A 71,650-nucleotide genomic window follows, 5' to 3' on the forward strand; every position below is an offset into this window, starting at 1 on the left:
GTTTGCCACTGGTTTTTGCCGTTATAGCTGGTGGTTGTTTGTTGTGCGGCTCGTGGTCGTCAGACGTGAGTTTTGCGGTCAAGGTCGCTGGTGTCTTGACGGAGACAGAGCCTTGACCTCGGGATGGTCTATGAGTTGTAATTATTGGGTGGAAAAAGGGAGTAACGTGGGTGTAGGCTTGAGGTGGCGTGAAGTATGGGTGCAGTGCAATAGATAGGGGTAGTTGGCAATTAGATTTCTATTAAGGGCTTAAGAACAAATGCATTTGCATGCATGTCTATATAGGACTTATATTCTGATGAGAAAGAAGGATAAAAGAGTTTCTGTATGAGATATGTAGATAGGCAGCCAGAGAGATGGAGTTCAACGGTGGGGCTATATCCGATCATAATGAAATTTTAGTATGATGTTTATGGTGTTGAGATGGATATATTCAATGGTCACGATCGTCATTTGAGGTACCAGAAGTCTACAATACATTTTAAGTCTCTAGAGTAATTTTTATTCATCATGTCCCTACTTGTACTTTTTTGTTATCGTTAATCTCATTATTGACTCGCGTAATGCCATTATATTTGTGAACGGTATATTATTTTTGTGCCGGTTGACTATCATGGAAGATTGGTACATGTGCAAGCCCATCGAGTTCAGAAAATGATTGATTGATTTAATGAAATTTGATTGATTGCCCTATGGGGGATCAGGATTACTGTTGTTTATACGGCCTGCGGGCATATATATGTAGCTTGGGAGTTTTGAATTTCTGATCCCCAAATAACATGTAAGACATGAAGAGTTCTGACCAACTGAGCTAACGTTAGTTGGTTGGGCAAATTATGTTCCTCGATCCGTCAAAAGATTTTCTTATGTTAAATTGACTTTGCCGTTAAGTAGGGTCGGAGCTTCTAGATAGCTTTCTGTCCTTAAACATAATTAATAATATGACCACTCTTGTCCCAAATACTTTACTTTACATGGAATTGTGGATGATTAGCATGATAAATATGACCTGATCATTTCCACTAATCATTACATAAGTGCCTTAATCTAGGCCAGATCCTTTTCTAATTTTCTTACCATCCTTATATAGAGGTGAGGTGACTTAGAAATAAAGAGAGAGAGCGCACGCGCGCATTCCACCTCCACGAGAAGTTTTTGGATGCCGAGCGGGTATTACGTGGCGGTACCTGTTGGCGATTTGAAAAGTACAAATGTGTTTTGGACGGCCCAGATTTCCCTCTTTCTTCCATCACCCCACACATGTTTGGACGGTCCGGATCGCTGATGGGGTACCACGTGTGTTGCAATATTCTAAAAAACGCTCAGCGTTAGTTGGGCGGTCAGCCACCTTGAAACTTTAAGGCCTAGTAATCGGCGATTACTTTACACATAGCAATTAGTCGGATATGTCCCACCAATAATTAATTGCCGATTAATTTCAATTTTTAGAACATTGGGGTGTGGTACCTTACCGGCACTCAAAAATTTCTCCATCATTTGTAATTTTTTTAAAAAGGGTAGAAGAGTAATTCAACACACCATTTGTAATTTTGTATGATAGGGAGACCTTCAGCCCATGTGATGGGCCACCCCTCCAAAACAGAATACTATGTGTCGGCCATTGTCCTCCCAGCCCCAGGGACAGCTCCTCTCCGGTCTAAAAAAATACATTCAAGTGAGCCTTTTTCATACTATTGATTTTGATAATCGCAATTATTCATTTCCGTAGAGTTCGTCAAGAACATCACGACCGCTACATACTTAATTTTGATTATAAAAAAATGGTTTGATCCAATATGACATAGACCTCTATTTAAAATAAATCCATTCCATAATCATATGAATTGATATATAAAGAGATTAAATTCTGTCTGGATGAGCCGGACAGAGGAGGTTTTCCACCAGCACCTCTGTGGGCCTTCAAACCGTGCATTTTGTAAGGTCTATAAAATAATATATCTACGCAAAAAATCAGCTTGTTCAGACATTGATAGGTATATCAAAGTTGATTTCTAGACAAAAAAATTAATGGACGGCATGGATTTGTCAACTGTTTTTTAAATTAAACTGTCCACAGCCGTTTATTTTTTTTGTCTAAAAACTCAACTATTGACATATCTATTGATGTTCAGACAAGCTAATTTTTTGAACGAATACATTATTTTACAGATTTTACAAGAAACACGGTTTGGATTATTCAAAAAAATGCGCGAGAGAGACCCACAGGGGTGGCAGAAAACTCTCCTTTTCTAGCTCATCCAGACAGAATTTACCTGATCAAAATAATGTTTGGGATAATCATGGTCTTGATAGTTCTAAAATATGAACGGTTTCAATCCGAAGTGTGCCCGGTAAGAGGCAACAAATGAAAAAGCCGGATCATCAAGTCGCTTTTAGGCTCTGTTTGGAACATGTGGAAAAGAAAAGAAAGGAAAAGAAAATAAAATGGGAGGGAAATGAGAGGAAAAAGGAAGGGAAAATTTACTATTCTCAAAACTTAAAATTGTTTATTTTCTTCTCTCTTTCTCTCCTAACCAAACAATAGGAGGGAATTTTTTTTAATTTTTCTTTCTTTTTCTTTCCTTTCCTTTAAGTTCCAAACAGAGCTTAAGAATCGGAGAGAACCAGCCTCCCACAAACATACTACATGTATCTATTTTAATAATGAAAACTTTGTAGGAACAAATGCATAGTAGATAGGTAAAATAAAGAGCAATTATTTATGTAGCATGCATGTTATGCATAATGATGGTAGGTACTAGGTAGCAATGATTTGTATGGTTTTTATCATTACTATCCTTCATAATTCCACATGCAAGCAAGTGAACAATCGGCCTTAATTGGCTTCACCTCTCCTATGATTTTGGAATTGAAAAACGAATTAATTAATCGTCATTAGATCTTAGCTACTAAGCTGGAGCACCAGGCCAGTGGCCACAAACTATTCGAGTTTCTTATCCGGAATGGGGAGCCTGCTGTGCCCAAACCAAAAAAAAATGTGATTTGAACAGTTAACAATATAGCGGTTGACGTGCAAAACAAATTTGTAAAAGCTCAAGTCGATCGGATATCGGTAATTCGGTGAATGAGAAATATTTTTGGATAGTTATAAATGTTCGAAAATTATACTGTGGACAACTACGGTTTGCTCACTAAGTTCCAGACGTCTGATCAAATTGCTTATTTATTGATTTGCTATATATAGTGGACGGTTCATTCAGATCACATTTTTTAACTCAAAACAACACCCATTTTTTAGACACAACCGCCCTACTTGAGCCACAATAGGCTCCTAGGCCAGTCTTATCCCTCATAATTTTTCAACATTTTGTGAATCTAAGAACATGGATATGACTAATCGGAAATGGCCTTTTTTCGTCAAAACGTATACTTTTCTGACTCTTCTTGATAAAAAAAATAATTCTAAACATTAAAGTACTTTGATCAAATCCTGAACAAATTTTCACTAAAGATGCTTTCATTTTATGTTCTTTTTGTGTTTTTTGAAAAATTATTCCGTATCCTTTACTTTTTCGATGTCTCTCCTCGGACCACAAGTTGAAATTTTTGACTAAAAGTAAAAATGTTATCTTGTTTTGTGTATCCAATAAGTAGTAGGAGTAGCATCAAAGGCGAAAAAAAAGAATTACAAATTACAAAAAAAAAAAAAAGAAGTTAAGACAATCGAAACTTAGTCTAAGTTGACAATAAAGATCCCTCACCCATCGGGCTAACCCCTTAGTCCTCAGTGGATAAAACTTTCACAAAATGAATAAATTCAAATTAAATTTCCTTAGAATTAGCTTGCGAATTAAGCTTCGTGAAATCAACAGTGATGACCAACCAACTTGTCAACTTGATAGACCCTCAAAGCAAACATCCTGCAATCAAATTACTTTTCATTTTCAGCAGCAAAACACATACATATACATGCCAGAAATTTTAACACAGTTATGCAACAATAGTTTTTTGCCACCACCTAGGTCGTAGCCGAGATGGCCAAAGAGCTGGGAAATTTCCTCCCTCCCTCCCACACGGTATTGGTCTTGGTTTAGAATCCTGCTTGCGGGTAGTAAGGCTTGTAAGCTCCAAAAAGGTGAGCTAGGGTTTCTCAGGGCTCTTCGACAAGATGTTGTGTGGAGTTCCCTTGTTCCTCCTCTCACCTTAGTGGGGCTACGTTGACGAGCTGTCCTCCCCCAAAAAGTGGTTAAGTCACAAGGGCGTCTTGTGGTGACTACCCTAATCGGGACAAATAGTCACAACTGAACATTCTATAGTGGATGGAACCCATTGGTCGTGCCCATGGAGGAAGCTACATTGATTGCTCCTTTCCATCCTTCTACTTAGCCAAACAAAAAAGACCCAGTAGTTTATGCTCAACAGTCGTGAAGAAAGAAAATTGTGAATAGCTTTCTTTGGAAAGGAAGAGGTGAACTAAATGGGAAACAAAACAAAAAAGAAGAAGCTGTGAATAAGAAAAACTCAGTATGGCAATTCTCATGGTATATACTTAACAATTTGTGGAAAATGTATCCTTGAAACAGCCTGTAAATTGCAGGAACAGGACCTAAGAACAGCTTAGAACACCAGCTGATATAACAGCAGAAATGAAGCAGACCATCTCATCACCCAATGTGATAATCTAACTATTCTAACAATATTGACTTCCGCCTATCAAAAAACAAAACAAAATGCCTAAACTTAATATAGCGGCAGCAGAACATAAGCATACCAAAAATTTTAACACAGTTATGGTCTTTTGCTCACCAGTTGATATATAGAAAGGGAACTGTGATTCCTTTCCTTCGGTACGCAAGCTGGGGGCAAACAAACCCATATGCCAGGAGGATTTGAGACTGACATAGTATAATTTCATTTTCAATAGCTCAACTTACTAGGATATGAGATGCAGGAGTCTCAATCTAGTTCTATACTAATGGCATTGTAAATTTGGTTAGAGATCCACAGAGGGGATGTCTAAACAAGTAGAATCATCCCTTCGTTAGGATGAGATCTACTACTTGCTTTGACACAAGTTTTTTTCAAACTGATAGCACAAGGTTTACTGGATTCAAGCTGTAAATATCTGCGAGAAGTGTATACTGAGTGGTTTTGTTGAAGGGTATATCACAACAATGTGAAACCTGGGAACAGTTGCACATCCTGTTTGACAAGTCACTAACTTTGTTCAATTCAGAAGTGCCCAGTGGTTGGGCCTTATAGGTTTTTCTTTCGAATGTAAAGCAAGCCCCACTGAAGTCTGGCCTGGCTCTACTGGTTTCAATGCATGGGTTGTGCACCAGCTGCCATGAGCATGACTTGTTCATTGTTCAGATCAACTCTAATAGGGGAATTGGCATTTATAAAAGATACTCTAACGTTTAATATCCAAAAGCAAAGATAGTTAACAAGCTACTTGACCCAAATACTACTAAAATGAACCTCATTAATGCACGAGACATAAACATAACCAGTAGACCACAATTGTGACGTTTCTCCATATCCAGTAGACCAGTAGACCACAATTATAGGTTATCGAACATCTGAACATAAGCAGAACATCATTAAAGTGCCTTACAGTCATAGTACTTACTTTTCAGCTCCTTAAAATTTGGATCTGCTGCCTCACTAAATACCAACTGCCATACATATCATTAGTTTTTTGACCGCATTGTTTCGAATTACCTGTCAGCATAGCTTTTGTAAGATCTTTGTGTTTAAGCACATTGCACAGCTCATGAACTGGCCAAGGTACGATGAAGGCAACAGCAAGAAACTATTAATGACGTCGAATCAGTGTGTCTCTCTGTCTGAACACATTATAGGGTCAAAAAGATGGTGAGTTAGATCATCATAAATGTTGGATATGTGTGTTTAGTTCCGCATTTCCCAACTTTTGCAGCTAAAGGATGTGTATCTAAGCAACGGTCTGCAACCCGTGGCTGTGAGCGAACGGATAGAGTGGCCATGGGAAGAATCTCTTCTAAAAGGTCGCCCAAAACTTCTCAACCTCAGATCTATCTATTATGTCAACCAAACCATTCAAGGCTTGGCTTCTATTGAGTCAATTAATTGGGGGCATTGGGTGGAGACTGGAGATTCACAAAATTAGGGTGTTATTGATATATGTAAGTATCAACCCAATTTAAGGATGGAATGAAGAAAATCAGCCCCATAACAGAACAGAAACGAATCACTACAGGCGGTATTATAGAGATGCTCTTCATACATAAGCTAGAAAGGCCACACTAAGCAAGAATCGAAGACAAAAAATACTAGTATGTTGTCATTATTTGCAGCGCTATCAGCCCTTAAGAAATGGAAGACAACCAGATGGGGACATTGCCGATGGCAAAAGGACAAATGCAGAGGAGGAAGAGCCAGCAAAATGAGCAGGAAAATGATGGACAAAGAATCATTCAGCTATGGAGAAAGGGCAGAATTAAGGAGGGAGATTCCAAATACAACTGACTAACATCAGTACCTTGGAGTAGTCAGGATGTGGGTTCAGGCCTGCAAAGGTCGACGACCATATTCTCATTCTTCTTTATCCCAAACTACACGAGCTTGGAAGTTCTTGTTCTTGTTCTGAGGGCTACAACCAGTCACCTCCTTGGCCTCAAATGTAAGATAATAGCGCCTCCTGGTGCAGCAGCAGCAACTATTCACATCGACATTGACGGTTGCCTTGAGCAACTTCACAAACACGTACTTTGTTTTCTACAATGTAAGAAAGCTGTTAAGTTAAAGACCAACACCTATAAAGCAGAGTTAGTAAAAGCCCCGAGACATACAATGTCACGCCTCGAAATCTCACGTCCCGAGCACATGTGTAACAAGGATAAGCCACCAAAAGAAATTATAAAGGCTAAGATCAATAGCGCAGGTTCCAATCCAAATATTACACGACCTTCTCAAATCGCACCCATATGAGAATTGAGATGAGATTTTATAAAAATGTTGAAAGGTAGTGTTGGTTTGAGAGCTTTCAAAAAAAATATCATAACCAATGGCAAAACCTGTACATTTTATAATATATGACAATATAGGTTTCCAAAAAGTCCAACAATACAAAAATGAAGTACTTACAATCCCATTAGTTATAACATGTTCCATGGCCTCAGGTCTTACAATCCAAGATAACGTAAGTTGAATATATGAAAAAGTTCATTCTTCAAGTCTATCTGTATAGTAAAGGGAATTCAAACAACTGCTTTAAATTATTACAAACTCGAGTCATTCAACAATTTCATACGAGGAAGTGATTCAACCAATCAACGGCCCAACAATGAATGTAGCCCCCGAGTATCACCAATCTGTTAGAGTTGCATATGGGGACCAATCTGAGGAATACCTTCAGTTCTTACGCCTGATGAACGGTCTCAAGAATAGAAGGTCTGTTGCTCATTCTATTTTGATATCGATCAAGAATCGATCAATTTGTTCTCAGTGTACATCGATTTATATTGGGTTGTAGTATGAGATTTGCGGGTCGTGATTTTAAGTAGGATTGGTATTGGTGATTGCTGAAATTTTTTATGTATGCACCCCGTTCTTGAATTGTTCTTTTGAATCAATTAAACTAAAATACTAAACCCTTGTCGCAATGGTTAATCGACTTGCCTCGGCGGGCCTTACCACCCAAGGTTGCAGGGCCGTTGGCCCCTCTACATCGATTTATCCTTCAGGCCACCTCACCTCACACAAGCGCATGGACAGAGCTGCAGAGATTAGTCCATTTCATCGGGACACTCTTCACTAAAAAAAAATAAAAAATAAATTGAATTTAGGGTAATGCCTTGACGATATCTGGCGAATATAGACCAATCACATGCGTTATATGTCATTGTTGTAAATAAGGCCATTGTTGGGTTCCAATCCTTCTTGCCAATTGGTTGTTTCTTGCCTCAACAAAAGAGTTCAAAGAAACCGATAGTAGCCACTTGTGAAAACCGTGGGAAAGCAAACTCTAAATTTACCAAATTTTGATAATTCCATCTGAACTTTCTGTCATGAATAAAATAAAAAAGAAGATCTGTTTTCCTGCAAAACAAAGAAGAAAAAAAAAAGAACAAGAAGAAGCATAGGATGGGCACGCGGCTTCCTCGCTACTCACTAGTGGACGTTTGGAGGTCCAAGATTAGTTGATCCGAGGGAGAACCTGATTGCAGTGAAGGTTTATACGTTTCCGTAAGTACTGTAGATACCAAAATTTCATAAAGAAACAGGTCAGCCCCTACAATACCATGATGAAGCTTTTCTCATTGGGATATTTGTAACAAAAAATGTAAGGGGAAATCTCACATGATAAGACGACTCGTGGATGAAGTAAATAAATAAATATCAACACTCAATGCCAAATGAGAATGAAGAAGATACTTTAGAATGGTCTCATTTTCCGTTGTTTGGTTGGAAAATATAAGCCATCGTTGATGCCAACTTCCAAGTGACGCTGAGGATCCCATGGCCTGCATTTCCGGTGTTTGAATATAACCATTGGACGATTATACCATGAAACATGGGGTACTCAATACCTTGGGATGTAGTATTTACAATTACCTCGTCATTAGTCTGGTAGGATAACTTATCCTCCAATCAAACATGACATTGGTATCATACGTCTTGGGTAAAGATACTATGGCTCTTTAGGGTAAAAATATATAACTATGCTGACAAACACCACGATGTTAGAGCAATAAAGAGTGAAGTTGATATCATGCAAGTAAAAACTGAGAGTATCTGGTTTTCAAGGCCTGGTCTGGTGCTGTAACTCTTACTCTCTTACTCAAAAAAGTGCGCGTTCTTTATCATTCTGTTTGCATACGTGGAATTGGTTATTGTTTGGAGACGCTTTAACCAAATCCCTACTTGATATATGTTAATTAGTTTTATACAAATCCTATTTACTAATCCTGCTAGTGATTTGGTCAATCTGGACCGTGTTTGAGTTATAATTACTAATGTTTCAGATGGTATAAATTATGTTGAGATACTGGGGTTATGGAGTTACTGTCTATTTCAGCTGAGGATAATAGCCTCGGTTGAATTTATGTTGAGATACTGGAGTTGCGGAGTTAACTGCCTGTTTCAGATCAGGAAATGCCTCGGATGAAAACCATTGTTCTTTTCTTCAACTCATGTTTCATGTTTGTGGTGCCAAGAATTAATGGTGAAAATGGGACGCGTAAGAACATAATCAGGTTTGAGGTTATCCTGCATCGTAGGATTTAAATAACGGAGTACTAGTCAATAATCTCTACACAAATCATAAATTTAAACTTTTGCTGATATAGTTGATATCACTTGGCTTCTTCAAAACTTCTGATATGATTTATGTCTGATGACATGAGTGCATGATCGCTATAGTGATTCCAGTTGGTAACGCATGAACCATTTTAATTTGTGCAGAACTAATATCATGCTTATTCAATTAAGAATCAGAGATATATTCGAGGAGCACCCAGAACTTGTTGCAGGCTTCAACACCTTTTTGCCTGTTGGATATGAGATCTTCGTGAAAGACCAGAACGAATACTTAAATGTAAAAGAAGATGATTTTGAGGATGCAGTAACATTCAAAGTAAAGGTACATCGTTAGGAGCAATAACAAAAAAAAGAGAGGTGTTCTGCTCCTAATCTTCTGATGTAATTCAGAATGTTGCAATTGCATGGAGCATACAGTCATGATGAAGGACGCTACAAGTCCTTTGGGGACGTAATAAACAGAGTGAACATAGATAAGAATTTTGTGGAGGCATATACAGAGGTACGTTGTTTATCTATCAATGATCTTCAGTTAATTCAAATTGTCTCCGATTCAGTTCATTGAATGGCATGCGGTGGTTCAGATTGTTACTTATTCATCCTAGGGAAGGCCAAGGACGGTCATGCCACCCCTCGAGGTTCTGAAAACTGTTCTAGTATCCTTCTTACATCATAATCATTTCTGCATGTATTTAGGAAATGGGCTTACCAAAAATAAAGGCCTTTTAAGAAGCTTATCTACTGACCGCTATTCCAGGCGTATTTCTTGCAATGTATATGGCATCAATTCTACCGAGTTGACGTATGAAAGCACTTTGACTTTCTAAGAGCCAGAAAAATCATGGAGGCTGGCTTTGCATTCATCTAGATTGTATTGATCACTTAATGCTTCAAAATTATGGTCTAGAGGTCCGGTGTGTTGGGTTTTCCTGTCCTCCCAAGTGGGTTGATGAGCCAACCATAGAGGTTTACTCCCCAAAGGTGTCGGCAACTACTCAACCGTTTCACTCATATTGCCTTAGAGGCAGGTTGCTTTCTTTGTGTATTTATGTACGGATCAGAGAGAGAGAGGAGAGGTGAGGTGAGGTGTGAGTTGTAGCTGAGAGATGTGAGGCTTGAGAGGGTGAGGTCCTGAGAGGGGGAGCCGGTTGTGGCTCTCCCCAGAGCGGTTTTTTTAAAGTTTGTATATATTGTGTGAGTATAAATGGAGTTTTTCCTCTGAAATCAGTGTGTGAGTTGTGTGCATGGTATCCCTCCGGTCCTAACACGGTGAATTACAAACTAAGGGTCCAGACAACCAGTGCATTATAAACTAAGATACAAATTCTGTTAAAAGGTTAGAGGAAAAGGTTAGATAAGTGTTAACGATCATACTTGGATTTACTGACTGATTATGTAATTCATAATGCCTATTTAAGAAATTGTTATTATCTTTCTGAAGGTTATCTTAAATGTTTTTCCTGCTCCACTGAACTTGTGCCCCCTCTATCGAAGCTGTATAGCTTCGTCCCTGCATTCTAACAGGGAAGAACAAATCCATCCATTCAAGCGTGCAACGTCGGGAGAAGAATCTCCTATAGTTTATGATGGATAGTAGTTTTGCCATAAACATGGGTTTCCCCCCTTCTTTTTGTTCTGATATCTTCGGTAAAGTAAAGTTTGGAGTTAAAATTTCAGATGAGTTAGCATGAGGGACGTACTCCTATGCCCTTAATGAGAGGAAGAGAATGGCTTCTATTGGCCATGATTATCAGCAGTTTTGTCCACACCCCATATTATAGTAGATAGGCTAACGAGCCTGATCTTATAGGACGACAAACTTTCCGTTTTGTTTTGGCGTCACACAGATTTCAACTTCGAATAAGGTTTGAGACCTTTGATTCCTTCATTTGTTCGTATGCATTTCAACTAGAAAGGAAAGATAGTGAGCCTAAGGAATAGACTGAGACAATCTAACTTTATGTTGATCCCGAGCCGAAGATAACAAATTTAATTGATCGGACCTTAAGAAAGGAATAGAGTCATATGTCTGTGCAAAATTGTAAACAGAGCATGTTTTCGAAGAGTCACCACCATAATATGTCTTTCTGCAAGTATTTCCTTAAAGTACCATCACATGCACAGGAAAGAAACCAATATAAATTCTTTCAGAGATTCGGACACTCGTTTTTCTTTCAATTAATTACTTTTTACTTATATGCTTTTCTGTTCTTTTTTTTTTTTTTGTCAATCAATCTGTAACTTATATGCTGCAGGTTTGCGACCTCTTCCATCATGATCGGCGAGATTTGATTGTGGGATTTACGAAGTTTTTACCGGAAGCAGATAAGAATGATGCATAAAATGGAGGAAGGGCAAAGTTCTAGTACTTTGCTTGATGGCATTCTTTCTTGTATTGTCGCTTGCCTTGGCTTTTGGAATGGGGGTTAGGCTTTCGAATTTCTCTGTCTGGGGATCAAATGGTCCACCTATGGCCGTCATCAACTTTGAAACTTGATCAAACTTTTAGCACCAATATCTTTTTTTTTTTTTTTTGTGTGTGTGTACATTTGAAGAGTGTTTTTACAGCAAAGGAAATAGGACGTAGACTGATATATAATAGTATGTGTTTCCTCTCAGCTCTATATTTTGGAGTACTTTATTGTATCGGTTGTTTTTAGACCTATGAGCCGCGCAATTTGTAATGGCACTCCAGCGAGCATTTTCCGGTTTATCCATCCCATGGTAAAATTACTAAAATACTTGGTACCTGTAATGCAAAACATGGAGGTTAAGCTACTTAGGTTTTAATTGGCTTCCAACGGTTTTGTTAGGTTTTGGAGTGTTGTAGTGACCGGGGCACTCTCAAAGTCTACCTATACGAGTGTGAATGTGGTGCCGCCTTCTCTGGGTTCAAAGGCTAGGACTCTAGAGCACTCGTGAAGTTCGGTATAGAGGCACACGTATACAAGGCAAAGATAATTTTATACAAAATAAAAGAAGACTTGAAGAATACAAACCAGCTCGAATACGAAGATGTATAGAAAATACAAGGACCATATATAGATAACACAGGCAAGTGTGTTAAGCAAGAGTGTTTGATATCAGAAGGTTACCAAACAATCTAATTGTAGCCGAAAGGTTTTTTTTTTTTTTTTGGTAAACTGAAAAATTAAAACAGATTACACTCTCTCAAAAGTCACTCTTCTCATATCCGCCTATAGAAGGGAGATTATATCATCCGGTGGAGAAATGTGAGACGCCATTTTTTCTTCCTGCTTAACTCCCAAATTTGCAAGCTTGTCCGCCACCTTGTTGCCCTCCCTTAGCGTGTGGTTCAGTGTGGTAGCCGAAAGGTTTATTATCAAATGAATCGCCGAATGAGACTAAATTAATCACGAATCAAACCGTAGCATAAAGGTTTTATTACCAAATGCACCTCCAACGAATGCATGGTGTTGGGAAGTTGGGAGAATCAGGAAGAAACCTTACTTTTTAACACAATCTGCCTCGTGCTTGAAGATTAAGCCGTGAAATTTATCGCTAGTAATTCCGTCAATCCGCTCAATCATGTCCTTGTTTAGGTAATTCTTGTGATCTCCAACCTGCCCTTTTCTGAAGAAGGAATTAAGTGGCATAGGAATGAATTTGGATAAATCGCTTGACTTGTTCACCTCATGATTTCTCAGAGTTTCGATGCTACAACTCCTCACCACTTCCTCCAATTGCCCTTCGTTATCAAAGGGACACCCCAAGAACTCGGCCAATTTCTTTACTTGAGTCTTTGTATCACTCTTCAGTTCCTCGTAAGTAACAAAAAAGAATTTCTTAGGTCTTTCAATGCTCTCTTTTCGGTACCCCAACACATGTTCATAATAGGGTCCAAAAGGAAAAAACCCTTCACAAAACTTGTCCACAGCTTCCTCTAGTGGCCATGGGTCTCTTTTGGCCATTTCCATTGTGTTGACCATGTGCCAATAGGACACAAGAGTGTCCTTGGGATTTCTCGCAACGTAAACAATTCGACAATCTGATGAGATTGCAGTTTTACCGAAGATTTGGTATGGTAGATGGGTGCCGAAGATCCTATTGGAGGGTGAAGTACTGCAAGGAGAGGGGAAATGAGGAGGCGCAGAAACCGCACGTGGTCCATAAACTTGTAACTCAAGTTGTGGCACAAGTTCATGGGGATGGTTTCCTGCCAATTGATCTATCGAAGAACGGTTGATAATGGAGTAAAGGAGAGATTTGAGCCATGTAGTGCCGGTTTTGGGAAAAGAGGCTAAGATGACATCGCCAGAAAGCGGTTTGAATTGGTTTAGTAGTTCTTGGGTTCCTTGGAGGAGCAAGGGAGAGAACCAAAAGCCATGAAATTGGTAGAGAACGACATCTCCCATCCATTTTTCTTGTGGCATGGATGAATCAAAGCCTTGGTTTTGGATCTGGGCCATTCTTGAATTTGGGGTTGCAAATTTTTTTTCACAATTGAAGCTAGTAAATTCTATAGAGAGAAGTTTTGGTACTTGTATGGGGCAAAGGGGTTGGCTTATTTTCCAAGAATGGCCAAAGCATCAAATTAACAAATCATGACCACCACATCAATTAGTGGTATACGCAGAACCATGTGCTTTTGAAAGGGTCCTTGTTTGCTCATTACGTTCCTACTAAGCCGGAAATGTGGTGTGATTAGAAGAAAAGGGATAGATATGGCTTTAATTATCTGGCAGTTTTAGCATAAAAAGTTCATTTGTTTCCTTTTTTTTTCTTCTAGCGTTTGTGCCCGTTCAATGCACGAAAAAAAGAATTACAGTACATTTGTATTTTTGCGCGCCCTTTGTATTGGCCGGACGAACACAACTCTAGTTGATGAAAAAGATACTAGTTTAATTTTTTTCACTGTCCTATATTCGACGCATGGTAGCGTTTTTTCCTTTGTGTCCACTAATCCACGGGGATAACATATATCTACTATTATGAAAATGTAAGATAAACGAAATAAATACAAAATACAAAAAAAAAAGATATTTATTTATCTGATAAAACAAATACAAAAACATATATCTACTATCTGAAAAAGAAGTGACGATGAGGTTGGGAATCTAATGTAATGTGTCTTTTAAAAATTCTTGAAGTACTCCAAGGAAATTGTGGAAGACTTCACCAAATATCTTGGTCGCGAGACCAATCTTACTTGTCTTTTAGCAATGGGCGTTCTATAATCTAGAGGTAATCCAAGTGAAAGTCTCTTGTGTAACGGTGTATTATGTGACAAGGGGATATATACCCGTTACATGAAATAGTCCCTCCTAATTCACTCAAATATATATACCCGTTACATATATCTATTATTTGAAAAAGAACTTTTGTTTTCTGCAAAATCATTTTACACATTGAAAAATATGTTACTTTGAAACAAACGAACCTTAATCTCAAAACACTTTTTGGAGAATGGATTGAAATTGATTTTTTCCTCCAAAAATGGAGGGATGTAGGAAATTTTGAAGGAATTGACACACAACCATTTGAAAACAAAACTCAAGCAATTCCCGCCTCTCTCTCTCTCTCTCTCTCTCTCTCTCTCTCTGCTCCCGTAGCTTTGATACCAGTCCAATGGATATACCCCAAGAAGAAGCTCCTGAGCCATCCGATGCTCAATCGTGAGTCATTCTCTCTTTTACCCTTGATTCTCGTCGTCTTCCCTAAACCAATTTTGATATTGACTTATTAAAAACACATATGGGTATCAAATTCAATTAGTTTTCTGTTGTCTTGTTTTTGTGGGTGTGCAGAGATGATTCGACAATTTCATACCAGGAAGTGGATAAACCAAATCGAGGAATGGGCGAAGCCCTCCAATTTGTCCGATCTGTGAGACTTGCATTTGGGGACGACTCCAAGGAATATGTCGAGTTTCTCTATCTGATGAAAGAATTCAAGAATAAGAGGTATGTTGTTCACTCAACTAGGGGTGGTGGAAAACTATGGGTTTCACCTAAGGTGGATTAGAATTTAAACTCATCTTCAAGAACCGAACATCTTGTTGACTCCGTGTACATTGTTTTACATTTGGGTTTTATGAGATCTGTGGGTTGTGAATTTCTCTATGATTGTAAGTTCTTGAATTGTTCTATTGAACCAGCCAAACTAAAATACTAACATTAGGGTTACCCCAAGGGTTGGCCTAGTGGGTCAAGGCCCGAGATTTAGGGGTTTGCGCTCTCCTAAGGTCTAAGATTCGAAACCAAAGGTCTAAAATTCGAAACCTCTCAGGTGCTACCAACTCATATGGGGTCAGTTCATACAGAATATTTGCTCCGGCTTCAAGTGGAATCTCTGCTAGTGCCCCCAATTAGTCGGGTGCATGTAAGCTGGCTCGGACACTTGGTTATCAAAAAAATAGTAGGGTTGTGTGTTATGTTTTAAAATGTGGTAGTTCAAAAAAATTAAAAAATAAAATATTAACATTAGGTTATGTGTTATGCATCGTATGGTATCCAGATCTGAAACTAATTGATGCCATTGTCGGGGTTTCCAATCCTCCTTGGCATCTTGCCAAGTTGTTGTGTATTTGCTTGAGCAAGAAGAGTTCAAAGAAACCGATAATAGGCCACTTTTTTTGACACCCAGGGAAAGCAGACCCTTAATTTATCTAGTTTTGAAACACATATAAAGGTTTCTTTTATAAACAAAATAAAGCAAAGAAGAATTGTTCTACTCAAAAAGAAAAGAAAAAGAAGAATAACAAGAACCAGCATAGGAAGGACACGGGCCCCCCTGCAAATGGACGTTGGGATTGGTCCCGGGATTAATCGATCCATTGGCGCATACATGAGCTGTGAAGAAAAAGGAAGGACCAAAGGCAGCACCTGATTGAAGTGAAGGTTTATACATTGCAGTAATTACTTTACATGTCAATATTTCCTAAAGAAACAGGCAAGCCCCTATAGTGTTGTCTTGAAGCTTTTCTCGTTGAGTAGATATTTGTAGAAGTGAAACAGAAATGTGAAGGGGAAATATGACACGATAGGACGACTCAAACGTGCTTAGTAAGAATGAAGAAGACACTTTAATGGTCCGATTTTCCTTGTTTGGTTTGAATGAGGACCCCATGGCCTGCATTGTTTGAATATAACCATTTGACAATTACTACCTAAAAATATGGGTACACAATACCTTGGGATGTGGTACAATGCCCTTGTTGTTAGTCAGGTCGGATAACTCATCCAAGAAATTACATATTCCCTCACTCTTATCCCAACCAATCAAACATGAGACATTAGTTTCATTGGTCTTGGGTAAAAAGTCTATGGCAGATGGCTCTTAGTTAGAGTAAAACAAGTTAATATGCTGATGAACACCACAACATTTAGAGCATGTGCAGAAGGGTCTTCAAACTTGATATTTAGCTATTTTACCTAGTGATAAGCCCAAAAAATGTTAAGGAAATAGAATCCCACATTGCTTGGGAGTGGAATGAGTGATCACTTAATAACATCTGGAACCTCTCCATTCATTGCCAATTGGCTTTGAGATGGATATAAAGTTTTCACATGGTATCAGAGCGGGGTCTGTTCCACCCCACATTTTAAAAATTCACAATCCACACCCCGCGATGACAGACCAGCGAAAAGGCTGCACGATGATAGGATCCAAAAGTGGCCACACGTGACAGACCTCAAATGCGGCTGCACGTGAGGGGGGATGTTAAGGAAATAGAATCCCACATTGCTTGGGAGTGGAATGGGTGATCACTTAATAACATCTGGAACCTCTCCATTCATTGCCAATTGGCTTTGAGATGGATATAAAGTTTCCACAAAAAAGACCATAACAGGCTTGACACATGGCTCAACAATTTGATTTGTGCTACCGAACCTCTCTAGATCTGGCAAGGCACTGTAGACCCACCATTCATTATTTCAATACTATTACACACATGACACAGTACTCTTCTTCTTCTTTGTACCAGAGGACACCAGAGCATGAAGCTCCATCCCCCATTTAATTCTCAAATAAATATTTTGATTTCGTAATCACTTTCTCTCTCTCGAGCAAAATAGCCCTTCTTGAGTGCTTCCTCCTCTCTCTATCTCTATGTAAAGGAATTAGGTAGAAGCCAAACTCATCAGAATTGGAGATCCACTAATTTGTCTAGCTTTTCCACCAATCCTAGAATACCAAACTCGCTAGTACTAATTTTTACCCCTTCTTCATTCTTTTTATCTATAGTTAGGATTAATGTATATAAAACGTATTTTAATACAACAGAAAAAAAATAGAGAGTTTGCTGGAGACCATAGAAAAAGCAGCTAGCTGAATACAGAGAAAGCTATTTTTAACTAGTTATTTTCCCCAGGACTGTTGTAGGTGCCCTACTCCTTGGACTAACAAAGAGTAAAGCTTTTTTTTTAAATTTTTTTTATCATCTAATAAAGAGTAAAGTTGATAATGAGCAAGTATTAACAACCGACAGTCAGCTGGTTTTAGGGCCTTGTATTGTGTTATGACTCTTTATTCTCTTACTCCTAATTTGTAGAAGTCTGTTCTTTACTTCTTTTGCTTGTATGTGTCGAATCCCACCGTCCAACAATGTATTAATCTTTTTAAACAAATCCTATCTACCACTAATTTTTATCGGTCCTAATAATGAGTTGTCAATCTGAAATATTAATGGGGTACTGGAGTTATGGAGTCACTGTGTATTTCAGCTCAGGAAATTGGCCTCCTATGAAGATAAAGTTGAGATACTGGAGTTGTGGAGCTACTGCCTGTTTCAGATCAGGAAATGCATCAGATGAAAACCACTGTCCTTTTCTTTAACTCATGTTCCATGTTTGTGGGTCAGGGGTAAATGGTTAAAATGGGAAGCGCAAGGACATAATTAGGTGTATCTGATGCTTGCGTGAAATGTTCCTTTTCTTTAACTAATGTTGCATTTCATTTGACTTTTGTTACCAAATAGTTGCTTTGATCTTCTTAGTCATACTTCAAAGAATTGAGATGTCTCCTTGTTTGTGCAATTGCCTTGTGCTATTTTAAATAAGCTATAGCTATATGTGTGAGTTTGGTTTCTTAAACAAGACCTAAGGGCAAGATTATCCTTCATTGTAGGAGTGAAATTACTAGTCAGTAATCTCCACACAAAGTTTAATCGCGAATCTCTTATGTTAGAGTTGATATGACTTGGCGTCTTCCAAACTTCTGATATACATCTGATGCCATCAGTACATGATCTCTATAATGATTCAATTTGGTAATGCACCAACCTTTGTTGTGCAGAACTAATGTCCAGGCATTTCAGTTAAGAGTTAGAGATTTATTCAAAGAGCACCCAGAACTTGTTGCAGGCTTCAACACCTTTTTACCGGCTGGATATGAGATCCCCATGCAAGGCCAGAATGATGAAATTGTATTTGTTAACAAAGTCAAGGTACACCATTAGGAGCAATAACAAAACCCAAAAAAAAAACAAAAAGTGTTCTGTACTTCTGTTCGTAATATTCTGTTGTAATTTAGAATATTGCATTTTGCAGGCAGCATACGGGCACGATGGAAGGCGCTACAAGTCCTTTCTAGACCTTATGAACAGAATGAGAAAAGATAAGAATGTTCTGGAGGCATATAAAGAGGTAGTTTGTTTATCGATCAATTATTTTCAGTTTTACTTCAAACTGTTACTGGTTCAGATTGTTGTATCATTTGTATGGCATGCGGTGGTTAAGATTGTTAGTTATTCGTCCTAGGGAAGGCCCAGGGCGGACCTCTTGATGTGTTGGAAATTGTTCCAGTACCCTTCTCACTTCTAAGCCTTTCTGCGTGTATCTACTATCTAGAATGGCCCTTTAAGAAGTGATTAAAGCTTTTGCACTGATCCTCTGTTTCATGAGGATTCCTTGCAACGTATATGGTAATGAATGCCAACTATTTCATATATAGTTCGATAGCACTATTGACTTGACGTATGAAGGTTAAGAAAAATTATGGCGGTAGGCTTTATATTTATATATAGTTGATTGACGGTCTGCACGTACAGTGAATTATAAACTAAGGGTCCAGATATCCAGTGAATTATAATCTAAGATCCTGATTCTATTAAAAAAATTGTTGGAAAAAGTTACATTTGTTGAAATCTTATGTGGTTTTACTCAATTACTGACTTGCCTTACATAATGCCTATTTAGAAACTCTTAGTATTTTTCTGAAGGTAATTTTAAATTTTTTTTTTCTGCTACACTTAACTTTAGCTTAAATCAAAGCATGCAACAGGAGGAGAATATATCTCATAGTTTGGTGATTGATACTAGTTTTCCCCGGTATAGGAACATGGATTTTTCCCCTCTTTTTGTTCTGATATCTTTGGTGGTAGTAAAGTGTGGAGTCAAAAGTTCACATTGGTTAACGAGAGGGTCGAAAAGAATGGTTGCTATCGGCCATGATTTGTTCTGATATCTTTGGTGGTAGTAAAGTGTGGAGTCAAAAGTTTACATTGGTTAACGAGAGGGACGAAAAGAATGGTTGCTATCGGCCATGATAATCTGTTGTTTAACCCACACACCCCTTAGTATGGTAGATAGGACTACCAAGCCTAATCTTACAGGTCAATAACCAGTCCTTTTTGATTTCGCGCCACACAGATTTCATCTTGGAATAAGGTTTGAGACCCTTGATTCCTTTGTTTGTGGGTTGCATTTCCCCTGGAAAGGAAAAGGTGAGGTTAAGGAATAGATGGAAAAAATCTACCTTTATATTGACCCGAGGGTAACTAATTAAAGGGAGTGGACCTAAAGCAAGGAAAAGACGACACACATGCCCATGGAAATTCAAACAGAAAACATGTTTTTGGAGAATACCATAAAATTTCTTTCTCTAAGAACACAAAATGGATGCATGTAAGTATTTCCATAAATCGCCAACACATACACAACTGAAAGAAGCATAAATAAGTTCTTCAGAGATTCAGACGTACACTTGTTTTTTTACTTCATTTATTGTTTACTTATTTGCTTTTCTTTTTTTTTTTTTCCAATCACTCTTAACTAAAATGCTGCAGGCTTGCATTCTATTTCATGATCGGCGAGATTTGATTGTGGAATTTATAAAGTTCTTACCTTTTTCATCGAACTCAATGACTACGGAAGGAGAGAACGAAAGGAAGCTGAACCTACAATACTCAAAATGGAGAAAGGGCAAAGATCTACTTTTTGCGATGGCATTCTTTCTTGTATTGTTACTTGTTTTGGGTCTTTGCCATGGGTATTAGACTCCGAGTCTATCAGCGCGAGAGTTGAATGGTCCATCATCAACTTTGAAACTTGATCAAACTTTTTGGAGCAATACTTTTTTGTGTAAATTCGATGTATATCTGAAAGCGAAGGAAGTAGAGAAGGTAGAGCGATAGTAGTCTATGTTTCCTCACAGCTCTATATTTTGGAGGATTACAACTCACAAGTTTAGAATTGTTTCACCTTTTCCTGGAGAAAGTCGTAAACAATAGGACTATAGGTATCAAATTGCAATGTTAGTTTCTTACAGTGTCGGAGATCAATTAGACTGATTTGAAGGGTAGTCTCATGAATTACTAGCTCGTCAGATTTTTCAATTAAGCTCTTTGCTTGCTTTGGATCTCGGAGATGTCGTATATCTTTCTTTTGGAACAGCTCATCCAAACCTTAGTTTAATGTGGATCATGTTGGAAATAATCGTTAGAATTTCTGTAAACATAAATAAATGGAGGCAACCACAAAAAATAATAAGATTTTGAAATAATATTTTAGTTAGAGATATAGGAGAATAGAGAAAATTTATCGATTGAGTCACGTTTAAAGTGCTGACTTAAGAGAAGACTGGACCGAGCTTGGGATTGGCTGGTGGGCTTTGGGCCTTCTCTAATCTTTTTAGAACCCATCGGTTTGCGGGCTTTGGATACGGGTTGGACCCGTTTGGCATTCGGACCAACAGCTGTGCGCGGCTGACCTGGTCAAAGCTAGTTGATTACCAAAATAATTACCCACTTCAATTCTGGATTAATGAATATCGGTTTTTAATCTCCAGAATTGAATTTGTAGAATTCAATACCCCATATTGAACGTATAGGCTCCTCCATGAATATTCTCCTTCATTGTAGCATTCATGGCAGAGGCTCCTCCTTCAGCTATAAAGGGGACCTCTGCCTTTGATTTCAACACACTGAAATCCAGAGTTCTCTTCTACTTTTGCAATACTTGTTCTTCGAGAGAGAAAGACAGTACAAATACAAGTTCGTTCAACGGGTAGTCTACGGCGATGCTCCGACGGTTGAGTGGTAACCGAGTCAACCTTGGGAGACAAATACCGACACAACCTCCAACATCAGTGTGGCGGCGAACTTGTCTTAAGGGCTCCGTTGTATAAAACGGGTCTCGGTTTGCATATTCTTGTTCTTTTACTTACAGTTTATGTTTACGTTTCATATTCTGTAATTTTGTTTCATGTGATTTCTGTTCAAGTAGTAATTTCTAGAAATTAGTAAAATCGTTTAATGTTTTTCCGGATCGATTTTCCTACACTCTGTTCATCTCCAGGGAAGACGAAAATTTAAAGGTAGCAGGAAACCCAAAAGCAACAGCCCAGGATACCGGCCAAAATATAGAAATAATGGGCACAAAAGTGACTATATGAACTTCTTAACATTAGGTTTGTACAGTCAAAAGATAGGAAGTACTGATGCTGGAACTTGCCAAAAATCTCTTCCTCGAATTAAATAATCTTTGACACCATAAGCCAAAACAAAGACTTGCAAAAACATTTTCTCTGGAATTTCAAAATCGGTCTCCAAGAGAGGAGAAATTACAACCAATAATGTGTTCCTCGTCCTCATAAACGAGTTTAATCCCACACTTCTTCACTGTCAACCATGGCACTGTCTTCTCCGGGTCAAGTGAACTTATCTCAATCTCTAATTCATCCCCGCCATACAAATGGATTCCCGTGAGATTTGATGGGAAATAGAGGAGTTTCATCCGATCTTCATCTTGATACGTTACCCCAGTTTTGTGCTTGTTTTCATTTCGTAAACCTTCAGTTTTTTTACTGAAAATATACATACAAGACCTCTGACCGGGTTTTTCGTGAGTCCTGAAAACTATGCATAAGATCCAGCCCATTATTCCCCGAGTTTCCAGAGGTGGTACCACAAGAGAAAATTTTGACCCTCTATACTGGTATTGGAACCAATTGGGAACCTCATCCCCAGGCTGATAAAGAATACTCATTCTCTGCCGTGCAGACCATTCCTGTTCTTACAGAACATGCAGTAGATGAGTACAAATTAAATTTATTTTTCTTGACAAGATTTGAAATTAAAAACTTCACAAAGCTGATATTGCATTGACAATACAAAGACAACAAATGGGATATTAGCACTTACATTGATGCAATATACTTTATACCCTATGGTTCTTTTCATATTTTTGTTATAAGAGAGAGAGAGAGAGAGAGAGAGAGAGAGAGAGAGAGAGAGAGCACCTTATTTGCAAAATTGTTCTCATCTAACATATCGCATCCCAGAAGGGACATGTATGGTCCAGCTTGCCAGTTGAATTCAATGGGTATGCTTTCTAGTAATGTGCAGTAGCATGCATCCATAAAGTGTAAACGTATTGGAAGCTCTGGAAGTGATTGGAGCCTTCGACAATTATTCAAGTAGAGTATTTCCAAGCTAGCAAGGTCACTGAAACTATTTGGTAAGAAGCTAATATTGTTACTTTTAAGATCAAACCACTTTAACGAGCTCAACATTCCAATTCCATCGGGCAGATGTGACAGATTACAATGTGGCAAAGACAACACCTCCAAGCAAGCAAGGTTACATATACTATCCGGCAAGGTACATAAATTGTTTCCTCCAAGATTCAACTTTTGCAATGAGATCAACTGCCCAATTTCGCTGGGCAGATACGAGACATCACAGTCTGACAAATTCAAATTCTTTAAGCGAGTAAGGTTGCAGAGACTATCCGGTAAAGTAAGTAAACTGTTTCCTTCAAGAATCAAAGCCTCTAATGCAACCAGCCTCCCAATTTTGCTAGGCAGATGCGACACATCACAATTTGACAAATACAACTTCTTCAAGCAAGTAAGGTTACAGATATTATCTGGTAAGGTACGCAAATTGTTTTGGCCAAGATCCAAAGTCTCCAATGAGATCAAATTCCCGACTTCATTTGGTAGACATGACAGATTGCAGTTTTCCATCCTCAATTCTTTTAAGCAACTTAAGCGAAGTACATGGGAAAGTGACAAACCAATAGAATCCACTCTCTTTGTTCTGAAAATCCAAGATGAAAGGTATGGGGACAGTGATTTAGATAGCTTGATTCCAGAAAATTTTCCAAGCATGGAGCAGCCAGAGAGATCAAGATTTTCGAGAGTTTTTAACATACAAATGCTTGAAGGAAGCTTCCAAAGTTTTTTACAGTTCTTCATATCTAGAACAAGAAGTTTTTGGAGAAATCTAATAGAATCGTCAACCTCAACCAACCTTATGCAATCATTAAGCAACAGTTTCTCAAGATTGTTGAGTCCAGAGAAGTTGGGGGTTCTGGTTAGGTAATAGCAATGACTGAGGTAGAGGAATTTCAGTTTAACCAAGATCTGTACAAAAGAAAACAAGAACCATTCATTTTCACGTAAAATACAATGCTAGTAGTGTTCTGAGTGAGAAAAATAATGGAGAAGGGCATGATGGGCCGGAGTGCATTAAGTCTAAGGGTTTGTATTAATTGGTTGAGTTTAGAGAAGTCAGGGATTCTAGCAGCGCTAATTTTAACATCATATACAATCTGAGGGGCGTTGAAAGAGAGAGAAGAAGAATGTTGTACCTTGGTTCCCTTCCATACTTGTTTTAGGCGACTATGACTCAAGTCAAGAGTAACCAAATTCTCCATATACAATTTTGATGGGACGCATTTCAACGGGAATCCATTCCAGCATAGCCATAGTAACCTTTTGGAGATATGTTCATAACCTCCACTCAGGTTAACGTAATTGAGGTGAAGTAGCCATAGTCTTTTCATCTTTTCAAAGGCCCTTGGATCCACTTGGATGTCACTCGGCTCAGCAAAGTTTAGGAAGAGACCTTCAACCGCTTCAGTTCCCTAATACAAAAATCCATTGCACCATGAGGGAACAAAATAAGAACGAAGTTATGATTATGTCTATCAATACTAACTGTGAGAACTAAGAATGTGCATACGCATTTGGAATTCTGGAAGTAAATAAACAGAAAATATGAATTAAAATTTCAGGAATATGGACCTCACCGTTCCATCTCTCAACACTTCAAGGGCATCCTCTTTATACCACAATCTGCTACGCCTCCCTGGCTCCTTAACAGATTCTTGTCGAACAATTTCTCTGCCCATGTCTCTAAGCAAATCATGCATCAGAAGCTCATTACAGGGCCCATATTTTATGAGACACCGATCGGCCAGAACCCGAATTCCAATCGTTGTGAAAAAATTACAGCCTTCAAGTATTTTGATTGTAGATACACCATTTGTTCTAGCAAAAAAACATGCCATATCTAGGAACAACTCCTTAACTTCATCACTGAGCGAATCAAAACTTATCTTGAGTTTCGCTTGAATATCAACAGGAGGGATTTTTTTCAATTTTGATATTGCACTTTTCCATTCAGGTATGCTCTTGCCATACAAAAAGGAACCCAAAACTTCAAGAGCTAATGGAAGCCCTCCAGCATAGGCCACGACTTGATCTGAAAGGTCCAAATAGTTGTCTTTGGGATGGTCTTCCTTAAAGGCATGCCAACATAAGAGTTCCAGAGATTCACTCCTATTTAACTCCTTTGCTGCATATATCTCATCCACTTTAAGCAAATTTAGTAAAGACACATCTCTTGTTGTTATGATAATCCTACTTCCAGAAACGAAGGAATCTCGGTCAATCGCTAATGCTTTCAATTGCTGGACATTATCCACATCATCAAGGACAAGAAGAACCTTTTGACAGAAAGCTCTTCGTTTTATAACCTCGATTCCTTGATAACAATTTCTTACTTTATGGGTTCCATTTCTGCATATATCTAAAAGAAGTTGCTCTTGTAAGGCAGCCAGACCATTCGGTTGCTTTGAAGTGTCTCTGACATTTGCAAGAAAACTGCTTCCTTCAAACATATGTCGAATGAGATTATACTGTTTCATAGCTATTGTAGTCTTACCAATTCCACCAATCCCCCATATCCCAACAATGCACACATTACTTGATTCCATGCTCAAAAGAAGATTGAGCTTTTGCAGACGAGACTCTAGTCCAACTTGGTGGTCTGTAACATTTAGATGTGCAATGTCTAATCTATTTCCAACCTCTTCAACGATTTTCTGAATTAACTTTGCTTCATCTCTGTGAATTGCGCATAGAATATAAGAGGAAAAACAAATTTAGCCTTTAGCAGATTTAGAAGAGCCATAAGTACATACCGAGTCATGCTAACATAATGTGACTCTGATCTACAAACGTAGATAATAGAACAAATGTAAGATTTTCAACATCTTTCTATGATTAGCGGCATGCATATGAAAAGGTTGAACTATGTCGAAGGCTTACTCTTAATTATAATTTATTTCTTTTGGCTTCTTCAAAGTGCAAAATAAGGTTTTCCACGAACATCTTCTAAGCCATCACACAAACGAAACCATTGTTGGTGCAAGTACTGTATAACTGGCAGAAGAGGATAAAAATGGTTGCTTCAAAGCACATCAAAGACATTGTCCTCAAGACCATATTTGCCCAACCAATTATGCCTCGGGGTAACCGCGAAGTCGTCTCAAAGATACTAACGAAACACAGTCACAAGGACGGTTGTCTAACTGCATCATGCACTAACAAGATTTTGCGAGTCCGCCAATAAAATGATTATTTGATGGAACCCAGGTAGCAAATTGGACCAAAACCCATTATTAAGTCCAAACACACCCACTAATAAATAGGCCCAACCCAACCCATTTATTAGTAGTTCGGTCAGAATGAGTCAAACACATCTGATCCCAAGGATCCCCATTTATTAGTACTAATAAATAGGCCCAACCATTGCTTGGGGTCTTAATTGGCACCAAGGATACCCTGTCTGAGCCCAATCCGGACAGGGGCCTGTCCCACCTCTCGGAGTCATTGATCTTGCAAATCAACGACTGAGATGTACCGAGCCATTGATCTCGGTACATCTCAGTCGTTGATTTGCGAGATCAACGGCTCCGAGGGGTGGGATAGGCCCCTGCCCGCATTGAGGGCGGACAGGGGATCTGGACTCCTTAATTGGGTCTTACGTAAATGACCCAACAAGTTAAAAGAGAACCCACCACAGAAACACACCTGTGTCGGCTGTCGAATAGCGTCGATCTACTCTCTCTCTCGTCGAATACCCTGGAAATGGGATTGTGATAAGAGAAAGTTTTGTTTGCTAATTCAAGCCTTGAGATCGGCTTGAATTCCAGTACCAGCTCCGGAATCAGAACCAGCAACAGTCAGAACGTGTGGAATTCTTAACTTGGAGTTATCATCTGAAGGTTTCATCATCAAATCCGTATCTTTTTTGCATTGACCAGAAACAAGATGCTATGTTAATTTTTGAATTTGCTGGTGAAGAACCCGAAACCCTAAATGACCAAAACTTTTGTGGAAACTTGGGTTGCTCCTAATACTGCACCATTCTGATACGAATGGACGCAAATCAGAGTTTTGAAGCAGCAAAAGGAAAGATTGGAGTGAAACGGGATTATGGCATTCGAAACTGAATCAGATTTGGCTAGCTGCAGCCTGCAGCTGGAGTAAGCCATTCGAAACAGGGGACAAGTGACCATTTGCTTTCTCTCTCTTTTTTTTAAAATTTTACTGTGGACGTATTTTTTTGGTTAAGCGGAAATAACTGCGGACGATTTGCTATGTTTGGAACTTGGAATGGAAGGTAAGAAAACAGAGGGGACACTCAAATATAAGCGACAATTGAATTTTTGGGAGGTGATGCTTTTTTTTTTTTTTTTAAATTTGTTGGTCACGAGAATGGTGAAAATGGTATGACCATACAGTGTTTTTAATATACATGGATATTTTAGTCAGTTTAAAGTTTAAAATATATATGTAATTGGGTTAATAAACGGGTCGGATTTGGTTTTAAATAAATGGACCGGTTCGAGTATGTATAATTGGGATTATAGCTAACTGGGTTGTAAATGTGTCAAATACTCATTAAAGACCCAACCAATTTATAATTCACCTAAATTGACCCAGACCCACTATTTTGACACCCCTAAATTGGAACCCTAGCATTTAGATAGGCATGGCCGCATGGGATTGTGACCACCTTACCAATGAGAAGTTTTGGGAACGGGAAGAGTACCACGTGGTGTCTGAGCAATACATTTAGACTGTTCAAAAATACGACGGACGATTTAGGTACCATATCACCCGAAAGACGTGGTACCCCCGGTACCCAAAAACTTCTCCCTACCAATAGTACTCACACCTAATTATTTATATCATTAATTGTGACCATCAGGAACATTCACGACATTTAAATCAAGTGGTCCATATATTCATATAACCCAAATGGGCAAGACTTTTACATTTAAATCTAATAATCACATCTATTCATCTAACTTGAATAGACACACCTTTTATGTTAGGATCGTCACACACACATGCACGAATTACGAGTATAAACAGTAACGAAAACAACACAGAGATATACGCGATTCACCGAAATCGGGTACGTCCACGGGAGCGAGAGCAGCTGCTGTTCTTTATTATCATAGTAGTGAATAGGGTTTACAACATAGAGTATTGATACCGACTCTATTCTAATCCTAACCTGGTATTTGGTCTGTATTTCACAAAATACCCTTATACGATACCGTACTCCGCTTCGCTCCGCTTCAGCATCTGATCTTCTTTCTAAAATTTCTTAGTATCTTTTCATACTTAACATATGAGCCATAATTCTAACATTTTAGATTAAAAATCATTCACCAATAATCATATTTTAAATTTTCGTAAATATGTTTTGAAAATGTTCCGACAACTTTTATGCAAATTCATTGGTGCTGTATGATATCATTATTTGTGACCATTAGGAACATTCATGACATTTAAATCAAATGGTCCATATATTCATATAACCCGCTGATTGGACACGACTTTTGCATTTAAATCTAATAATCACGTCTATTCATCTAACTTGAATAGACACACCTTTTAGATTAAAAATCATTCACCAATAATCACATTTTAAATTTTCTTAAATATATTTTGAAAATGTTCCGACAACTTTTATGCAAATTCACTGATGCGGTATAATAGCTAGCATGAAATTTGACAGCGTTGACCAATTTTCAAGAGTAGCTAGCATAGATGACTCCATTAAAACTGTCAGTACTGTAGTCTGTTGGTAGAATTGTAGTTGCACACCCAACAAAATGATACTATTTTCTGGTGCCACTTTAGGTTATTTTCATGAACATATTAGAAGGGTTGAGGAAAATACGTACCCATTGTTCACCTTTGGCAAGTGCCAGCCTGATAAGTTGGCAACCTGAGTAAGCGCTTCCTTCCATTTCTCAACCTTGCCACCCGGATTGATTTGATCTTTAAAAAGCTCTGCGTGTTTGGCAAATGCTTCTGCAAGACTCCCCTTTTGCGCTTTCACGTCTGATGGCTCAACGCCATGGAAGATAGGAAAAACAATGTGTTGTAAGGTATTCCTGCACTCCATGATCTTCACAAGTTCGTCAAGGCACCACTCTGACGTGGCATAATTTCTCGAGAGAACGACAAGTGAAATTCTTGAATCCTCAATTGCTTTCAAAAGCTCATAACCGATATCCTCTCCTCTATTGAGCTTTGTGTCATCTTTGAACGTATGAAAACCGTGTCGCTCTAAAGCGGCTAAAAGATGGCTTGTAAAGTTGGTGCGGGTATCGCTGCCATTGAAACTCAAGAAGACATCATAGTTGCGTTGCAGTTGGATGGGGAAGGAAGAAGAAGAGGGTTTTTTCGCCCCAGTAGAAGCCATGCAAGAAGCTCGAAGTTGAAAGAAAGTTTGTAGACTTTATGGCTTTCTTAGGTGAATGGTTTAGTTATATATAAGAGATTCAAACCCAGAGAAAAGAAATGGTTCAAGAATAGATAATAAGATATTCTTCTCTCTCCTTTCACAATTCTATATAGATGTCATGCACAAAGTAAGGATAATTAATAAAACTAGGTAAATGATATTAGCACTTCAAAAATTGATGCAAGCTTCTCAAAATCAGTGTAATTTCAAAGTCACTTTCCTTTGTGCCTCAATCGATTTTTGGAGTGCCAATATCATTTTCCTAAAACTATCACGACTTTAGTAAGATTAAACTATGGAAAATTCTAAAATTATCCTAATGGGCTGACAATAGTGAGTGTGTGAATGTGTATTAAAGGGTATAAAAAACACACAAAAATAAGGTGGTGTTCCAACTAAACAAAAGGAAGGTTTTGGAAAAAGAAAGGTAATTTCAAGCCCAAAAATCATCTGTTTACGCAAATAATTTTTCTACCAATATGAATCTTGTTTGATAGATTTTATTGAGATATTTTATACGGTGCAAGAAAAATCAAAAAATTATTTTTCATTTTCATTATATTTGAGTTTGAAAATTGAAGAAAAAAAAGTTTTAAAAAAGGAAGATTACCTGGAACACCCCCTAAGTGTTTTCCTTGTCTTCTAGTATGCTTATCGTCAGCCCAGTGAGCTGACAATAGCAAAATCGTTAAACTATTTAAAGTGCAATTTTAAACATTTTCGGTACCCTCTCCATTCGGTACCAATAATCGGGTCCTTTCGTAAATCATGATCACAAGATAAAATTCACAAATCATATATGATGACAAAAAATTACAACAATTCCAAAATTATGCCTCATTACAAAATGTTGATACAATCATTGAAAGATTACACTTACATTTTTAGAAGCAAAAGCAATAATTATGCTAGGGTAATCAATTTTCTTTGCTATTTTTGTTCCAGTGGGAGCCTCATGCTTTTTTTTTTTTTGAGAATTTCCTGGCTGGTGCAGACTCTTTTTTGTAGTGCTATCACATCCCTACCCTATTTAAAGATGTTTTTACTATTTTGACCTTGTCACTATTTACACTTTCAAAATTCATACTCATTTGCAGAATTCACACATCTTTTCATAATTCACATCTCTTTTAACAATTCACTCTCCCAGAGAATTCACACCAATTGTAGAATTCATACCTCTTTTCAAAATTCACACCCTTGCAGAATTTATACCCTAGAATTCACACTTCTGGAGTGTGAATTTTGACTTTTTCAAACGTGTGAATTCTTTATTTGAGCGTGAATTTTGTCTTTTTTCGAAGTTGTAAAATTTTCATTTGGGGTGAATTGTGTTTTCTTCGAAGGAGTGAATTCTTCGTTTTGTGTATAAATTTTTTATTTAAGTATGAATTCTAGAAGTGTGAGTCAAATTCACACGTACACCCAAGCACACCAATTCACACAAAAGTTCAAACAACTACGACAGCTAGCTAGACTGACTAATTTTCTAGACTGACTAATTTTCTAGAAGCACATTAAAGACACAGCAAAGACTAATTTTCTAGACTGTCATCGGAAAATACCATCATTCACCCTTCCCTCACCAAAACCACCACCAGATCTGGTCGCCAAACCTCCTTCTAATTGGTATAAGTACATCTGAACTCCTGATGCCGCCATCCGACGAAGAATCCGACGACTACTACTACGAAGATGGTATCTCCTTTTCCTGCTTAGGCAACGACGATGAATCCCGATTTCCGCCGACGATTCCTCCCCTTTTCCCTTTCGGCGTTTCAAATGAAAAGAAAAAAAAAAAAATCAAACAATACATACACCGCTCCAAGGTTTCAGTTGCTGCGGAGAAGATAAATTAAATTGGTAGGATATGTTGGATTTGCGGCGTTCGATGATCTGATCTGAGGATCTGATCGTGGCGTTCGTGGGTAGGGTTCGGTTGCCGCGGGGAAGATTGGGGAGCGGTTCTGGACGCAACCAAGGTTGTGACGGGTATTTTTGATAGTTAAATTAAAGAAAAAATGACGGCTCATGACGTGTTTTGATAATTAATATCCTCCAAGGACATGCTAAGAACATTTGTTAACGTTGAAAATATATTTAATGGGTATTAATTATCAAAACATGTCATTGGCCTTCATTTTTCCTAAATTAAAACGGGGCTTATGTGGGATAGGCTTGATATAGAGTGGGCTTGGCCAGATAGGCATTGACAAAAAAGAACCGGCCAGTAAGAACTCCTTTTTATTGGAGCCATTTCTTATTTTGTATCGATTAGTTGGGCGATCTTATTTGATGGGCTCAATGTAACGTCCCGACTTTTCGGAAACAGTATAAAATAAAATCTTAAGAAAATTTGCTAAATAAATATAATTTTTCAAAATAAAATTTAGCTATTATAGTCACAAGATAAATTTACTGATTCAAAATACATTAATTTTAGAGCTGACTCTAGGCTTGATATAAATTCGAAACAGATTCGATCTTTCTTCCTGATATTCTTTCCGTGTTGAATTGCAACATCTTTGAATCCTCTCCATTGAATCCTACGCCCATTGGCAAATTGATCGCCGAAGCAAACGATTTGCCAGGATACAGACGTATCCGTGAGTGATAAATCACCCAGTAGAATAATCCAACCCAACTACCCCCCTTACTTTACAGTTAGCAAGCAGCAGGATAATAGTAGTGCGAAAAAATAAAACAGAGTTTGTTCTACATAAACAGTTTATTACTATCCATTAACTTGACATGTAGTCTAAGATCTCCTCTGCGGGATCTTTCCTCCCCAACCGCTAGCTATGCCTTGTCCCATGAGCTCACTTTCTTTTGCTGTCGCGGATTGCACCTAAGTTATGTACCCAGTGTGTATCCCTCTCATTACAACAAAAGGAAGCTTATCACGCCCGAATCATAATTAGGGTTCGCCTATCTTATTCACCACTTCACAATCATCATAATCATCACTGGGCTTACTTTGCCAGTCTCAATTCATCACTGGATACCCGCCAGTTTCAATTCATCAATCAACACTGGGCTTACTTTGCCAGTTTCAAACCATCACATCCAACTCATCACATCTCAAAATCCCGCTTGCAGACATTCTAAAGAAAACAAAACTTTTCAATTCATCCATTGCCTAGCATCGTCTAAGTGAATTCTATTTGCATACCACCTCATGTCTTTAGGGTCCAATCTAGCATTCAATCAAGCAGTGGTGTAATATACAATTAATCAAATAATAAACAAAACAATCAGTAAGTAACGTAATCACGCATCTTTTTATGAATGGGCCGTTACCTTTAATCTCGTGTGGACAAGATGATAATAAGTAAGAAATTTTTTTAAAAAAATTAAAATTTTTTTTTCTAGGCTCTCATTAATTATTTCTAAATAATTAGATTAATTAAAAACTAATTTAATGCATTAATTAGGTAAAAATATTAAAATAATTAATATGACCTGATTAAGAGTCCGAGAGGTCCTATGCAACTAGTTGAGTATCAAAAGTTGGGTTCAGAGGGTCGCGGGATTATTTTAAATAAAGACGTTAAATAAAGTGGCTGAAAGTGAAGTAAATAGATAATAAATAATTTAATAATTAAAATATGTTGATGTTAACAAAGTTTCATCTTCAGAATGTAGGGAGTTTAAATAAAATTACTCGGGTATTAATAATATGGTTTATAAGGTTGTAAGGAATTTTTGATTGGAAACACTATAGAAATAACAATAAATGGTAAATTAAATAAAAAAAATATTAATTTAATAAGATATCATTTGAGATGCAAGGAGTCTAGGAAAAATTAGTTTTGGTGTTAAAACGTTGTTTGGAAGGTCGGAAAGATTTTTCGTTAGTAAACTTGATAGATAACTAATAAATAATTCAATAAATAGATAATTAAATTAAAAAAATATAATATTAACAAGTTATGATCTTTGAGGTGTTAAAAGTCTAGAAAAAATAGCCCGGGCGTCAAAAATGAGGTTTGGAAGGTTGTAAAGTTGTTTCGAAACATTTAAAACCAACTCAATCTACCAGATAAATTAAACTGATATAATTAATACGTTTTATACTAACATGACATTATATTGTAAGAAAATAATATCGAGTCAGTAGTTTTTTATAATATTAATATCATAAAGATTGTAAAATAAATATCATAAGGGTCATCTTCTTCGTAAATAATTACAAATAAAGTGTCGGGCTCAAAAACAATATCAAATTGGTGAATATGGCAGAAAACGCGCATTGAACTATATTTTTTTCGTTCGGGACATATGGTTAAGTATATAAACCCTTATTATACTTGGAAAAGAGGTTGGAATGAATTATAATACCTTGAATCGGATTGAATTGATTTAAAAACAAATCTTGAATTTTGGAGAAGAAGACTTCGGGTTCTTTGATCGGGAGACTTTGGGATCGGATTGAGGCTTGTTTGGGGATGCTCTGGGTTGTAGGAAGTGATCGGAATAGTTGAATTGAGTTTCGGTTGGGTGTAGCTATGAAACCCACTTTTCTCTCTCTAAAACTCCGTTGATTGGAGCTTGGGTTTCTCCTATTTTTCTCTTCTTTTCTGGTTGGTGGAGAGTGGAAAATATTGTGATATTTTCGTGGGTCAATGGGATGAGGTATTTATAGGAGAATTTTGGTGGAAGAGGATAAGAGTAAATTTAATGGGGTTGGGTTCATGGGATTTGGAATGGACGAATTTGACTTGATTTTAGAGTTAGGAAGGAAGTAGAGATTGAGTAGGAGACGGAGAGACAGAAGGAGTTTGAGGTGAGGGAGGAAAAGGAGTGTTCATGCACGCATGTGTGTGTAGAAAAAATTTAAAAAGAATGCATGTATATATTGCATGCATAATTGTATTTAAAAAAAGAATTGTATTAAGGAAAATAATTCTAATAATATTATATTTAGAAAAAAAATTGGGTCAAAAATCCGGGTCGTTACACTCAATATGAATGGAATTTTAATTAGGGAAAATAACGGTCCAGGATATGTTTTAATAATTAATACCTGCTAATGACAAGTTAAAAACATTTGTTAATACTGAAAATGTCCTTGATGAGTATTAATTATCAAAATACGTCATTAGCCGTCATTTTCCCTTTTAATTATATAGACCAATAGTGAAGGTATATACTACACAATTTTGAGAGCTCCTCTTCGTAAGAATTTTTTGGCGCCCAAAGATATTGCCTTGTTCCCTTTTGCTAAGGGCCGGCACTATTGTGATTAAGGCTGCAAATGAGCTCATCTCGATATGAGCTCGTTTGAACTTAATTTGATAAGCAAACGAACGAGCTCGAGCTTAAAATCTCAGCTAGTTTATAAACCAAGCCTAGTCCAAGCCATGACATGCTCGGCTCAAATGAGCTTGTGAGCTGACCTACGCATTCGTATAATCCTATGTATAAAATGCTGTTGCTTGCCTAGTGCCAGCACATCGCACCAAGTTCAACCATTAAATAACAATGGAATACTATCTTCCGATGTGGGATGAATGCCCTTTATTGGATTGCTTGTGTTTGTTTGTCCCACATCGCCTACTTACGTAGGGAACTCCCACCAAATTAAGGGATCCCTTACAAATGAAGAACCCAATATCGTTTTATGCACTATATCCGCTCCACAGCCATCAAGCCTCTGGAGCCGAGCTCAAGCTTTGACAAAACTGGAAGAGCTAAGCTCGAGTCCAATTTTGCTTAGCTCGATCGGCTCGTTTGCGCTCTAAGCTAAATTTGTGATGGTCCAAATGGGAAAGGAATGGTAAGCTGTGGAAACACGTTTTGGACTTTTGTGGTCAAAATTGACAACAGAAATGATAGAGGTACCGATTTGGGGGGAAGGATTTCGTACCGACGGCCACCGGCGGGCCGTCTCCAGCCACCGAACGGCCGATCCGATCCGTCCAAAAATTCTGAAAAAAAAAACCGAGGGGCTCTACGCAAGAATCAATGGCATTTGAGGTGTGTAGGGTGCTTGATCCGAGCACCCCTTTTCGTGTGTATATGCATATACGTGTATATACACGAAAAAGGGATGCTCGGTTCAAGCACCCTACACATCTCGGATGCTGTTGATTTTCGCATAAAGCCCCTCGGTTTTGTTTTTTAAAATTTTTGGACGGCTCGGATCGGCCGTCTGGTTGCCGGAGACGGCCCACCGGCGGCCGTCGGTACGAAATCCCTCCCCCAAATCGGTACATATAGCAACACTCATTGGAGAAATGAGAAGAAAAATAAAATTGAGGTCTTGGCCCAAAAAAATACTACTACCAGCCGTACTCTATAACAAAATGGCATTTATTTCCGAAATTGCTAACAGAAAACTAAAAACAAAAAGGAGAGGATAATTCTAGATGATACACTCTTTTTGTTCAATTCACTCCAAGAATTAAATCAAATAAAAAATCTTTCAGGTCTAAATTCATGATTAAAATTAACATTTTACAAAATTGACAGAGATGGTTGTTAATCAAGTTAGATGGATATCGATAAAAATACCAACAAAGCTTGTATATACCATTACAGATTATTTATTACTCTGTTTTAACTTATTTGAGACATGATCAATCAACCTTGTATTTTTTTTTACATGGCGCTAGCTACCACCTGGACATGACCATCAAATGAATATCTGAATCGGTCATAAAACTAAGCCTGAAAGAACTCCAAGTGTAATAGGTACCACTCGTCCACGAATAACCTTTTGCTATTTCTTTCACTCCAAAATAACTTGTCCCATTGTTTCGACCTATTCTTCATATTATAAAGACAGTGTATTCACTTATTTGTAATCAAAGTACTCTAGTTAGAGCCAGTAGTTGACTATGACCAAATGTTGACTACATAAGAGGAAATTTAAGCATATATGTGTGCATGCACGCATGCGTGTGGAAAGTTCAGCTAACAACACGATTGGAAAGGAAAACAATATTCCACAAAATTAATACTCTAAAAATATCTGGATCCTCCGTATTTATCAATCTTACAAGTCATTAATTTGTCTCGTGAGTAATGCCCTAATCATCATCCTAATAAACGTACGAGATTAATCACACAATATTTCACCGTCAACCACGGCACTGTCTTCACCCGGTCAAATGGATTTTTCTCAATCAATCTGCATCTTGTCGTACAAATGGATTAATCCTGTGATCGAGAGAGATCATATGAGTAATACTGAAAATTAATACTCATAGAAGACCATTGAACAGGAATTTTGTGAGTCGTGAAAACTACTCATAATTTTGAAAACGAGAGATGATTTTGACCCCGTAAGTGCAGACTTTTCCTATTCAAACGGATACTAATGAATTAGGTGAGTACAAATCAAATCTACCTTCTTATCTGTTAAAAGGTTTTGAAATTAAAAAAATTAAACAAGCAAAAATTAAATACTACTGACAATATGAAGACGACAAATGGGATATTAGCAGTTACCTATATCGGGAAATTATTGGCCGGTCCTATTTATTTGTTGGAGTTCCTTCCCAACCCCTTTTGTAGTGTGTATCCCATGCGGCCCCTTTCTAAAAGTGCTTTTACTATTTTTCCCTCACCCCCTTGGTTTTGGTAGGTGACACATTAGATTTGTACTTTCGTGTATCATTCCCGCCGTTTCACCAACGAATCCAGACAAACCCACGTGAATAGAGAGAACCCCAATCTCTCTCCTTTTCTCTCTGATGTGGACATATTTTTTATTTTTTGCATTACAAAGTTAAAATTTAATATCTTTTATTATATATATATACATATCATTTTTTTTTTGTAAAATTTATAATTTTAGAATCTACTCAAAGAGATCTATTAAACAAGACCCATATTGAATAGAAAATTATGTGAATTTTTTGTTATGTTTTTTGAGAGTATGAATTGTGTATTTTTTGGATGTAAATTGTGCATTTGAGGGGTGTCAATTTTTTCATTTTGGAGGGTGTGAATTGTTCAAAAGGGATGCGAATTCTTTCATTTTAGAGGGAGTGAATTTTGCATTTTATGGGTGTGAATTCTTTCATTTTAGTTTGTGAATTGGTATTTTAGAGAGTGAGTTATGATGTGTGAATTCTGTATTTTGTAGGGTGTGAATTGTTTAGAAGGGGTGAATTCTTTCATTTGTGGGATGTAAATTCTTTTCATTTTTGGAGAATGTGAATTCTGCATTTGAGGGGTGTGAATTGTTTATTTTGGAGAGTAAGTAGTGATGTGTGAATTCTGCATTTTGAGAGTTGTGAATTCTGTATTTTGGAGGGTGTGAATTCTTTCTTTTGGGGGATGTAAATTCTTTTCATTTTGGAGAATGTGAATTCTGAATTTGAGGAATGTGAATACTTTTATTTTGGAGTGTGAATTATGTATTTTGGAGAGTGAGTAGTGATACGTGAATTCTGCATTTTTAGGGGTGTGAATTGTTATATTTCTGATGGTGTGAATTGTTCAAATGAGGTATGAATTGTTCACACTCCTTTGCACTATTCATATCCCCAGAATTCACACATTCAAAAAAGACACAATTCGCATCTAGATGAAGAATTCATAGCTAAATGAAGAATTCACACTGCACGTTCGAAAAAGACAGAATTCACACCGAAATGAAGAATTCACATCCCCAAATTAAGAATTTATATCTTTGGAAAGAAGATAATTCACACTCAAAGAAAGATGTAGGAGTATTACAAATTGCAACCTGAATAATTAAAAAATATGCTAAAAATCACAAAAAAACAGGAGGATAAAATGGTGCGCTCCTATTACACACTAACTTAACTTCAACACATTCCAACACAAGTTGCAACTACTCTTATTCAATTCTAGGTTTGCTATTTATCTTCCGCAAAGCAAGCGCCTTTTTTCATTTTGAGAAAAAGAAAAAGCCATGGAACAACAAAGCTTAAAGAGGTGAGAAGAAGGAAGATGAATTCACGATTCTGATTTTTTCCAATTTGATCTTCTTCTGCTGTTTTTCAATCTTCTTCTTTTTTCTAGTTTCTCTGATTTCTTTCAATGTCGGTGAATCGGAATCCTAAAATGATATATCTAAAACCCCACACTGCCATCGTCATCATCATCATCGTCAACTTCGTCATCTCCGGCGATGTCGCCATTGCATCCAAACTCCTAGCTACCGAACGACGCCTCCACCTTCCGGCGGACTGAGAACATCGTTGCCAAGGCCGTCGCCCAGCTACTAGCACGGGTCATGGCTTCGTAGACTGCTGACTACCGAGGACGACGAAGACCAGTAGTTGTACTTGTATGCGTCCTAGTAGTAATAAAGGTGGGGTATTTTCGGTGCTTCACTTAAAACGGAGCTTATGGGGAATGAGTTTGACAAACAGTGGACTTTGATGGGTAGGCGCTAACATTTTAGGGCTGGCCTGGAAGAACCCCAGGAAAAAGAAAATTATGGGCAGTGTGCCCGGAAAAAAGGGGTTGATCGACGAGCGCGCTCTCTTTGGCAGACGAGCGCTCAATGCAGAGTCGCCACTTGGATTTTGAAGGTCCGACACCCAAGGAACCGCTCTTGAAACGCTCGCTGCGCTGTTTATTTTAAAAATGGGTGAAGGCACCAGTCCGTCATAATCATTTCTGGGTTCGGGAGCCAGGTTACGAGAGGGAAAGGGTTTTATGGCACCCCTCTCGCCCAATCCGAAGATCGGTCTCTACTTAGGCATTTGCGAAAACATTTGCGATTCTTTTTGATTAATCAATTCTTTAGCCAATTAGGGGCAGGGGAATAGTTTAATGGGATTAAAATCGTAATATTTTGCAAGATGTGATAGATGGCATGGATGAGCAGTTAGTATAGGATGAGAACAGACTGCTGTGGGAGTTTAAACAAACTGGAAGCCCCTGTTTTGGAATGACGTGCGCAGGAAGAAATCAACATGCACTGAACAAGTTACTGCATACTGTTCACTCCTGCGCGCGCAGCTCTAAGACACGCGCGCGCTAGTGAGCTCAAACTCACAACTCTTATTCTCAAACCCTCTGGGCTCTGGAAGGACCAGTGCACACCCAGGACAAACCAAACAATTTATAGGCAGCATAATATACAGTTTTAAGTAGTTTAAAGACTGAAAAGCCCTACAAATTAACAAAACACCCCATAAACAGTGTGGAGACAAAATAATGGCCTAAAACCAAGTTACCCGTGCAAGGCCACTCACTGGTCAAAGACAGACTATCGCGTGAGTATGGCACTCCGTCGCGCGATGGTGCGCTCTGGCGCGAGAGGATGCGCTCCGGCGCGAGATGCTCGCGCCCAGGTGCGCGATGGTCTGAGCTTTTTAACCAGTGTGTGGTTTACACACTTCTGGGTTCTGGTACATGTCCAAAATGATCCCAGTGGTACTCCGAAACAGCAGAAACACATATTGAACTAAGACTAACAATTCTAACAAAGGAAAGCAGTAAACTGGTTGTTAACATGCTTAATAGTGATCTATATGTAAATATGTAAATAAACACAAAAACAACAAGATACCAATCCCCACGAGGACAGTCGCGTGCTGATTGGGACAATTGCGCACATGAGTGGCTCCATCGCGCGCAGGTTATTGCCTCGACGATTTTTGAAACCTTGCCAGCTTTAGGACCATGACTGGTATTGATTACTAGCCTTGGCCCTGCCAGCCCCCCTCAGGGATCAGAACAGAAAATAGTAGGTATGCTATACCTAGATTGAGTTTGAAACGTGTTTGAGCTTTGATGTTTGAAAGCTTGATTGAGGTGTGAAAACGTGGAGATAAAAGAACAAGCTATTTTCTTGGATGTTTGTTTGATTGGCTTTGTAACCCAATGTATATAGGCTTTTTTTAACTCTTCAAATTTGGAACCCTTTTAATGGAAGAACCATGGGGGTATTTATAGGAGAACAAGGGAGTTAGGTTTGGGCTGCAAACAGAGGAGTTCAGCTAGTCCACGAGGCTTGGCTGAGGTTGCATTGGTGGCCGAGTTTCCTCCTCAAGAAAAGTTGGTGGTAGGTTTGACCGTCGCGCGATGGAGTCAGTCTGTCGCGCGATGGTGCGCCTTGGCGCGCGATGGTCAATGGTCAAACTTTGACTGTTGACCACCACCTGGCAGTTTGACCGTCGTGCGCGGGAGTCAGTCTGTCACACGATGGTGCGCCCCGGTGCAACGCCCTGGCGTGGGATTGTTGCGCCCTGGCGCGTGTGTACCACCTACTCACGCGTTGGTCAACGGTCAAGCTTTGACCATTGACCAATACTTGTCAAGTTGATCTATGCGCGCAAGCTTCAAATCAGCGCGCGCCAGTAGGGTTTTTGGCTCTTTTGAAGTGGCTTAGGCTTGGTTAGGTTCAAAAGGGGTGTCAAACACTCAAAGCTCAAACATTTATCATTCCCGAGGTGTTCTTGATCCATTTCATAATTGGGGAATCAAATACCGTAAGTAAACTAATCCGGAAGCCCAGATTGGGGTGTCTACAGTAGCCCCTCTTTGACGGCACTTGAAGCACCATTGACTTGGTACAAGTAACATCAAAGAATTCTAGACACTCCTCAAGGCAATCCAGAACAAAGCATACTAGCAAAGTAGACTTGTAAACTTAAAGAATCTGATTGGTGGAATGGACGGGCGGTCCATTGCCAGGGATGGAAGTAGAAGTGGACGAGTGGCCGCTTGTTGATCGAATTTGGACAGGACAGGCTGTCGTTGCAGATTTGGACGGGACAGGCCGTCGTTGCTGGGGATGAAGCTATCCTTGGCACAAAACATTCCAACAAACACGGGTAGGTCATGTTAGGCAGGTTGAATTCCATCTGCTGGGAATCAGAGCCAAACTCCTTATCAAAGACCATCCGAGACAGAGCAATAAGGCTGCTGGAAGATGCACTTGAAGTTAGACTGATGTAGAGGTAGTCGTTTGGGGCAGGCTGAGACGGACTCTCCTGGGGAACAATTAGTTGCGGATGGGTGGACCATCGAACCATATTTTGATCGTCGTTGAAGATATGGCCGAACATCGCTGAATGACTAAGGCATAGCTGAATGGAATGAGACAGACAACGTGGTTGATTGTCATCGATGATATGGTTGGCCATGCTTCAGGATGATCATGTCGTTGATATTTGGACAGGACCGGCTGATCATACTTTAGGATGAACGTGCCGTTGCGAATAGGATAGGACCGGTTGTCGATGATATGGATGGGCAGATTATCAGTCTAAATGATAAAGCCGTTTAAGATTGGACAGGACCGGCTATCGTTGATTTGGATGGGCGGATCATCAGTCTAAATGATCGAGCCGTTGCGAATTGGACAGGACCGGCTGTAGTTGATTTGGATGGGCGGATCATCAATCTAAATGATCGAGCCATTGAAGATTGGACAGGACCGGCTGTCGTTGATTTGAATAGGCGGATCATCAGTTTAAATGATCGAGCCGTTGAGCATTGGACAGGACCGGCTGTCGTTGATTTGAATGGGCGGATCATCAGTTTAAATGATCGAGCTGTTGAGCATGGGATATGACCGGCTGTCGTTGATTTGAATGGACGGATCATCAGTCTAAATGATCGAGCCATTGAAAATTGGACAGGATCGGTTGTCGTTGATTTGAATGGGCGGATCATCAGTCTAAATGATCGAGCTGTTGAGCATTGGACAAGACCGACTGTCGTTGATTTGTATGGGCGGATCATCAGTCTAAATGATCGAGCCGTTGAGCATTGGACATGACCGGCTGTCGTTGATTTGAATGGGCAGATCATCAGTCTAAATGATCGAGCTGTTGAGCATTGGACAGGACCGGCTGTTGTTGATTTGAATGGGCGGATCATCAGTCTAAATGATCGAGCCATTGAAAATTGGACAGGATCGGCTGTCTTTGATTTGAATGGGCGGATCATCAGTCTAAATAATCAAGCCGTTGAGCATTGGGCAGGACCGGCTGTCGTTGATTTGGTTCCGCAGGAGATTGCATCGCATCCTTCGGGAAACAAAGTCTTGAGTTTTAGGGAGATTTCCTTTGCCTCCACTAAACAAATTGAAACAAAACCGCAGGAGATTGCATCGCATCCTTCGGTAAACAAATCGTGGATTCAGAGAGATTTCTTCGCATCCGTTGACCAATGAGAACAAAACCGCAGGAGATTGTATCGCATCCTTCGAGAAACAAAGTCTTGAGTTTTAGGGAGATTTCCTTTGCCTCCACAAAACAAATTGAAACAAAACCGCAGGAGATTGCATCGTATCCTTCGGCAAACAAAGACTTGATGGAAACCATTCGAGCATAAACTCCCACAAACTGGCCACCTTCCTGTTTTCAACAGTTGATATACACAATATACAAAGATGTATGCTATATGAATACACAAACTAAAAATGCAGACCCCTAACTAAGGGCGGCTCCTTGGAGGACAACAATGCTTAAGGACTATCATTGAGCCGTAGTACTTTACTATCTTTGCCTCTAAGATGCGCACCCAGACAAAGACACATTGAGCGGGCTAGTGTGCCCAATTGATATAGTAACGTCATTGGGCCTGCGCGCCCTTTCTTCGATGCTTGGGCGGATGAGCCCCATAGATGCTTTACTTGGCCTTGGGCTGACATGCCTTTGCCTTTCACGAGTTTCCACAGCTTGTGGATTTCAGAAGCTAGGGTAGCAATGTAAAAATTGCATTTTTTCAGTTTATTGACATATAAACCATGCACTAATCTCTAATTTGCATTAACAAGCGAACTGAGTCGACACAGACACACATATATGTACAGACTCGCCTAGCTCGAACAAAAAAAGAGAAAGAGCCCCAGTATTCAACATGGACCCTTAGACACTTGGAAAATAATGAAATTTTGGACATTAATGAGCCAAAACTCAAATATCCCCAAACAGGTGAAACTGATACTTGCAAGGTCAAAAATAGGCACAAAGACCTACATGAACAAATAAAACCGAGAAAAGCTTCCCGAAACGACAATGGATTGAAAAATTGGAAAAATGCCATAAAGACGGACATAAGACGCAAATGAAGACACATATAGGCCCGGACTGAAACCGACACCCCTGTGCAGTCACATTAGGTCTGCACGGTATGACAAAACTTGACAAAAACTCATTGAACAACATTCGAGGTGCTTTGAACCAGAGACAAGTTGGAGGCAGTAGCTGACTGCTTTTAACTGCTGTTGGAATTAAAGCAGCGCGCGCAGGTTTGAGACCAACGCGTATATCTTTGAACAAACGCGCGCGAACCTCAAACTAGAGCGCGTGAATACAAGTTCGCTACTGCTACTTACACCAGACTCTACTGAACTTAGAATAAACTGTGAGCCGTTAGGCCCCATCAACATTTCGTTCTGTTTTTTATGCTTAAATCTTTGAAGGCTTTTGCTCAGTTTTGAATTGAAGTAGTAATTTGAAACAAAATTGAAAGATGAAAGGTTTTCCCCCTTCTTTCTGCACAGGTGAAGCTTGTCTTGTTCTTGACCCTTCTCGACCCTTGGTGTGCAACAAAAATGTCAACCATGGACCATGTTGATAGAATATGACCGAGTCTCGAAAAGAGACTGCCTACGTATCCCACATTCTGGGGAATCAGGTCAAAACGTAGTTCAGGCCAAGATTCACTCGTGTGTTTTACCTCTCCTTTTACCCTCTAACTTTTGCCTAGAACCGCCCATTCGGGTTTTCGGTCTAGCGAGCTTTCAAATATTGCCTATGTACTTTTGCCTAGACCGCCTTCATAGGTTTTCGGTCTAGTAGGCTTGCTCTAACTTTTGCTTGGAACTACCCACCCTTGGGGTTTTCAGCCCAATAAGCTTCTCTCAGGGAAAAGGCTTTTGAATTGATCCATGCTAATCGATGTATTTAATTTGTTGCTATCAAGGTCGATGATCTTTGGCCGCAGCCCCAAATAAAATGGGTTTTGATAGTACAGGGTCCAAAGTGCTTCGGTTGACATGTCCCACTCTAGGCCACTTTTGAACTTTCTAACTTGTGCTTGGCGGAACGCTGTTCCTGCAAGCTTGAACATAGTATGAGGCGCTGGACCTTCTGAGCTTTGCTTTCTGGATTGGCTTCCGATTAGCAGGGGATTTGACACTTCTTTATCTCAGGATCAACGCCAAGCGTGTCTTTTAGAGACCATGCCAAGATGTTGATGAACTTTTCGAACCTGTCTGATCGGGCACAATGCTCCTTTGGAGACAGCGTTGAACCAATTTGAACCATTCGGAGGGGTCTACCTTGTCTTCCAAGTTTATTTGAAAACTATTATTTCAATTAATAGGCTGAGCATGCCTTTCGTCTTTCCTTTCGGAGAGGGAACACATTTTCTTGGGAATAATCCCATCGAAATCTATCCCTTCGTCGTCAGGGTTGACACAGTTTATTCAAAAGTCAGCACAGTACTTAGAAGCAAGATAATGCATATCATAAAGAAAGTCCCTCGGGTTGCCAAGCACAGCAAACTCAAAACTTGAAACAAAAGCTACGACGTGGAGGGCCAAGAGGCACAACCTCCGACTCAAAGCTAGACTTAAACGATTTGATAGACACTATGTCAGACTCAGACTCAAAAGTGTCAATGCAAAATAGACGCGGTTTGAAAATGCAATTTCAAAAGCTACCCTTAGTTTCCTCAAAGAGAGGTGGGATCAAGTAGGTGTCAGGCCCAAGGAACAGCATTTCAGCTTCCTCAGCTTCTTCGACCAAACCTACTTGATGCTCCCATGAACAATGGACCTCAGCCTGCCAGTCTGCTTCTTTGAAAGCTCATCTTAACTGTCAATCCAGGTGTTGGCAGAGAAAGTCCCATTAAAACAAATAGCAGCCAGCAGGCTGTCCTCGGGCTCAGACGAGATGGGTACAGTCGGCTTGAAGCTTGGGTTGATTTGAGTGGAGATAGTGGATGTCTGACCAACTTGCGAGCCAGAGTTGGATTGAGGGAAGGATTTAGAGACAATATTGGCTGTTGATGGAGGTGGGGTTGTGATGATGCCACAATCGATGAGATCTTGAATGGCATGTCGAAGTCGGAAGCAGACATTGGTAGCATGGCCAGCCCTTGATGGTAGGCGCAGTAGAGGTTATGTTTGAAATTGGCAGGTGGATTCTTGGGTAATGGAGTTGAATTGAGGGGCTTGATAGAACCAACATCAAGGAGCTTCTCATAAACTGAGGCCAAAGGTGTAGTGAAGCATGAGAAAGTCCTCGGTGGGTTCCGGCGAGTGAATTGAGAATTTAAAACGGAACCCTTGTTTGCTTTGTAAGTGCACCACATCGCCTCATCAACAGGATGCATTCTTTTGCCTTTGGGGTTGAATTCATCACTAAGCATGTCCTCCCCTTCGGCAATGTTTGTGAATAAGGACCCTAACATCCTCATTTGGGTAGGTCCTAGCCTCATAAAATTCAGCCAGGTCTTTGAACATGTCCTTCGAGCACAACTTGAAACCAACCGCAGGAGTGTGGCAGGCTTAAGAGGGTTCTTTGACTTGCCCCATATCTGGTTGCGGGGCTATGGAGGTAAAGAGTCCAATCAGTCCCTGGACCATAACCATTTGTTTGTCCATCTTGTGACCCAATTCCTCTACAGCTTTCTTGAGCTCAGCCAGCTCCATTTGTGCTGCCATTCTGGATTGATGAACGAGGAAGGCGATATGACCTTGGAAGCGAACATGTAACAGCCCCGGCAGACGTTCCCAAGCAGGTTTGGCTCTTCTTTTCAGTACTCTTTTCAGTACAGCTCTTATTCTCAAACCTTCTGGGCTCTGGAAGGACCAGTGCACACCCAGGACAAACCAAGTAGTTTATAGGCAACATAATATACAGTTCTAAGCAATTTAAAGACTGAAAAATCCTGCAAATTAACAAAACACCCCATAAACAGTGTGGGGACAAAATAATGGCCTAAAACCAAGTTACCCGTGCAAGGCCCCTCACTGGTCAAAGGCAGATTATCGCGCGAGTATGGCACTCCGTCGCACGATGGTGCGCTCTGGCGCGTGATGGTGCGCTCCGGCGCCCGATGGTCTGAGCCTTTTAACTAGTGTGTGGTAGAATGATCCTAGTGGTACTCCAAAATAGCATAAATACATATTGAACTAAGATTAACAATTCTAACAAAGGAAAGCAGTAAACTGGTTGTTAACATGCTTAATAGTGATCTATATGTAAATATGTAAATAAACACAAAAACAACACGACACCAATCCCCACGAGGACCGTCACGCGTTGATTGGGACAATCGCGCATGTGAGTGGCTCCATCGCGCGTTGGTTCTTGTCTCGACAATTTTTGAAACTTGCCAGCTTTAGGACCAGGACTGGTATTGATTACCAACCTTGGCCCTGCCAGCCCCCCTCAGGGATCAGAACAGAAAATAGTAGGTATGCTATACCTAGATTGAGTTTGAAACGTGTTTGAGCTTTGATGTTTGAAGGCTTGATTGAGGTGTGAAAAGGTGGAGATGGAAGAACAAGCTTTGTTCTTGGATGTTTGTTTGATTGGCTTTGTAACCCAAGGTATATGGGCTTTTTTAACTCTTCAAATTTGGAACCCTTTTAATGGAAGAACCATGGGGGTATTTATAGGAGAACAAGGGAGTTAGGTTTGGGCTGCAAACAGAGGAGCTCAGCCAGTCCACGAGGCCTGGCTGAGGTTGCATTGGTGGCCGAGTTTCCTCCTCAAGAAAAGTTGGTGGTAGGTTTGACCGTCGCGCGATGGAGTCAGTCTGTCGCGCGATGGTGCGCCTTGGCGCGCGATGGTCAACGGTCAAACTTTGACTGTTGACCACCATCTGGCAGTTTGACCGTCGCGCGATGGTGCGCCCCGGCGCTGGATGGTTGCGCCCTGACGCGGGATGGTTGCGCCCTGGCGTGCGTGTACCACCTACCCACGCGTTGGTCAACGGTCAAGCTTTGACCATTGACCAATACTTGTCAAGTTGATCTACGCGCGCAGGCTTCAAATCAGCGCGCGCCAGTAGGGTTTTTGGCTCTTTTGAAGTGGCTTAGGCTTGGTTAGGTTCAAAAGGGGTGTCAAACACTCAAGGGTTTTGTTAATGTATGCCCTAGGGGCATATGTTAGTACTCATTTAATGATGCCAACTATATCCAAAATTGTATTGGAACTCCAAAAGGTAATCAAAAGGTCAGGCAACGTTTACTAGGAGAAACATTTATTTGTGTGAGACCAAATTACCCCTTTTACTTTTCCCTCCATGCTAAAATCTTTCCAACTCCTATTAGTTTTCTAGGCCTGCGGGTTTAAGAAAAAATAAACTCCTACGTATTATCTATTCTTTGGCTTTCGTGTTGTTTTAAAAACTTTTGATCAAGAGAATTTATTTCGTTAATTCATTTTAATGAGAGAAAACGTAAAGGTAAAAGTAAAAGAAGACAATATACAAAAATGTTAAAAAAAAGATAACATTAGCCCAAAATGTTTAAAATCTGGTTGACGGAAAAAATCAATAACTTGTTTCGCAATGTATTACTAGTATTTAGTTATTAAAAGAAGTGCTACGATTTATTTTCCTTATGTTGGGAGGTTTTGGGGCTTTTTGAGTTTTGTCTTTATTCAAAAAAAAATTCATTTTGTTGGTTTTACGCCAAATTTTTATGGATTATTGATTCGTCTCGATGAAAGTAATCATAAAAGTAAAAAATTATGACTGTTACCTAAATATTTAGGCTATATCTTAGATATTCCAAAAATATTTGGGTAAGAGTAAAAAAATTACTTTTATAAGTTCTCTCGTTGAGACAAATCAATAATCCATAAAAAATTTGGCATTGCAAAAAAAAAAAATGAATAAGGATAAAACAAAACAAAAAGGCTAAGCAAATGGGAGACTTTCATTTATTTTTTCAAGCTTCACTCTAGCTCTTTTCTTCATTTTTTCCTGCTTAGAGTTCAACGGAATAAATAATTAGTTGTTTTTTTTATACCATTTTGGTGACTGATATGGAGTACCCATAGGGGTGGGTTTTTTTTTTTTTGCTTAAACCCACGGGAGTTTAAAGACCCAGAAAAATAAAATGAGTTGAAAAGATAGCATGCATGGAGTAAAAAGTAAGAAGGGTAATTTGGTCCACCATAAATAAATTTTTCTCCTAGTAAACGTTGCCTGACCTATTGATTACATTTTAGAGTTCCAATACAATTCTAGATATAATTAGCATCATTAAATGAGTACTAACATATGCCCCTAGGGCATACATTAACAAAACCCAACACTCAAAGCTCAAACACTTATCATTCCCGAGGTGTTCTTGATCCGTTTCATCATCGAGGAATCAAATACCGTAAGTAAACTAATCCGGAAGCCCAGATTGGGGTGTCTACAAAATTGTAAAGGTAACCTGCAGAAACCCAAAAGCAACTGCGCAGGATATTGTCCAAAATATATGAATAACGGGCGCAAAAGTGACTATATGAATTTCTCTTAACAATAGGTTTTTACAGTCCAAAAGATAGGAAGTACCTAATGCTAGAAGGTTCCAACATCTCCTCGTCGAATTAAAAGATATTCGATGCCATAAGCCAAAACAGAGTCTTGCGAGCAACAATCTTTGGAATTTCAAAATTGGTCTCCAAGAGAAGAGAACTTACATCCAATAATGTGTTCCTCGTCCTCATAAACGAGTTTAATCCCACACTTCTTCACTATCAACCACGACACTGTCTTCTCTGGGTCAAGTGAACTTATCTCAATCTCCAATTCATCCCCGCCATACAAATGGATATATTCCCGTGAGATTTGATGGGAAATAGAGAAGTTTCATCCGATCTTCATCTTAATACGTTACCCCAGTTTTGTGCTTGTTTTCATTTCTGTAGACACCCTAATCTGGGTTTTTCAAATTAGTTTACTTATGGTCTTTTGACACCCCAATGATGAAATGAATCAAGAACACCTCAAGAATGTTAATATGGTTGAGTTTTGAGTGTTTGATTCCCTTTTAAGCCTAGCCAAATTCAAAGCCAGAACCCTACCTGCACGCGTTGGTTCAAAACCAGCGCGCGCTGGTCCAAGTGCCACATGTTGGTTAATGGTTAGCTTTGACCATTGACCAGGGCAGGGGTAGCTTGAACTGGCGCACAGGTCAACCACTTGCGCGCGTGGGTCAAAGCTTGTTCCATCACCTTTTCCCAGCCTATATGTGCCATGATCACAGGACTTTTGGGGCCGGGGGAACTTGCTTATTCATTTGAAGGACGATCCGCGGACAGGGGGATGTTGCCTCCCCTCTCACAAGCCTCCCATCACCTTTCTTCCTCTCATTTAATGAGAGGGAGACTTTCTTTCCAAGCCAACCAGCCATTGCTTGGCTTGTTACACCCTTCTACACTTTCTCATCTCCTATATACCCCCCCATGCATCAACATGCAAAAGGTTACCAATTTTGTTCATCTTCTTGTTTCAAAAGAAGTCATAGCAAAGAAAGATCAAAGTCATTCTCATCATACTAGCTAGTTGTTCATTCAGCCACTAACACTCAAGCATCAATCAAACACCACCATTCACTCCAACTCAATCCCCTTTTCAAACCCAAAAACCAAAGGTATAACACCTACTATTTTTCTGTTATGATCCCTGGGGGGGGGGGGGGGGGGGGGGGGGGGGTGACAGGGCCAAGGCTGGTAATCAATACCAAGTCCTGGCTAAAAGCTAGCAAAGTTTCAAAATCGTGTTTGCAGGGGACCAGCACACATATCTTGCGCGGGGACTAGAATCATGTATTTTATGCTTGTATTTGTATATAGACTGCCACGCCCTCAATTTTCAACATAAATAAATAAGACATTTCAATAAAAGAACCTTGCGTATCATACGTATTACCCAAAAGAGTTTTCCATCTGTTTAATTTACAAACAAATCCCCATATTTAAGGAAATACAGCTTTGGCACCACGGCCCAAAACGTAGATACAAGTACAACATGCTTAGAATAAGACAAGCTTTAGTCAAAAGATAATTCAAGAGCGAATTAGTTACGAAGTCATCTTTACCAAAAATATGTCTATTACAAAGATGAATAAGTAACTAAATGAAATTAGCTTCCAAAAATCTTCATGTCTAAGCACACCATAGCATGCAATCTATTGCCCCGTATTTGAACCTGAAAAGAAGAATTTTGTTGAGCTATACTAGCCCAGTAGAAAATCTTTACCAAACTTGTATGTAAATACGAGGATAGATGCAAGAGGAAGACAAGTGCAAAATGTGATGTCAAGGAGATGTAGTTCAATTATGAGATAACGATCGGTTCATAGGGGAATCGACATTCACTACGTTTGTTCAAGATTTACCAACATCACAATTAGCCACAACTCATAAGACTCGAACACTCCCCCAATCGCAACACGACTCACTATCCCAAATTCCCACCATCGGTATTTCCACCCCTTACGTTGTCGTATACGCCAAGTGGACTACCGTGTTACCACCCCTTGCATCACGATGATCCTTAACGACTCGGTTCACCATATTACCACCCCTTGCGTTACAGGATTTATCTAAGTCTCCGTATTACCATCCCTTGCATTACGAGACTTCCTAGTCCAACCCTCAACTCATGCGCCTACCATCGCACTCTGCAAACCAACTAAGACTTAACCTTAACCACACGTTCACATGAAACATCATACGGTGTTCTAGCAATGCTATAAGTATGCCACAACATAACCAAGAAATCAATTTATCAATGAGACGTATTTTAACCAAGTTCTAATTAAGCAAATCCTTGTTCAGTTGTTCTAACTAACGGGAAGCCAACGGACCAAGGAATACATTGAACCATCATAAGAAGTCAATTAGACATGCTTGAGATAACTTAGGAGGTGTCCAAAAGGGTTTAGGAATGATCGGAGGTCGAAACAATGGAGTTTGGAGCAAAACAGCAAAATCTGATTTTAAGCCTATTTGTATCGATACTAATAATTCTAGTATTGATACAGATGGGCTTCGAAGCACATCAGAGAGTCCTGTATCGATACCAATTTGGGCTGCATTGATACAATGCCAGTTCGAGCAGAATTTCTGCAGAATTTCAAGGATTCGACTACAACTTCAACAACTATTATAGGCACGATTTCACACCAAATCAATGTATTTACATACAGAAAAAGCAAAGAAATCCCTACGTCGAGACAATAACGAAGATCTCCGAGATTAGAACAAGCCCTAGCTTTCTTGAGCTTCAAATCTTCGATTCAAGCTTAAAGACACGATCGGAAGGCCAGAGGGAGGTTGATTCTTGAAGGTTTTGCAAGATTGAATGAGGTTTTGAGTGAGAAGAGGAGAGAGCGTTGGCTGGTGGAGAGAGAGGCGGACGGCAGAGAGAGATGAGGGATGGAGATAAATGATCTCCTACTTCTCACACACCTCTATTTATACCCATATATCTTTTATTCACACCTACACCTACACCCCCTCCAATCTCTATTCTTTCACTTCAAGCCCCAAATCTAATTAATCACTAATCATGATATACTTTCCCAATTAGACATTTAACTATCGTTTCAAAAATTAAATCAAATACGGGTCTCTACATAGACTACTGCAGGCATGCTAATAACCAGTTTACTGCTTTATATGTTAAAAATTGCTAGTTGTCTTTCAATACTCATTTTTGTTTCAATGGAATACCCCTGGGGTCTTTCTAGACATGTCCCAGAACCTAGAACACGTAAAACCAAACATTGGTAGGATGGCTCAAACCTGCGCGCTAGTTCGTCCTTATCCAGTGAGTGGCTTTTGCACGGGTAACTTGGCTTTGGGCATTGTTTATATCCCCATGCTATTTATGGGGTGTTTATTCTTTTGGTGGCTTTATAGCCCATTTAATCGTCTGTAACTGTATATTTAACTGCCATTTGAACTGCGTGGTTTGTTCTGGGTGTGCACTAGTCTTTCTAGAGCCCAAAGGAATGAAAGTAAGAGCTGTGGGTTTAAACCTACTAGCCCGCGCGGGTTTGGGTGTAGCGTGCGTAGGTTTGACCTGCATGCAATGACTTGATCAATGCATGTTGGTTTTTTCCTATGTATGACACTCCAAAACAGTGCCCTTCCAGTCTGTTTAAATCTCACAGGAGTCTGCTTCCATCCTATTCTAACAGTTTCAATAAGCGAGCATGCCATTTTATCACATCCTGCAAATATGTTACAGTTTTAATCCCCTTAAACTGTTTCTCCGCCCTAACTGGCTAAAAAATGATTAATGAAATAGAATCACAAACGCTTTACAAATGCCAGAGTAGAGACCAATCTCCGGATTGGGCGAGAGGGGTGCCTTAAAAACCTTCCTCTCTTGTAACCTTACTCCCGAACCTAAGATATCAAGGTGATGATAGACTAGTCTACAAGCCTTTTCAAAAATCAAATACAGATCAACGTTTCAAGTTCAGTTCCTTGGGTGGAGGATCTTCAAACTCAAGTGGCGATTCTGAATTGAGCTTTTTGCCACGCTCTTTTAGAAAAGGGGCGCATCCATCGATTTTTGGGGCGTGAGCCCACAATTTCGTAAACCTTAAGTTTTCTTACTGAAAATGTGCATACAAGACCTCTGACCGGGTTTTTTGTGAGTCCTGAAAACTATGCATAAAATCCAACCCATTATTCCCCGAGTTTCCAGAGGTGGTACCACAAGAGAAATTTTTGACCTCATCCCCAAGCCAATAAAGAATACTTATTCTCTGTCGTGCAGGCCATTCCTATTCTTACAGACCATGCAGTAGATCAGCACAAATTAAATTTCTTTTTCTTGATAGGATTTGAAATTAAAAACTTCACGAAGCAGATATTGTACTGACAATACAAAGACCACAAATGAGATATTAGCACTTACATTGATGCAATATACTTTATACCCTATGGTTCTTTTCATATTTTTGTTATGAGAGAGAGAGAGAGAGAGAGAGAGAGAGAGAGAGAGAGAGAGAGAGAGAGAGAGAGCGCACCTTATTTGCAAAATTGTTCTTATCTAACATATTGCATCCCAGAAGGGACATGTATGGTCCAGCTTGCCAGTTGAATTCAATGGGTGTGCTTTGTAGTAGAGATGGCAATTTCAACCCATATTTTTGAACCCGCTTAAGTCTGCCTATTTATAACTTAACCCAATCCGCCCATATTATATAATGGGTTGATATGGGTCACCCCATATCAACCCATATTTACATGGGTTTAGGTGAGTTGAAAATGGGTTCAATTTGGGTTAAAATTAAAAGACTCATCCCTGGACAAAAGTGAACCAAAGCCCGAAATACCTGGGTTACGTTCAACTTAAAATACGACAGAGCTAGTACGCCATATCCAACTATTGATAACACCAACGAAGCAACTCAAATTTTCAGTCAATGTTATTAAAATAAGAGAAACTTATTAACGCAATCTCGTCTGTCCGTTTCGATAATCAACGGTTGAGATACATTTTTAAACTATTACCGGTAATAACTCTTTCTTACCGTTAATAGTTTGTCTTTAATCTGAATTGTCCAAAACACTTTTGGACGGCCGAGATTGGCCTCCGTTCTTTATTTACAAGAGGCCCCGTTAAAAAAAAATCTCTATTAAAATTACTTTTTCAATTCTCTTGTCGAGACGAACTAATAGATGTAAAAAGTTTGTCGCAAAACAAACAAATACAAAAAACAAAATTGATTAGAGACAAAAAAAAAAAAAAAAAGTCAAGTGACTTTTTAATCCAAATTTAAGCGGTAGCTTCAGCTCTTCGTAAGTCTCTCTCTCTCTACATACATAAACTAACCATATTCTTGTACAAGCATCATTGATTTTAATAGTAAAACCAAAGATGATTTCGTGTTGTTTTTTAAGGCATGACTTGGGTTTTTTTTTTTTTCCCTTATTGATTCGGAAAGGTTCGTAGATGTGGTATTTTTGTTTAGCAAGACTGAGTTTCGATATAAGGGAATTAGTATTATAAAAAAATTTAAAACCGGGTCGGGTCAGGCGGGTTTGGGTTTGGCTTGACCCATATTTGACCCGACCAGTTCCAAGCCCTTTACTTTTTGACCAATATTTGACCCACGACTCGTATCAACCAGCCCACACCCGCCCATTTGCCACCTCTACTTTCTAGTAATGTGCAGTAGCATGCATCCATAAAGTGTAAACATAGTGGAAGCTCTGGAAGTGATTGGAGCCTTCGACAATTACTCAAGTAGAGTATTTCCAAGCTAGCAAGGTCACTGAAACTATTTGGTAAGAAGCTAATATTGTTACTTTTAAGATCAAACCACTTTAACAAGCTCCACATTCCAATTCCATCGGGCAGATGTGACACATTACAGTGTGGCAAAGACAACACCTCCAAGCAAGCAAGGTTACAGATACTATCCAGCAAGGTGAATAAATTGTTTCCTCCAAGATTCAACTTTTGCAATGAGATCAATTGCCCAATTTCGCTGGGCAGATGCGACACATCACAGTTTGACAAATTCAAATTCTTTAAGAGAGTAAGGTTGCAGATACTATCTGGTAAAGTAAGTAAACTATTTCCTTCAAGAATCAAAGCCTCTAATGCTACCAGCCGCCCAATTTTGTTTGGCAGATGCAACACATCATAGTCATACGTACAAATATGACTTCTTCAAGCGAGTAAGGTTACAAAAATTATCCGGTACGGTAAGTTATGCAAATTGTCACACCATTCCACTGCAAATTTGAATAGCTATTCCTAAGCACAAACAAACTTGGGAATGAGAATGGATATTCCAATCTCATTTCCACCAATTCCATTCCATTGTCAATTCTATTCCATTGCCAATTTCATTCCATCGAACCAAACATATAATTTTATTTGGCTTCGAGTGCTTGATGGGTGTAAAAAGATAGAACTAGGTTTGAATCAGGATTTCCTATCTCAGATGAATATCAATTGGTAGCATATACCGATAGGTATCCAAGTACCGCTATTTAAAACACACGTTTAAACTCGAGTTCGACAGATAGAGTTGTATGACAGAGTACTTGGATGTCCATTCTTAGCAATTACATTTTTTATTTTCTCTTTGTTTTGGAATAGTTTCACTGCTCCCTTTTTAACAAGTGTTTATGTTGTAGGTTCGCATTCTCTTCATGACAGGCCAGATTTGATTGTGTTGGGTTTTGGCCATGTGGTAATGGGTTTTGATAAAGTTAAGAAATAAAAATGGATGGTTGGTTGGCTGGTTATGCATTTATTGGCTTAAGTCATTCTGCTCATTGGAAGTGGGTATTGCCGGCTGTGCATGTTTCGGATCTCAAAGGGGATTTGTGATGCTTGGAATTTCAAGAGTCAAGTGTGTAGATCCTTCTCTTGTTTTCTATTTAAATGAGGCAATGATTGTATGCCGTGTGTGTGTGAGACTAAAGAAAATAGATAAGAGTGAAAACGGCAGAGAGCATAGCGTGAGAGAGAGAGAAAATTGTGTGAGTTTGAGTGAGATAAAATTACCGAGAGCTTGAGAGCTAGAGTATGGTATTTTGTATCTCATTGTACTCATTCAATATTAGTGAAAGTTGTTCTCTCTCCGTGGATGTACCCGAGTTTGGGGAACCGCGTACTCGTGTGTCCCTTTTGTGCATGATTGTTTTTCGTTATGCTTCCATTGCGCGGGTGGGATTGAATATTTCCCAACAGATTGCGACTTTTAAGAGGTTCTTACCTGATTCATGAAACTCGCGATCAAACAAATGGAAAAGGGGTCAGTTGTATTCCTTCTTGTGGCTTTTCGGACTGGGGATAAGCCTCCGACATTCTCAATCTGGGAGTTGTGTAGTCCCCCATCAACTTTGAAACTTGAATAGTTGTCAGCTATACAGGATAAAATTCATCGAGCTTTGTGTGTACATTTTCAGTCTCCATGGTTTGTTCTCAGAACTTGTGAATCAATGATTCCGAGAGCAGTGTTGGAGATCAATTAGACTGGTTTGAGCTCAGATTATTGCTTCAAAAACCTATGTAGTAGTACAATTTTACTCATATAAATACCGAACAAGTTTAAGTGTAAGCTGTAGACTCAAAGTTGGTACAATATGGGTCGCATGTGCTGTGAATCTTGTCCATAGATTTTTTTTCTTGGTATGTTAGCTTGACATGTATTTGTTGTGAAGTAGCCACAATTGGAGAGCAGCAGCAGCAGTGGGACTAGACTTGACTTGACTTTGGGGTGAAATTTATGTTGGAATAACTGCTGTAAAATAATAACGGATTACCTCAATAATCTGTAACCGAAATACAGATTACCAATCGATGAATGGTTGCAGTGTTTGGGTTGAGTCACGGATTAGGTCGCTCTCTTTAAGACGTTTCGCGGCTCTGCCAAACAATTCGATCAATACCGCGCCATCCCCAGAATAAATTAGCCCAGAATACAACCTCTGTTCGGTCTTCTTTGCACACAAGAAAACAGGGAGAAAAACACAAATCAACCTTACTGCTCAAACTCAGAAAAAGGAGGGATCTGTTTTTTATGGAGCGGACTGGGGCTTGATTTTTGGAAGAAAAATCAAATCAGAGCATAAAAAGACAATATGTGAGTCTCCCCCCTTGTGCCATTGCACACAAGCACCCTCGGCTTTCTGATTAATGAATCAATTTATCCAAATTGCCTTCGGTGTTTGCCCATTTTCCCGAGCATGCAAAACCTCTTCTTGGGTCTAGCCACATTTGTAAACCTACTAATGTGCATTGTAATTTAACATAAAAAAAAATTTTGTAAATAACCAATGTGGGACAAGAGGCAAACACAACTGTATGTAGTGGGACGGGACTTGGGTTTTCACTATGGATAGTAGTTCTAAGAAGAAGAAAAATGTCCCACTCATCATTTTGTTATCATCAATCTCAGCGGCCATAGTAAATTAGAGGTTGAGATAATTTTCTGCCATAAAGCGCGAACCAAGACCCGTGATAATTTTCAAAAGGATCAGGAGTTTTTGTTGTTCACTTTGTAATGTACAATGTGATTGGAGGGTCATGGTTTATTTGGCACGTCCAGCACACTCCTGCGCGTGTGCGTGTCTCACTCGACATCACGCGCCACTGGATAAACCGCGCATGCCAGCTCTCCTGTTTCAATGGCTGTCAACAAAGCTTGCTGCCAATTGAGGTCTTGGATGACCTCAATTTTACCCATCGATCTCTTTCAAGCAATCTCTCTCGGTGGGCCGGGCATGTGATTATGTGAACCCTGGTCATTAAAATGGAAATCACACTAAAGGAGATCCATGATGACCCTGGCTAGTTAAAACCATTTGGGATCGACTAAAATAATGAAGACTAGCTAGGACTTGGGTCTAAGTATAATATTATTAACCATTTTTCCTTCATAAAGGTGATAACTTTCCTCCCACCCGTAATTGTGCTTTAGTATCTTTGTATTAAGAACCATAAGGCAGATCCTGTTTGAGCTCTGGCACTAAATGGCAGAGAGACTGAGACGGATTAAAGAGAGATTGAAGGCGGCTGCTGAAACAGGAGATATCGAAGGCTTGTACGAGTCAATTAAGGGGACCCTAATGTTTTGGATCATATAGATGCTATACCTTTTGTTGATACTCCTCTACACACAGCTGCCTCAGCAGGACAGATGGATTTTGCTATAGAAATCTTGAGATTGAAGCCATCATTTGGTAGGAAGCTAAACCCAGATGGGCTAAGCTCCTTGCACCTTGCTTTATTAAACAAGAAGTTCGATATGGTAAAGCGACTCATAAAGTTGGACAAGGAGCTCATACGGGTCAAAGGAAAGCAGGGGAACACTCCTTTGAATTTCATTGCCAACAAAGAAATTTATGCCAATTAAGAACAGAGTACTGGATGGTCGCGTTAATATTTTGGCAGATTGCCATGAAAACCAAGAATAAAAGTGCTGTAGAAGTTTTATTGGGACTTCTTCGCAGGATTTACAAGAAAAGAGTGCTGGCCTCCAAAGATGACAAAGGGAACACTGCTTTGCATATACCGGTGTTCAATTCACAGCTCCAGGTAAGCGGTCTATCCTCTTGATTGCACTTTTTTTATTATATGCCCACTAATGACTTGATCAGGCAGCATTGGGAACGAACTCGGTTATTGGTTTCTCCAGACCGAGAGAGACGATGCGCAGTTGTGGAAAGATAACCATGAATTGTAGGTGCAGCAGGCTATCAAAAAGTTAGCAAGAATGCAATTTTATGTGCCTGATTATATGTACACGGACAGTGGGTAGTTCTAGAGAAATTTTATCGGGGAAAATACGAAATGGGAACTTGCATTTGCATGGTTGTGAGTGGGGAGAAAGACACTGTTGCCATGGTAATGGTATAACAGACAATCTGTATTTTGAGTTTAACAGAGTTCAAACCACCACTTTACTCCATTGTTCAGGCTTCCAAATATCTACAAAGAGATTCATTATGTTAATAAGTTAACTCCATCGCTTAGGCTTCCAAATCTATAAAAAGAAATTCATTACCTTAATAAATTGCTGATTTTTTTTTGTGTGCCTTTTGCAGATGGTGAAATTATTAGTTAAAGAATCCTTTGTGGACATAAATGCAAATAATTCAGAGACACAGATTGCACTTGACATCGCTCTGCTACTTGATCAAAGTAATGAAGCCAGATCGATTGTGAATACTTTACGCTTTGCAGGAGCTTTAGAAAGTTCATCGTCTGCTAATAATGACTATAGTCTTGCTAAATTTTTTAATTCGCCCGAGCAACCTTTGGAAGTACTCTATAAAACATAAGAGTGTTATCGGTAGACACGTGTCAATGGAGCTGCGTACGTAATACTGGACTGGTGGAAGCTGTGCTAATTGCGACGGCGACCTTCATAGGTGTACTTAGCCCCTTGGAGGGATAGGCGGTGGTGACAACAACCTTCTTACAAATGGCGGTAATCACGTCAACGCCACAGTTTCGTCCACCAACAACCTATTAGCTGCTAACACCTTATCCATTCCCACTGACGATCCTGTCAAACGATTTCCGTTCGACGTTCCTGATGCAAAACATCTTATACTTAATTATGGAGCTGCCTTCCTCACTTTTTATCGATTCAACACAGGTGCCATTGTTCTCTCGATGTCGTCGATATATAATGTTTTCCTTCCCAGTTCATGCCTCATTGGGTCTACTGCATGGCGCTCTTTTCATTATGATGCTAGCCTTTGGGGTTTCATTATACCTCATATCACCATCGTTTGGTTACTCTGAGACATTTTTTACAGCATCCGGCCTGTTGGCGTGAGATGCAGCTGGTTTATTTCTGTATAGTAGGTGTCTGCCGCGCGCATGTAATGATGTAATTGGAACTACCTCCAAGGGATGCATGGGATCGAGATCTCTTCGTGTCAAAGCTTCAAACTAATTAAACGCCTTATATATATGATGCATGCTAAAACGTTTGTTGGGCAATAATTAAGTGATCGGTACCTCCTAAACCAGATGCGACAGTTGCCAAACATAACATTGGCAAGTGTGAGATCGAGGTTGTCATTGTGTGGTTAAATTATTTTGTTACAGTATTTGTTTTTCACCTTAATTAAGTGTGTACGTAGTTTAATGTCGTCGTTGTTTGGTTTTCCTTTATTTATTCTCTATGTATAATCTTGCCTTTGCTTTGATATTAGAATTAGAGAATACATTCTTTACACCGCCGGTGTAAACATTTATTTCCTTAAAAATCAATTGCATTGCGCCATGTCACCGTGTTTTATTAATTGGGACCACTATTTTGATACATGTCACAATGCAATTGATTTGGAGGAAACAAATGTTTACACCGGCGGTGTAAAGAATTTATTCTCTTAAAATTTATATTGGACTACAGGAATTGATAAACTATTTTTCTTCTCTCGCTCCTCTTCTCACTTCCAAATCTGTAGCTAACATGCATGCGTGGTACTAGAACTTCTTCTTCTTCTTCTTTCATTTGGCAAAATAAAAGGATTTTATTCTTTTCATTTGGCAAAATAAAAGGATTTTATTCATCTGAATGGCTGTAAATTAAGCCTACGTAAAGAGAAATATCCTCTGTTTTTTATATTCTCTTTCTCAGTTTTTCTATACATCATGTTTGTCAAATAATGGGCTGGTTATTTAAGATTGTATTGGTAAAAAGGGAAAATATGTATGCAAAAAGGGTAAGGAAACACTAATTAGTGGAATTAAAAAAAAAAGGGTAAGGAAACCTAATTGGCTTCGTGATGAAAAATCTATTTTTTATTTTTTGATTTACATCAATCTAAAACTACTACTAATAAAAAATTAACGAAAAATCCTAAAAATTACCCACTAGGCTGTCATTAAATTTTAAACAAAGAAAACACTGCAAGATTACCAAGTTGAGAGAGCAAGCTGTTAGGATGTGTTTTTAGCAGATTATAGATAGCATAACTACGATTGTACATTGACAAACATTGACAAGGAAAACAAAGTCCTAATACAGAAGAAAACTATGATTAATTGTACTGTAAATTTTTCTTAATGGTGTTAGATAATTAACAACTTCAATAACATACCACATATATATATTGGGTAATTTACGATGAGATACTTATAGATCCATCTAGACCACAGATTAATTTAAATTTACGCTAGCACTTTAGTATTTCACGTTATACTACTTGTATAGTTTACCCGAAAAAGTCTGCAATGGACACTTATCTTTCCTTCGTATTTTAGCAACGACATAGTTGCGTGTGCATAAATACTAATTTTAAAAACACTTCTATTTTTTGAAAAGTCTATAATACATGATATGTACTATATGCATTTATTGTAGGGTTTATTCATAATATTTTGGCGCGTTTTGTAACTTTTATTCCAAAACCCGTAACCTTTCAGTGATCGGATTTAGGATTCAAAACATTTTTACTATTATTAAAACAGGGAGTGATCATATGGGGAGGGTCCCATTAGGCTGATAATAAGGTACACACACCCCCAGTCCGTCCATAGGATAGGATACCCTCCTGACATTAATCTTTCAAGTACTCAACGATGCCATTTGTTTTAGGAAAGGAAAAGGCCGAAAAGAATGTCTCTGACCCGTAAGGTACAGTGAAAAGAAAGCACTCTCCTAAACAAATGGCATCGTCAAATTCCATCTTCTGCAGGTGAGGTGATGGGTTGGATTGGGTTGGGTTGGGTTGGAAGACGACGACTACTACTACAACCAAAAAAAATATGTGGACTCCTAATAGATCTTTTGACCGTACCTTAGCCTACTGGGACCCTCCCCATATGATCACTCCCTGTTTTAACTCGTTATAAAGGTGATAACTTTCCTCCCACTCGTTGTGCTTAATTAGCAACACTTGTGTACAGAACCCGATAAGGCAGATTTCGTTTGAGCTCGGTCACTAACCCCGTCCCGCAACGCGAAATAAGAACTTATTTTTTAAGAAGGCAATTTTAAGTTCAAAAATAATAAGTTTATTAAAATCTAAAAATATGCAATATGGATCTTGTTTAAAAGATCACATTGAGATCTTTAATACGGTGCAGAAAAAAATAAAAAAATATTTTTCATTTACATTATTTTTTAATTTGAAAATGTGAAATAAGTACTTATTTTTTAAAAAGTGTTCTGGAACGGGCTCTAAATGGCACACGGAATGAGACGGATTTGACAGAGGTTGAAGGCGGCTGCTGAAACAGGAGATATCAATGGCTTGTACGGGTCAATTAAGGAGGCCCCTGATGTTTTGGACCGTATAGATGCTAAACCTTTCGTTGATACTCCTCTACATACGGCCGCCTCGGCAGGACATACTGATTTCGCTGTAGAAATCTTGAGATTGAAGCCATCGTTTGGTAGGAAGCTGAACCCAGATGGGCTAAGCTCCTTGCACCTGGCTTTATTAAATGACAAGTTCGATACGGTAAGACGACTCATAAAGTTGGACAAGGAGCTCATACGGGTCAAAGGAAAGCAGGGGAACACTCTTTTGCATTTCATTGCTAACAATGAAATTTATACCAATAAATAACAAAGAGTACAGGATGATCGCATTAATACTTTGGCAGAATTCCTATTTGCTTGCCCGAATTCAATTGAGGACCTGACAAATCAAGATGAGACTACTCTACATATCGTCGTGAGAACCAAGAATAAAAGTGCTGTAGAAATCATATTGGGACTTATTCTAAGGATCAACAAGAGAAGATTGCTGGCCAACAAAGATGACAAAGGGAACACTGCTTTGGATTCAGCAGTGGAAAATTCACAGCTCGAGGTATGGGGTCTATCCCTCTGATTGAACTCTTTTGATAACTTTATATGCTATTAAGTAATTTGCAAGCATGGAATTTTATGTGCCTTATATTATATACACGAACAGCCGGTAGTTTTTGAGAAATTTTCTTGGGAAAATACGAAAAATGGGAACTTGCATGTGCATGGTTGTGTGTGAGGAGAAAGACGCTTTTTATAGTGTGATGGTATAATAGTCTATCTGTATTTTGTGTTTAAAAGAGCTAACCACTTTACTCCATTGTTCAGGCTTCCAAATCTCTACAAAGAAATTCATTATGTTAATAAGTTTAACTCCATCGCTTAGGCTTCCAAATCTATAAAAAGAAGGGATTCATTACCTTAATAAATTGCTGATTTGTTTGTGTGCCATATGCAGATGGTGAAGTTATTAGTTAAAGAACCTTTTGCGAACATAAATGCAAAGAATTTAGACAAACAGACTGCACTTGACATCGCTCTGCTGTTAGTAATTTATTTTAATCAATGGGTATCTGTAATCTTAACGTGGGGAGATTAATAAGTATTTAATATCATGAAGCTCGTAATATAATTGAGATAAAGACGGAAGTACAATTATAATTTTATAGTGGAGTGAATTATAATTAGTGAAATAAAAAATAGAATCCTGGCAGGATTAGGTTTTCTTATTTACACTGGGAGCCCAAACTTATTACTCCTTAGGTCCCTATCGTAGCCCTATATATACACGTTATGCTCTCTAGGTCAGGTTGATATTTTTCTATTATTCACAAAATAGAGGCAGGCTTAAAGAGAGCAAATAGATCACTAAAGAGTCCACACTTGGTTCGTATTCTAGACGTGCAGGGAATACGATAGAAGATCGTAATGTCCGGTCGAGCAGTATTTGTGGTTTATAGCAAGGCGTGCTATAACAAGTTCAACCAACGTTCGTGTCGCAGGGAGTTGAGGTAGAACCCTAATTCCGCCGCTTAGGGTTTTACAATTTTTGTTGTCTAATCTGTACGCATCATTATTGGGTTCTGGGAATCATTTCCCAACAGTGGTATCAGAGCAGGTTGTAATCACGCGTATGGATTAAAGAGGCCATGTTGTCCGTAGGTTATAGATGGTAGAACGTAGAACCGTGCTAACTCTTGTTTTGCAGCGTTCTTACCCAGCTATTATGGTCACGTAATTTTTTGTTGATTTTATGTGATTGGATCCCACGATAATTTTTTCGTGGTTATTGTTATTTATTGGGTACCACGATTATTTTTCATGGTTGTAATAATTAACGTAGCATGTGTTATTTATTGGGAACCACAATTATTTTTTGTGGTTGTAATAATTAACGTAGCATGTAAACTCCAATGGAGGCATAAGATTGATGTATGTATGTTTTTTCGATTGTAATAGCATTCGACGATTATTCGGAGATCGACGATGGTAGATACAAAAGATACAAGTTGTTTGGCTCGCAATAGATTTTTTCCAGATTCGTAAGATCTGATTGCAGGGCTATTTCGACCTAGTAAACATTGGAATTAGAAAATCTGTTCTTGACAAAAGTTGTAGATAATTGAATTTCGAGTCCAACCCAATTTGAATCACTTCAATTGGAAGTCGGATGAAGAAGATATGGCCAAAATACTAAAGGTTGTACAATTTACGCGGGAATATGTCAATTCCGAAATTTCTTGCCTAAGCACGGTTGGATTTTGGTTTCCTTGATTGATTCAAACTATCTAAGTCTTCCACACAAATATAGCTGATGGATTTCAAGTTTAGGACTCTTTATCGCTTAAGGATTTCAAGTTTGGAAGGATTTATTATTATTCAAGGATTGCATCTTTGACCATAATAGTTGGGATGCATATTTTACTATGTTTCCTTATTTATGTTTATGCATGTTTCCATAAGTGTTTGCAGATGTGATAGTTTTACCATATTTAACAATATGGTAATATATGGCCTTTGATTTAGATCACGTTTTTTTTTTTTTTTTGCAAACTCGAAAATTTTGATAACCCTCACAAATTTTTAAATAACTAAGTGGGAGAGGGAGTTTATTTTATAAATGCCACGATCTCCATTACTAGTTTGTCGATGATGTAATTAATTTTGTATGATGGTTTTAAAACCTTTCCCCTCATCGGTACAGACTTCCTTAAATGATAGGTCTATGATAATTGTTTTATGAATTACTTCACCATCTGAGGTAATTCATAACGGAATAATGGGTCATGGGGCTAGGTAATGGTATACACTTAGCTGTAAATAATAATATCCTCACTATCTGAGTCACTATTATTATTTATAGGACCGAAGCTATATTGGCTATTTAATTTTGCTTGGCAATGTATAGTGTCTAGATAGTAAAATTAAAAGGTTGTGTCTATCTACACGAATGATAAAGAGTAGAGACTTCCCATTGAGGCATGCTCTTCACGGTGTGTAGGATTGTCAATATTTTTCTTTTTAACATGTGGTAGAGAGAACCAATATTAAAATGAAATTCAAAATTTTTATTGCCCTTCATAATTGATTGTTATGTTATTTGATTCTCATATTTAAAAATGGGCTCTTTTAATCCACTTGCCATTATTCTCAAAGAAAATAAACTTATTGGACTAAACTATGTTGACTGGAAAAGAAACTTGAATATTGTGTTAACTGCTAAGGGCCACAAATATGTGCTATCTACGGCGTGCCCTCCTATACCTGAAGAGAATGCCACAGAACAAGAAGCAAAACCTATAAAGATTGGGTTAAGGCTGATGAGATGGCGAGGTGTTATATTTTGGCTTCTACGTCGAATATATAGCAACATCAGCATCAAGCTATGGAAACTGCTTCTGATATGATGCTGAACCTCAAAGAAATGTTTGGGGATCAGAATCGAGCAGCAAAGCTAGTTGCTATGAAAGAATTGGTGAGCATCACCCATGTTGAAAGGACCCCGATTAGGGATCATGTTCTGAAGATGATAGCTCTTCTTAATGAACTAGAAATCCTTGGAACTGAAATTGATGGGAAAACCCAAATCGATTTCGTTCTTAACTCACTGCAGTCTGAGAGTTTTAAGTAGTTTCGCCTGACTTATTCTATAAATAAAATGCATTTATCTTTGGCGGAACTTCTTAAGAAACTCCAAGCAGATGAGGGTCTTTTGGTTTGGTAGAAACCACCATCAGTGCTAATGGCAGAGAAGGCTTTTACTTCTAAGCCAAAAAGCAAGAAGAAGCAGAATAAGTCTCAGAAAAAGATTATGGAGGCAGTTCATGCGCTTCAAGGTGGAGTGAAAAAGCCTGCGGGCAAGTGTTTTCATTATAAGCAGAAAGGACACTGGAAGAAGGAATGTCCGATTTTTCTCAATAAAGTGAACAAACAAGGTAAATCTTTTTCACTAGTTGTTAAATCATGTTTAGCGGTGCTATCTACTAGTACCTGGTGTGTAGATACGGGAGCCACTAATCATGTTTGCAATTCATTGCAAGGGTTCCAGGAAACCAGAAGACTTAGTGATGAGGAGATTTATGTACATATGGAAAATGCTACGAGAGTGACAGCAGTTGCAGTAGGAAATTTTTTTTTTAAATTTTAGTAGTAATAGGAGTTTAATTTTGAGAGATTGTCTTTATGTTCCTACTGTTAGAAGAAACTTGGTTTCAGTTCCTAAATTAATAAATGATGGATATTTGGTTTATTTTAGTGACTCTGTGGTTATTAAGTTAAATAAACGTTTTATCTGTTTTGGTTTATTGGTGGATGATCTCTACATTATTAATCTTATATTTTCTGCAGTGCAACTATATGAATTGAATAACATTAATAATTTACCATGTAAGAGAAAAGAGCCTTCTAAATTGAACCAAATGTATCTTGGCACTTATGTCTTGGTCATATTAATCTGAATAGGATTTCTAGACTGGTTAGAGATGGACCTTTAGGTTCATTAAAAGTTAAGGAACTTCCAATCTGTGAATCATGTTTGGAAAGTAAGATGACAAAAAAGCCTTTTTCAGCAAAAGAATATAGAGCCAAAGAGCCGTTGGAATTGGTTCACTCTGATTTGTGTGGGCCTATGAATCTTCAAGCTAAAGGTGGTTTTGAGTACTTTGTCACTTTTATTGACGATTACTCAATGTATGGATACATTTATTTGATGCGCTGTAAGTCCGAATGCTTTGAGAAATTCAAGGAGTATAGGGCAGAAACGAAAAAGCGTTTGGGTAAATGTCTCAAGACACTACGATCTGATCGTGATGGTGAATACCTCTTGGGAGAGTTTAGGGACTACTTGTCAGCTCCAAGTATGCCACAACAAAATGGCGTAGCAGAGAGAAGGAATAGGACTCTTATGGATATGATAAGATCAATAATGAGTTATTCAGATTTACCAATTTCGTTTTGGGGGCATGCACTAGAAATAGCAGCGTATATTCTTAACTTGGTACCATTTAAGTCAGTACCATCTACACCCACAGAACTATGGACTGGACGCAAACCTAGTCTGCAGCATGTTCGGGTTTGGGGTAGTCCAGCACATGTGCTGAATGGGAACGCAGATAAATTGAAATCGATGACAAAAGTTTGCTTGTTTGTAGGGTACCCTAGAGGAACGAGAGGTGGACTGTTTTATAGTCCTACGGGTAAGAATGTCATTGTTAGCACTAATGCCCGGTTCTTAGAAGAGGACTATGTGATAGACCACAAGCCCAAAAGTAAATTGTTCTAGAGGAATTGAGAGAAGAGAGACCGGCACAAACTTTTTTACCACCAATAGTATAGGCAGAAACGCCACAAAAGACATCTGTAGAGGCACGTATTGACACACCGGTACCTCGTCATAGTGGGAGGGTTATTGTTCCACCTAGTCGGTATACGTTATTGGGAGAGTCTTTTGAAATGATCCCTGATGATCAACATGCCGAACCCTGTTACTACAATAAGGCACTTCAAGATAAAGATGTGAAACTTTGGCGAAAGGCTATGAAATCAGAGATGGAGTTTATGTACTCTAATCAGGTCTGAGATCTTATAGAATCACCTGAAGGGATTAAACCCATTGAATGCAAGTGGATCTACAAGAAGAAGAGAGGGACGGACGGGAAGGTGCATACCTTCAAAGTTAGGCTTGTTGCGAAAAGGTATACTCAGAAAGAAGAGATCGACTATGAGGAAACTTTTTTGCTAGTAGCCATGCTTAAGTCCATCCGAATTCTTTTATCCATTGCGGCTCATCTCGATTACGAGATTTTGCAAATGGATGTCAAGACCGCGTTCCTTAATGGAAATCTGGATGAGTATATCTATATGGTGCAACCAGATGGATTCATAGCAAAAGATCAGGAGCACATGTTGTGCAAGCTCAAGAAGTCTATTTATGGGTTTAAGCAGGCATCTAAATCTTGGAACATTCGTTTTGATCAAGCAATCAAGTCTTTTGGTTTTGATCAATGTCCGGATGAGTCATGTGTGTACAAGAAGCGCAACGGAAAGTTGTAGTGTTTCTAGTACTATATGTCGATGATATCCTGCTTATCGAAAACGATGTGGGAGTGTTATCTTCAGTGAAAGTGAGGTTATCCGGCCAATTCGAAATGAAGGACTTAGGAGAAACTGGTCACATCCTAGGGATTAAGCTTATACGAGATCGCAAGAATAGGATGTTGGGCTTATCACAAGATATTTATATTGATGTCATTCTAGCCCGTTTTAGCATGCAAGATTCCAAGAAATGGTTCCTCCCTTTTAGACATGTAATCAACCTATCTAAGGATCAGTGTCCTAAAACACCTGAGGAGATGGAGAAAATGAAGGCAGTTTCTTATGCCTCAACAGTAGGAAGCCTTATGCATGCTATGTTGTGTACTAGACCTGATATTTGCTTTGTCGTTGGCATGGTTAGCAGATTTCAGTCTAATCCAGGGCAAAAACATTGGACTGTAGTGAAACATATATTCAAATATATAAAAAGAACTAGAGATCATATGTTGATATTCCAGTCAGATAGTCTGGTACCTCATGGGTACACAGACTCAGACTTTATGTCAGATAGGGATTCCAGAAAGTCTACCTCAAGATATGTGTTTACCTTGGAAGGTGGAGCCATAAGTTGGAGGAGTATCAAACAATCTTGCATTGCTAATTCTACCATGGAGGCAGAGTATGTGGCAGCTTCTGAAGCAGCCAAGAAGGCTATTTGGCTTAGAAACTTTTTGTTGGATCTGGAAGTGGTCCCTTCAGTGCAATCAGCCATTACACTCTATTGTGACAATAGCGATGCAGTTGCTAATTCGAAGGAGCCAAGGACTCATAAAAAGGGTAAACACATTGAGCGTAATTATCACCTGATTCGAGAGATCGTACAGAGAGGTGATGTTGCTGTGACCAAGATTATATCGGCGAATAACCTGGCAGATCCTTTTACGAAGAGCTTACTAGCTAAGACTTTTGATAGTCACGTAGAGGGAATGGAAGTAAGATGCATGACAGTATGGTTTTGAGTCTTAGTGGGAGTTTGTTAGGAGATTATGTAAAAGTTATGTTTTTATATGATGGATTAATATTTAATTATTAATCAGATTTATCCATTTTTGATGAGAATCTTTATGGGCAATATTTGCATGATATTTTTGTATGTTGTGCGTGTGTGTCTTTTATTCTATATAGTAGATAATCCAGTGTGTAGAGTACGGCTTACACACAAAAAATTGGATCATCAGTTCTTATGGAATATAAGTTATGGTTCACAGTCTTAGATGAAATTTGACACACCATCGGTAGGATTGTAGCACAATGTTTTAGTAGGTCTGTCTTGACTACAGGGAACAATCTAGTTCTAACTCATTGTGCTAGTACACTTTATGTGTATTGAACAAGGCCGCATTGAGGTAATTGTCTTTGTACTAATTTTATAAGACAATTGAAACTTTATGGTTATTATGAATGCTTATGCTCTTAATCCAAAAATAATTATTAGAAGTGTATATTTAATGTTGTTGATTTTGATTCATTAAAGAGTGAGATTTTTATACGGCCAATAGTCTCAGTGAGTTGGGTAGCAATATTATGTATATGACAACTATTAATTATTGATGGAATCCATGTCCCAGTAAGGATTGATGATACCCCTTGAGTAAGTTTATAAGTTTCGATTATGTCAAACCCTGCAGGTGGATTTGTATACGACATATCGAATAAGTTAAGCGGATAGTCTGAAGATAAGATGTTGATTAAGTGGAAAATTGCTAGTAATTTATTTTAATCAACGGGTATTTGTAATTTTAACGTGGGAAGATTAATAAGTATTTAATATCATGAAGCTCGTAATATAATTGAGATAAGGACATGAGTGCAATTATAATTCTGTAGTTGAATGAATTATAATTAGTGAAATAAGAAATAGAATCCTTGCAAGATTAGATTTTGTTATTAATTTATACTGGGAGCCTAGACTTATTATTCTTTAGGTCCCTATCGTAGCCGTATATATACATGTTATGCTCTCTAGGTCAGGTTGATGTTTTTCTATTATTCACAAAATAGAGGCAGGCTTAGAGAGAGCAAATAGATCACAAAAGAGTCCACACTTGGCTCGTATTCTAGACGTGCATGGAATACTATAAAAGATCGTAAGGTACGGTCAAGCAGTATTTGTGGTTTATAGCAAGGCGTGCTATAACAAGTTCAACCAGCGTTCGTGTCGCAGGGAGTTGGGGTAGAACCCTAATTTCGCCTTGTAGGATTTTACAATTTTTATTGTCTAATCTGTACGCATCATTACTGGGTTCTGGGAATCGTTTCCCAACATCTGCAACGTCTTGCTCAAAGTGATGTTGCCAGATCGGCGAAAGCTTTAGAAAATTCATCCTGTGATGAGAATGACTATGCTCTTGCTAAATTTTTGAATTCGCCCGAGCGATGTTTGAAAGTACTCTATAAACAAAAGTTTTTTATGGGTAGATCAGTGACAATGGAGTTGTGTAACATTGGACTTGTGGTTAGGGCCGGCTTTAAGATTTTGAAGGTCTAAGACGGTCTTCGAAAGTGAGGCCCTTAATAATTGTAAACGAAAATCAAATACTCCCTCCGTTCCTTTTTAAGTGTCCTGCTTCGTAATTCCAACTTATTAAAAAGACATTATCATTATACTTTTCACATCAACTTTTTCCTCCACTTTTCCTACTTACCCATCATCATTACACTTTTACTCACTTACTTTTTAAAATGGAACATACTTTTAGGGATAAAATAGACAATTCACCAACTTTTACCTACTAACTTTACAAAATGGACACTTATTAAGGGACAGCCCAAAATGAAATACCGGACTATAAATAAGGGACGGGGGGAGTAAAAAGTCAATCACACTGAATAATTTTGATTCGGATATAGTATTTGTTTGTAATGAGAAATACAGGAGTAGTAGCGTTTAAGAGGGTAAAAAGATGCATTCATACATCCACCACACTGGATAATTTTGAAAAGCCCCAGAGATTTTTGGTGATCCCGTGATCTTTTACTCCTTCTTTTTGTTTTTTTTCTTTTGTTTTTTCCTGCATTCCGTGTTCCATTTTTCTGGGCCATTGGGGCTTAATTATAAAATGTCTTATTGGATTTAAAATTATTCCCTAAAATAACACATATATACTAAGTCCTAAAAATAAGTGGGGCCCTATTTTTTTGACATTTTTGAGGGGCTTAAGGCCCACGCCTCTTGGGCCTTAGCCCAAAGCCGACAGTGCTGGTGGTAGCTGTGCTAATTGCAACGGCGACCTTCACAAGTGTACTTAGCCCCCCTGGAAGGGTACGCGGTGGTGACTTCAACCTCCTTACGGATGGCGGTAATTTCAACGCCACGGTTACGTCCACCAACAACCTATTTGCTGCTGACACCAGTTTTTTCAACGCCACCTTATTCATTCCCACTGACAATCCTGTCAAACGACTTCTGTTTGATCCAAAAGATTTGGAATATGGTTTCACCTTTGACCTTTTTGACGGATTAAACACAGTTGCCTTTGTTCTCTCGGCGGCGATGATAATGTTTGTCCTCCCAGGAAGACCCATATTTTTGCTTCTGCATGTGGCTC

At 38.8% G+C, this 71,650-nt stretch overlaps 6 protein-coding genes across 6 annotated transcripts in view; 4 read left to right on the forward strand and 2 right to left on the reverse strand.

Moving 5' to 3' along the window:
• The first annotated feature begins 7,237 nt into the window (after nucleotides 1–7,237).
• LOC131298049 (paired amphipathic helix protein Sin3-like 1) lies at nucleotides 7,238–10,194 on the forward strand. Its single transcript, XM_058323323.1, has 2 exons — nucleotides 7,238–7,395; nucleotides 9,409–10,194. The coding sequence occupies exons 1-2, from the start codon at nucleotides 7,289–7,291 to the stop codon at nucleotides 9,596–9,598; spliced, it is 297 nt and encodes a 98-aa protein (XP_058179306.1). The 5' UTR covers nucleotides 7,238–7,288; the 3' UTR covers nucleotides 9,599–10,194.
• A 2,121-nt stretch (nucleotides 10,195–12,315) lies between these two features.
• Nucleotides 12,316–13,834, reverse strand: LOC131336455 (cytosolic sulfotransferase 10-like). Its single transcript, XM_058372309.1, has one exon. It carries the CDS (start codon nucleotides 13,692–13,694, stop codon nucleotides 12,732–12,734), a length of 963 nt encoding a protein of 320 aa, XP_058228292.1. The 5' UTR covers nucleotides 13,695–13,834; the 3' UTR covers nucleotides 12,316–12,731.
• Nucleotides 13,835–14,642: 808 nt separating this feature from the next.
• LOC131336376 (paired amphipathic helix protein Sin3-like 5) lies at nucleotides 14,643–20,868 on the forward strand. The gene is made up of 5 exons (XM_058372175.1): nucleotides 14,643–14,900; nucleotides 15,033–15,188; nucleotides 18,523–18,673; nucleotides 18,777–18,872; nucleotides 20,294–20,868. The coding sequence occupies exons 1-5, from the start codon at nucleotides 14,854–14,856 to the stop codon at nucleotides 20,501–20,503; spliced, it is 660 nt and encodes a 219-aa protein (XP_058228158.1). The 5' UTR covers nucleotides 14,643–14,853; the 3' UTR covers nucleotides 20,504–20,868.
• A 1,005-nt stretch (nucleotides 20,869–21,873) lies between these two features.
• On the reverse strand, nucleotides 21,874–29,360 carry LOC131298129 (disease resistance protein RUN1-like). Its single transcript, XM_058323436.1, has 5 exons — nucleotides 28,782–29,360; nucleotides 24,543–25,641; nucleotides 24,102–24,377; nucleotides 22,747–23,874; nucleotides 21,874–22,514 (listed from the first exon to the last, which is right to left on the reverse strand). The coding sequence occupies exons 1-5, from the start codon at nucleotides 29,303–29,305 to the stop codon at nucleotides 22,041–22,043; spliced, it is 3,501 nt and encodes a 1,166-aa protein (XP_058179419.1). The 5' UTR covers nucleotides 29,306–29,360; the 3' UTR covers nucleotides 21,874–22,040.
• A 28,405-nt stretch (nucleotides 29,361–57,765) lies between these two features.
• Nucleotides 57,766–59,545, forward strand: LOC131298713 (uncharacterized). The gene is made up of 6 exons (XM_058324189.1): nucleotides 57,766–57,832; nucleotides 57,916–58,043; nucleotides 58,187–58,330; nucleotides 58,547–58,645; nucleotides 58,840–59,058; nucleotides 59,177–59,545. The coding sequence occupies exons 1-6, from the start codon at nucleotides 57,766–57,768 to the stop codon at nucleotides 59,543–59,545; spliced, it is 1,026 nt and encodes a 341-aa protein (XP_058180172.1).
• Nucleotides 59,546–70,964: 11,419 nt separating this feature from the next.
• LOC131298714 (uncharacterized) overlaps nucleotides 70,965–71,650 on the forward strand; it is a 949-nt gene continuing 263 nt past the window's right edge. The window contains exons 1-2 of the mRNA XM_058324190.1: nucleotides 70,965–71,068; nucleotides 71,286–71,650. The exon at nucleotides 71,286–71,650 is cut by the window's right edge and continues 263 nt beyond it. Coding sequence (XP_058180173.1) covers nucleotides 70,965–71,068; nucleotides 71,286–71,650 — 469 coding nt within the window. The remainder of the gene's footprint in view (nucleotides 71,069–71,285) is intronic.

Source organism: Rhododendron vialii, chromosome 8a (genome assembly GCF_030253575.1).
Source record: "Rhododendron vialii isolate Sample 1 chromosome 8a, ASM3025357v1".
Lineage (NCBI taxonomy): Eukaryota > Viridiplantae > Streptophyta > Magnoliopsida > Ericales > Ericaceae > Rhododendron > Rhododendron vialii.

Bases quoted from the DNA above. Each gene is read 5' to 3' on its own strand.
- LOC131336455 (XM_058372309.1), bottom strand. From the start codon at position 13,694: ATGGCCCAGATCCAAAACCAAGGCTTTGATTCATCCATGCCACAAGAA.
- LOC131298049 (XM_058323323.1), top strand. From the start codon at position 7,289: ATGAATGTAGCCCCCGAGTATCACCAATCTGTTAGAGTTGCATATGGG. The intron at 7,396-9,408 runs GTCTGTTGCTCA...TAATTTGTGCAG, and splicing joins AACGGTCTCAAGAATAGAAG to AACTAATATCATGCTTATTC.
- LOC131298713 (XM_058324189.1), top strand. From the start codon at position 57,766: ATGGCAGAGAGACTGAGACGGATTAAAGAGAGATTGAAGGCGGCTGCT. The intron at 58,331-58,546 runs GTAAGCGGTCTA...GTACACGGACAG, and splicing joins TGTTCAATTCACAGCTCCAG to TGGGTAGTTCTAGAGAAATT. The intron at 59,059-59,176 runs GTACTCTATAAA...AGGTGTACTTAG, and splicing joins CGCCCGAGCAACCTTTGGAA to CCCCTTGGAGGGATAGGCGG.
- LOC131336376 (XM_058372175.1), top strand. From the start codon at position 14,854: ATGGATATACCCCAAGAAGAAGCTCCTGAGCCATCCGATGCTCAATC. The intron at 18,674-18,776 runs GTACACCATTAG...TGCATTTTGCAG, and splicing joins TATTTGTTAACAAAGTCAAG to GCAGCATACGGGCACGATGG. The intron at 18,873-20,293 runs GTAGTTTGTTTA...AAAATGCTGCAG, and splicing joins TTCTGGAGGCATATAAAGAG to GCTTGCATTCTATTTCATGA.
- LOC131298129 (XM_058323436.1), bottom strand. From the start codon at position 29,305: ATGGCTTCTACTGGGGCGAAAAAACCCTCTTCTTCTTCCTTCCCCATC. The intron at 25,642-28,781 runs GTACGTATTTTC...CGCAATTCACAG, and splicing joins TTGCCAAAGGTGAACAATGG to AGATGAAGCAAAGTTAATTC. The intron at 23,875-24,101 runs GTACAACATTCT...TCTTTTGTACAG, and splicing joins AAGTATGGAAGGGAACCAAG to ATCTTGGTTAAACTGAAATT.